The sequence below is a fragment of the Saccoglossus kowalevskii genome, chromosome 17, assembly GCF_978046115.1.
Source record: "Saccoglossus kowalevskii chromosome 17, keSacKowa6.1, whole genome shotgun sequence".
Lineage (NCBI taxonomy): Eukaryota > Metazoa > Hemichordata > Enteropneusta > Harrimaniidae > Saccoglossus > Saccoglossus kowalevskii.
This window is the reverse complement of record NC_140657.1, coordinates 11,427,601-11,480,397: the sequence shown is the minus strand read 5'-3', so window position 1 is coordinate 11,480,397 and position 52,797 is coordinate 11,427,601. Positions and strand designations below refer to the sequence as shown.

At 34.5% G+C, this 52,797-nt stretch overlaps 3 protein-coding genes across 3 annotated transcripts; 2 read left to right on the top strand and 1 right to left on the bottom strand.

Annotated features, from left to right (window-relative positions):
• Positions 1-338: 338 nt before the first annotated feature.
• Positions 339-12,012, top strand: LOC102800789 (alpha-aspartyl dipeptidase-like). Its single transcript, XM_006822509.2, has 8 exons — positions 339-532; positions 2,013-2,101; positions 8,049-8,123; positions 8,529-8,608; positions 8,955-9,128; positions 9,722-9,781; positions 10,289-10,371; positions 11,753-12,012. Exons 1-8 carry the CDS (start codon positions 372-374, stop codon positions 11,808-11,810), a joined length of 780 nt encoding a protein of 259 aa, XP_006822572.2. The 5' UTR covers positions 339-371; the 3' UTR covers positions 11,811-12,012.
• A 3,580-nt stretch (positions 12,013-15,592) lies between these two features.
• On the top strand, positions 15,593-30,251 carry LOC102801803 (serine/threonine-protein phosphatase 6 catalytic subunit). The gene is made up of 7 exons (XM_085492408.1): positions 15,593-15,720; positions 17,307-17,402; positions 21,806-21,871; positions 22,600-22,741; positions 23,031-23,110; positions 28,237-28,446; positions 29,263-30,251. The coding sequence occupies exons 1-7, from the start codon at positions 15,616-15,618 to the stop codon at positions 29,509-29,511; spliced, it is 948 nt and encodes a 315-aa protein (XP_085348534.1). The 5' UTR covers positions 15,593-15,615; the 3' UTR covers positions 29,512-30,251.
• A 2,404-nt stretch (positions 30,252-32,655) lies between these two features.
• LOC100373831 (RNA-binding protein RO60-like) lies at positions 32,656-51,913 on the bottom strand. Its single transcript, XM_085492063.1, has 6 exons — positions 51,841-51,913; positions 49,248-50,012; positions 40,073-40,296; positions 38,885-39,166; positions 38,087-38,323; positions 32,656-36,057 (listed from the first exon to the last, which is right to left on the bottom strand). The coding sequence occupies exons 2-6, from the start codon at positions 49,843-49,845 to the stop codon at positions 35,758-35,760; spliced, it is 1,641 nt and encodes a 546-aa protein (XP_085348189.1). The 5' UTR covers positions 49,846-50,012; positions 51,841-51,913; the 3' UTR covers positions 32,656-35,757.
• Positions 51,914-52,797: the final 884 nt, after the last annotated feature.

The following is a 52,797-nucleotide window of genomic DNA, read 5'->3' as shown; positions in this document are numbered from 1 at the left end:
ACTGTAGTCGTCGCGCCGCGCATTTACGACATTTGTGTTGATAAACAGTAATTTCCCCACAATCCAGTGCGCTCTTATAATGGAAATTTAGGAATGATGCACATCTTGTGCATGTATTAAAACCAGCGATAACTTGCAGCGGAAATTGTAAGTTGGAAGATGTGACGTTGTACTGGCATGATATACATGTACTGGGATCCTTGCAATAATTAGACCATGAAAAAATAATTAGATTTGTCTGTGGCTACATTACAATGTACTGGCAAATTTGATGGGCAATGCAATGTTTTCTACAATAGCGCCAACTATCGGATTCAATCAATGTTGTACTGTTTTGGCCACGGGGCGGCGCTCTGCGGTGTCAATGGCCAATGATCTATCTACTGACCCTCTTTTTAGATAACAAAGTCGACATATTGTATTGCGAGACAACCATGGGAACTCGTCGTCTCCTTTTGATTTCTAACTCGACTTTGCATGGGAGTGGCTACTTGGAACATTGTCAGGATAACATCAAATCGTTTCTTGGAAGGTTTGTATTTGCGACAACACTGCAGCGTTAAAAATGTCAACTTAGTCAAGTCAGTAGTGAGCGTTTAAAATTTAGTATTACATGTACGAGTAGTAGTGGTCCTGTCCTTACACGGGGTTCACAGCGTTTACGGCCTGGATACTGATATGGTAGTCCTACGTCAGACTGCGGCACTACGTACATTTCAATGATAAAAGAACGACTGACTAAAAATATTACCAAGATATCACGACCACAAACAGAACCACGACTACGTCCGCTGTACTTTGCTCACTGCACCTGTTGTTGCAGACATGAGGTGCGCCCGCTCTAGGGGCTTCACCATGAGTTACTGCATGTATGTCCTGTTTTTTCATAATCACAAATGGTGCAGCTGTAGCTTGTGTAATTATTTGTATATTATTATTATTTGTTGACATGATTGTTATAGATTGTATAAGTGTCAGGGAAAAGATCAGTGTCACAAAATTACCCAGGGTAATATTCCTAGAAGATATACAGATAATAAATTCTAAGAAAAATGTGTTGACAATTCTATGGTATTGCTTTCACTTTCGTTGTGTACTGCTGACTGAATGCACAAGTTTTCGTACGACCTCTCTGTCCTCAGTGGTTTCAGCTGATTTGACTGTCAAGACAGAGGTCGGCATTCAGAAGGATACACCCCTTTATGTATGTAATAAAACCAGCAATAGATTACAATAATAATTTCTAACTGGAAGCTGTGATATTGTCCCGGCCCCCCCACTCAGGATCCATAGGGGGCCGCATGCGCGTTCCCATTTTCTCGGGAAAGAGGGTACTTTTTGACGATCTGTCTCGGGAACATTTTCCTGAGAAAATCGTAGAAAAGGGGGTATTTTTTGCTTGTTTTCCCGAGATTCTCTAAATAGGGGGTGTATTTCAAAACACTTCCCGAGATATACAAAAAAGAGGGGTTTAAAAGGAGTTCTAGACTGAAAAGTTCCCTAGATAGGGGGTGAAATTCATCGGAAAAGCCCGTGAAAGGGGGGGGGGGTAAATTTTCTTCTTTTCCCTAGATAGGGGGGGTCAAAAAAAATGAGGGAACAAGCATAGGCCCCCATAGGGAGTGGGGGGCCGGGGATATTGTACTTATATACTCTAATTCTTATATAAATTGGACCTTGAAAAAATAATTAGTTTTGTCTTTGTCTAAATTACTAGTATTAGTATATAATATTTAAATTTTAATTTTTTTGACAGTGGTCGAAAGTACAGGATGGGTTTTAGTCAGTAATAAGATGGAGGCCATTTCAATTTCATTTCAAAACTGTGAAGCATGCGAACAAAACTTATATTTATATTTCTTATCATTATTAAAGCAAATGCAGGTGGATTTAGAGCATGTGATTTCCTTGTTTACACAATCAAACACATTAGTTGAATTTGATGGTAATGCTTTGACGCATCTATGGCGTACATGTCACAGTAATGCTCCATCTTATTGTATTGTTTATAGCGATGTGAACCGAGTATTGTTCATCCCATACGCTTTGACAGATCGAGACGGATACGCAGCCATTGCTAGGAAGAAGTTTGAATCACTTGGCAAGTAGAATTATTAAATTATAACTTATGTTTACACCATGGGTTTACTTTCACCTGATTGTTTTACCATTGACTACCACTCGCCATAGTATACCATATTTATACCGTATTATCGCTACTTATCACATCTCACTGTTGTTACACACGTTGTGATTGGTTGAGACCCAGTCACATGACATTGAATAAAAATAGTCATGACCATACTATTGATGATGTCCTTGCCTTTGGCTCTGGTATCACCAATACTATGGTCCTGACAAATAATACTGTCAGTCACTTGTAATACATCAACCATGTTACTTGTAATCTACCATATGTAATACATCAACCATGTTACTTGTAATCTACCATATGTAATACACCAACCATGTTACTTGTAATCTACTATATGAAATACACCAACCATGTTACTTGTAATCTACTATATGTAATACATCAACCATGTTACTTGTAATCTACTATATGTAATACATCAACCATGTTACTTGTAATCTACCATATGTAATACACCAACCATGTTACTTGTAATCTACTATACGAAATACACCAACCATGTTACTTGTAATCTACTATATGTAATACACCAACCATGTTACTTGTAATCTACTATATGTAATACACCAACCATGTTACTTGTAATCTACTATATGTAATTCATCAACCATGTTACTTGTAATCTACCATATGTAATACATCAACCATGTTACTTGTAATCTACCATATGTAATGCATCAACCATGTTACTTGTAATCTACTATATGTAATACATCAACCATGTTACTTGTAATCTACCATATGTAATGCATCAACCATGTTACTTGTAATCTACCATATGTAATACACCAACCATGTTACTTGTAATCTACTATATGAAATACACCAACCATGTTACTTGTAATCTACTATATGTAATACATCAACCATGTTACTTGTAATCTACTATATGTAATACATCAACCATGTTACTTGTAATCTACCATATGTAATACACCAACCATGTTACTTGTAATCTACCATATGTAATACACCAACCATGTTACTTGTAATCTACTATACGAAATACACCAACCATGTTACTTGTAATCTACTATATGTAATACACCAACCATGTTACTTGTAATCTACTATATGTAATACACCAACCATGTTACTTGTAATCTACTATATGTAATACATCAACCATGTTACTTGTAATCTACCATATGTAATGCATCAACCATGTTACTTGTAATCTACCATATCTAATACACCAACCATGTTACTTGTAATCTACTATATGTAATACATCAACCATGTTACTTGTAATCTACTATATGTAATACATCAACCATGTTGCTTGTAATCTACCATATGTAATGCATCAACCATGTTACTTGTAATCTACTATATGTAATACATCATCCATGTTACTTGTAATCTACCATATCTAATACACCAACCATGTTACTTGTAATCTACTATATGTAATACATCAACCATGTTACTTGTAATCTACTATATGTAATACATCAACCATGTTACTTGTAATCTACCATATGTAATGCATCAACCATGTTACTTGTAATCTACTATATGTAATACACCAACCATGTGTGACACGGATTTCCGACATAAATGGGGAGTGTCAGCAAAAATAATAGATTCTAGATCCAGGTTGTGCTTACGTATAACTTTTATTGACTGAGTTTCACGGCGTCGAGCAGGAAGAGGCCCAAGTAGGGGATTTCCCTGACCACGTGACTCAGGTCAAACACCTCCGGCCGCATAGTGTTGCAGGCGGATCGAAAATAGAACAGGGGTGGACTACTCTGTTCTATATGAGTGTACAGGGAATTATTCTGTCCCGTTGCGGTACGCTCATTCCTTGCATTTTGGTATTGTATAAATAATAATAAATAAAATTAAAGGGGTGTCCCAAACAGCTCGTCACATCCTCCCTCTGTTTGTCGAAACGACGTCCTCGGCGTTTAACTAATCCCAAGGCTAAACACTTTGCACTTTAGCTTCTTCCTTTGATTTTGTGAACATTGACATGAGGTAGTCTGCAAATCTCGCAGGTGGTTGTCTAACTCGCTGTGGATAACGTTGAATTGGTTCTGAGGTTGATTCAGAGTTCTGGCATGATGTATTACTTGGTAGTGTACGTGAGAGATCTTGAGTTGAGTTAGTGGAAACTTCTCTTGGAATGTGTAAAGATTCTGTCACATTTATTTGTGTTCCTGTGGGTGAGCATGATGGTTGCTCTGTTAAAGCAGTTGGGCTACCTGTGACAATTGGTGGCTCAGCCTGTATAGTTGGGTTTGGCTGATGTTGAATGACATTGTTCAATGTTGAGGTAGTTTCTGTTACAGAGAAGTGTGGGGTTATATCTGTTTGAATGGATGTTAGTGGTGTCTGGCTAACAGAGAATTCAACAACATCTCCATTAGGTTCATCTTCGTTATCACTCAGATCATCTATGTCTGGAGTTGATTCTTGGCAGGTTGTTTCCTTTTGTTGTTTATGTGGAATATCTAGATTACTAGGTAGGAATGTACAAATTTTAAGCATATTGCGATGTAGGGTTCGCTCCTTGCAACTAGTTTCTGACCGTACAACATATACAGGCGAGTCTGGTTCCAGTTGTTTGACTATTAAATATGGTTCAGATTCCCATTTGTCACCAAGCTTATGCTTGCCAGTTTGTTTTAGTTTAGCTAGCACACGGTCTCCTGTATTGAATGATATAGCCTTAGCTTTCTTGTCGTATCTGGTTTTCTGACGATCCCTAGCCTTATCTGCATGTTCTGTTGCTGTTTTGTAGGCGATTTTTAGTCTTTCTCGCAGAGATTTGACATAATCTGATGGATCTACACCCACACTAGATTGGCTGTTAGCTTTGTCAGTGTGGAAAATCAGGTCTACGGGAAGGTTTGGGTGACGACCATACATTAAATAATGCGGAGAGTAACCTGTTGAATCGTGACGAGTGCAGTTGTATGCATGAGTCATTGCTTCAAGATACTCCTTCCAATCTGTTTTCTGTGATTGATCCAAGGTGCCTAGCATATTCATGAGAGTTTGATTGTATCTTTCGGTCATGCCATTCCCTTCTGGATGATAAGGTGTGGTATGGGTTTTGGACATCCCAGCCATCTCACAAAGCTCCTTGATGACTGCGCTTTCGAAATTTCTACCTTGATCTGAGTGTAGTCTCTTGGGGAATCCATATTGAGAAAAGAAGTATTTCCACAGTATTTTGGCCACTGTTTTAGCTTTCTGATCTGGTCTTGAGTAGGCCTGTGCATATCTCGAAACATGATCGGTAAGAACCAGTACATTCTCGATGCCGCCTTTAGATGGCTCTAAAGTTAGAAAGTCCATACATACCAGCTCCAAGGGCGCAGAAGTACGAATACTCACAAGTGGTGCTCTGTCTGCCGCTGGTGCAGCCTTGCGCAAACAACATCGTTTACACTCCTCACACCACACTTTCACTTGTGTGTACATCTGTGGCCAATAAAACCTACTACGAATAAGGTCCAGTGTCCTCTCAAAACCAAGGTGTCCCATATGGTCATGGAGAGCTTCAAAGATAGATCTACGCAGTTTAACTGGCAGGACCAATTGGTAGACTGGGTCTAAATTAGACGAATTCACCACACGGTAAAGTACACCTTCTCTCACACAAAGCTTATCCCATTGTCTCACAATCATTTTAGCCCTACTGTTCAAACTGTCTATCTGTCTCCTATTTGGCTTTCTCTGTAGTTTTCTGTAGGAAAGTGCCGGGGCGACCTCAACATCTTCCAGTTGATTTAATTCTAACTCCACAGGGGTCATGACAGGTAATGTGTTCGTCCCATCATTAGAAGTAATATCATACTCTGCGCTCTTTGTAGGTAGCTCAATATGTTTGTGCATACCACAAACTCCACGAAAAGTGTCTGCGACTTCACTCTGTGGCATTCGCGAGAGTCCGTCGGCGTTTGCATTATTTTTTCCAGGTCTGTATTTGATGTCAAAGTCAAATAATGCAAGCTGTGACACCCATCGCTGCCCTGTTGCGTCTAACTTTGCCGTTGTCTGAACATAGACGAGCGGGTTATTGTCCGTTAAAACAGTGAAGGTGTTGCCATATAGATGTTCCCTGAACTTATCTGTGACTGCCCACTTTAGGCATAGAAATTCCAGTTTATGGGCTGGATACCTGGTTTCAGCGGGTGCCAGACCTCTGCTGGCATAAGCTATTACTCTCTCTCTCCCTTCCTGTACTTGTGCTAGTACTGCCCCCAAACCTTCTCCTGAAGCATCGACCTGTAAAATAAAGGGTTTACTAAAGTCGGGGTAACCAAGCACTGGGGCAGTAGTCAACTTCTCCTTGATTTGTCTGAAGCTACTATCACATTCTTCAGACCATACAAAAGCGGTTGGGATACTCTTTGGCTGTTTACTACCCTACTTCTTCTTCCTTGGGTCTCCTGAAGTCAACCGAAACAAAGGTGCTGCCAACTTTGAATATCCCTTGACAAACCTCCGATAATACCCTGCGAACCCAAGGAACTGAAGCACTTCCTTTCTGTCTGCTGGTGTCTTCCAAGACCTGACTTTGTCAGTCTTCTCTGGGTCGGTTGATACACCATGGCGGGAAACAACATGACCTAAATAATGCACTCTCTCTTGCAGCAGATGGCACTTCTGAGGTTTAAGTTTCAACCCATGTTCACGTAACCGATTGAACACCATTTGTAACCTATCTACATGTTCCTGAAATGTTCTTGAAAAAATGATTATGTCGTCAAGGTAGATCAACAAAGTACTGAAGTTTTGGTCACCAAAGCATGTCATCATAAGGCGCTCAAATGTAGCTGGAGCATTTTGGAGGCCAAAGGGCATTCTATTCGCCTCAAACAAACCCATTGGGGTAGTAAATGCTGTCTTTGCTCTATCTTTCTCCGCTATCTCCACCTGCCAATAGCCAGCAGTAAGGTCAAGTGTTGAAAAATATTGTGCTTGACCAAGAGATTCCAATGCATCGTCAATGCGAGGGAGTGGAAATGCATCTCGTATTGAGCAGAGATTTAGCTGCCTATAATCAATACAAATTCGCGGTGTTCCATCCTTTTTTCGAACAATCACTATCGGAGAGGCATATGGACTCTTACTTGGACGGATAATGCCAGCAGACTGCATGTCTTCCAGGTGTTTCTTCACTTCCTGATATTGAGATGGTGGTATCCGTCTAGGAGGTAGACGGAATGGGTGGTCATCAACTAATGGAATCTCATGTTGGATTGTTGAGGTTTTACCATAATCAAGGGCATGCTGTGAGAACACATCATTGTTCTTTCTCAGTAACTCCTTAACTCAGTAATAAATAAAATTAAAGGGGTGTCCCAAACAGCTCGTCACACATGTTACTTGTAATCTACTATATGTAATACACCAACCATGTTACTTGTAATCTACTATATGTAATACATCAACCATGTTACTTGTAATCTACCATATGTAATACACCAACCATGTTACTTGTAATCTACTATATGTAATACACCAACCATGTTACTTGTAATCTACTATATGTAATACACCAACCATGTTACTTGTAATCTACTATGTAATACACCAACCATGTTACTTGCAATCAACCATATGTAATGCATCAACCATGTTACTTGTAATCTACTATATGTAATACATCAACCATGTTACTTGTAATCTACCATATGTAACACATCAATCATGTTACTTGTAATCTACCATATGTAATACATCAACCATGTTACTTGTAATCTACTATATGTAATACACCAACTATGTTACTTGTAATCTATTATTATACAACAGTGTTACTTGCAATCAACTACATGTAATACACCAAGTTACTTGTCAACTACTACACTTAATACATAAATCATATTACTTGTAATTCTTATATTGATGTTACTAATTGTTTTTACTGTAGGATACAAAGTGGACAGTATTCATGAGCAACCTAACGCGGTAGATGCAGTTAATAATGCACAAGCAATATTTGTTGGTGAGTAACCATAGTTACTGTTATCATAGTAACAGTAAACTATATCACTTCTATATTCACTTCTACACAATTTTTCCTGACTCATGAAAATTGTCACAAAACTAAAACGGATTACATAAATTTTCTCATTTTCAACCAAACTTGGAAATATTTTAACCATAGCCTGTAAGCAATACTGATATTTTTGCTAAAATAAATATTCAAGGTATAAATTCCAAGTGAAAATAAATTACTTTACAGTATTTAGCAAAAGATATTCTTTTCATTGTAGATTTTTCACCTTCTTAGTTTCACTCCATATGTAGATTATATTTGGTGTATCTGGTTGAAATTTATCATAAATTCATAGTTTGAAAGATAAACTGATAATAATAACTAAATGTTTTAATATTATTTAATTTTTAGGTGGAGGGAACACATTTCGTTTGTTGAAAACCCTCTATGATCAACAAATTGTATCAGTTATCAAGAAAAGAGTATTGGAGGTAAGTAGTAACAAACAAACAGCTTTATAGTCATTCAGACAATAGCTTCAGAAAATTGGAATTTATGCATTGTTAATATTGTGTTATATAAAATATGTTATGCTTTACTCAAAAATGTCTTCTTCTTCTCTCTATTATTGTTTTTTTCTCTTGACAAGTTTGAGTTGTTTGATTTCTATGTGTACTGCAATGTCAATTCCAAAAGAGCTGATTATAATAATGATTTGTTATCTTACAATTCTAAACATTGACATGGATATAAACGACACAATACATTTCATTCTCCATTATTTTCCATATTTTTTTCTCATTCATATAGTTATATAATAATTCTGTTTAAATACAGGATGGCGTACCGTATATTGGTTCCAGCGCTGGCACCAACGTCGCTACCAAGACTATCAACACAACCAATGATATGCCCATCGTATATCCACCAACGTTCGACGCTATCGGCTTAGTACCGTTCAACATTAACCCACACTATATAGATGCCGATGCCAATAGTAAACATATGGGGGTAAGATTGCATTCTATTTATGTTTGCAAGTCGAATATCGTATTTTTGATTTGTCAAGTGTACACTTTACCGGTAATGGTTTATAACCTTATTACTGTGAAGATGTGATATGTGATCTGCCTGCCAAGCATTAGGAAGAATCCTATGCATACAACATTGAATAAAGAAATGTACAGAAATGTACAGTTGTTGGGTATGTGTGTCCTCTCCTCGGTGTACATAAAAAAATCATTGACTTTCCTGTAGGATGCTTGCAATCTTCCCGCATGGAGCCTGTAAATGAGACTTGTTCTATTTAGCTTTCCAATAAATAAATTACTTACAACTGCCTTAATTTTGATTCTAATTAACTTTTTCACTTTTTCAATATTTATGGAAATGAACCCTAATTTTGGAGCCAGTAGATAAAATTTGGGTAAATTTTCAGTTTTTGCTCCAAAAATTTTGAAGAAATTGCAGACTATATGTATAAACAGTACTATTTTGTGAATTTGTGATGAAAAGAAGGAAAAGAAAAGTTTAATGCTGTTCTAGATAATAATTTGATTTTCTGATTATTATAAAAAAAATGGAGTTTTATGTTGTCTTTTCAGGAAACAAGAGAAAAAAGAATTCAAGAATTTCATGAGGAAGAAATATGTAGTACAGTTTTGGTAAGTCTGTTATAATTAAAGATCAGTTCTAAATTCAACTAACATGAAAAATGATAATACATGGATTTAGCTTAATTTAATTATCTAAATTTATGCAAATTACCCAATTAAGTATGCACACATGATAAGAATCAGTCTGATTAAAATTCGATTCAGGAAGAAGCTTTTTTTTATCTGATTAAATTGCTGAGCCAATCACGTTCAGGGAGTTTCACTCTGATGGGATTCGCAGCCAATCGGAGTGTGCCTTATAAAAAGCAGTATGTAACATGATATCTGATTGGTTGCTGATCCAAAATCAAATATAGTATATTAAAAGTGTACTTCTAATGGAGGAAATACACTATTGTTTTTGAGAAATATGTTTAATGCTGTTCAATTTTTGGAACCCAAATATAACTGGTTTGCATCATCGGGTTTATCCTTTTGAGAAAGTGACAAGTATTGGAATCTAATATATTTGTAAATATTAACACTGTGTACTGCATTTGTTGCTATCGTTACCAGGCTTTGAGAGAAGGCTGTATGCTGCTAGTAGAAGACAATAAGGCTACTTTACAAGGAGTAACAAAGGCTAGATTATTCATAAAGTAAGTCGTAATCTATGTGTTGTTGCCCTCTAATTTCAAGTCAGCAGATATTTCATTTTTGTATTCCCAACAAATCTGTAAGCAGACGTTGTATCATATTTAATATTTCAATAATGGAAAATTATTCATTTTTATGAGACAAATTAAATATAATGGATGGTATTGTACTATTTCCAATGCTTTTATGAATGAATAAAATAAAACCAAAAATACGCATATAATTAACACCCAAATAAAAGGCAGATTCTTTAGGCAGTGTATTTGAGGCCAAATTCAAATTTGTAGCCATTGTCTCTTAAAGGATGGCAGCCGTCATGCAGCGCATGTTTGAAATTCATGTAAGCAATTATTTTACACATGTTATATATACCGTTATGAGTTCCATATCAAACAGGATGCGTCGCTATGATCACGCCCCTTTAGTTTTTAATGTATGTAATGTAAAACTAACAAATGAAAACAAAGAAAGTTGACTGATTCTAATTGAATTATTGTACCAAAACTTAAATATAAATATTTTTAATATTTATAGGGTATACCATGATGACTATACCTTGTAAATATGTTCACAAATATACATGATATATTACTTAAGCAGTGTTTACATTTGAGTTTTAAAACTGTGTCAGAGATAAATAAATTTAAGTCAAGGCGTATACTTACTTACTACAATCTGTCAGGAAGAATTACTGAGAGTCTTACAACTCTTAATGTAAGATCGAATGTAACATTGGGTAGTACTGTAAACACATTAATTATTATTTGCTTGGGTTGTAATTTCGGTATTTTCGCTAATAAGTAAAATTTGCTAAATTAAACATGTGTGAAGAAATTGTGTGAACCAATTGTTTTGCTGGCAAACTCATGCACCTAAAACTTGGTGATTATGCTTAAAATATCCAAATAGTGAAATTAAATGTCAGTGAAAAATAGATGGTTTTACAGTATTCATAATGAATATGCTAATATAAACAAATCTTGAATTAGTGGTACGTACTGTACAGTTCCCTCTTTTCGTCACAAATTCACAAAATCCTGTTTATAGTTTTCAGAAGATCGAGACCAAAGAGCCAATTTTTTTTTGGTAAAAAATGAGAATTGACTCAAATTTTGTCTGTTGGCTCCAAAATGAGGGCTCATTTTCAGAAATATTGAAGAATATAACAAAAAGGTGCAGAAAAATGTGGACGAGAAAATCTGGTGGTAAAAAGTTCAACTTAAATTGTAATCTCATTTCACTAAACATCATCAAAAATATGATAAATCAAATCCCTTTGTTCATATTAACATACAGTATCAAAACAAAAATATTGAAAGAAACTCTTATTAATCATATTGCCTAATTAATATTCATTATTGTAATCTTCTCTTGTATTTTCAGGGGTCAATCACCGACTGAACATGACCCTGGGGCAGATCTCAGTCATCTGCTGAAATAACTGATCATAGTTCTAGGATGAACTACATATACATGACACCAATCTGATTATTGCGCATTTTTACTTCTTTACAATTTGTTATTCTCTTAATTATTCATTTTTCGTAGTCCGAAAACGGGGACTTATGTTTTGCCCTGTGTGCGTCCGTGATCACCTGTATCTCGAACATGCATGGACCGATTAAGTTCAAACTTCACTCATACATCACACATTATATGGGACATATGCACATGCATTTTTTTCGTGATAGCGGCCATTTTAAGGCCGAAAATGCATCAAAATCGCACATTTTCACCATTCCGGACCCGGATCTCAGTTGTGCATGGACGGATTTTGTTCAAATTTGGTACATACATTAAACATAATAGGACCTTGATGCACGTCATTTTTTTGGGGGGGGGGATCAAGTTCGAAATGGCCGACTGGCGGCCATTTTGTTTTAAAGAATTCAGTTCTGGATTCGTATCCGAGACATGTCTGGATTGATCAAGTTCAAACTTCACACACACAAGGTACATCATGTCACAAATATGTATGTGCATTTGTTTCATGATCTCATTAACGATAGCCAAATGGCGGTCGCTTTAAGGCCGAAAATGTATTGAAATCGCACATTTTCACCATTCCGAACCCGGATCTCAGTTATGCATGGACGGATTTTGTTCAAATTTTGTACATACATTAAACATAATAGGACCTTGATGCACGTCTTTTTTTTTCGGATCAAGTTCGAAATGGCCGACTGGCGGCCATTTTGTTTTAAAGAATTCAGTTCTGGATTCGTATCCAAGACATGTCTGGATTGATCAAGTTCAAACTTCACACACACAAGGTACATCATGTCACAAATATGTATATTTGTGCATTTGTTTCATGATCTCATTAACGATAGCCAAATGGCGGCCGCTTTAAGGCCGAAAATGTATTGAAATCGCACATTTTCACCATTCCGAACCCGGATCTCAGTTATGCATGGACGGATTTTGTTCAAATTTTGTACATACATTAAACATAATAGGACCTTGATGCACGTCTTTTTTTTTTTTGGATCAAGTTCGAAATGGCCGACTGGTGGCCATTTTGTTTTAAAGAATTCAGTTCTGGATCCGTATCCAAGACATGTCTGGATTGATCAAGTTCAAACTTCACACACACATGGTACATCATGTCACAAATAGATATGTGCATTTGTTTCATGATTCGCTTAACAATAGCTGAATGATGGCCATTTTAAGACCAAGAATGCATCAAAATCACATATTTTCACCATTCCGAACCCGGATCTCAGTCATGCATGGATGGATTTTGTTCAGATTTAGTACAATGTGTTGTACATATGCAGGTGCATTTCGGTCATGATCTGCTTTGAATGTATGTGTCATTCAAATATGAACGGAGCGGGGACGTGTCATTGACAATGACTTGTTTAAAATATATTTTATCAATTTCAATTTTGTTATTGTTCGATTGTTAAAACATTTCCCAATCAGGTAATCATAAAAAATTTGAATTAAGGAAATAAATGTTAAAAATAATGAAATCACACATAAAAAAAAGAATAATTAAAAGAATAAAAAAAATATATAGAAAGGAAAGAAAAGTACAAAGCTCATTTGCATAGTAGTAAAATACACATGCAACATCAGAATACAAATTACTGTATATTAATTGTCACTAAAAATCCTGACGAAAACTTTGTGAGTTGTTTTCTGCAAAGAAATTAAAACTAAACTGGTTGTAATTTTCATTTTAGATGTACAAATAAAGATGATATTGTATTATGTAATATTTTGTCTGTCTTGTTTCAATTAATGCTAGCTTGGAAGCTATGCAGCATTTACAATTAATATACACTTATGCCTAGGTATGATGCTCGTAATATCTCATTACTTATTCAGCAGTCTTGTTGTTCATTGACAAAATTCTCCACGAGAAAAATTTTCTATAATCACATGGTCTCTGAATAAATCTACCAATCAGAATTGACTCCATTATGAATCATTCATATACTGTGATGAATTGAAAATCACTAACAATGTGCCATATAACAAGTAGAGCATTGAACAGATTCCAGACTAATTGAATATGGGGTTCTATTATTATTTTGTTTGTGTCTGTGACTATACATTTGTCTGTATGTCAATCCGTGTATTCACATGTTTGAGTGCAATTTGGCGTGAAAATGAGTTGATCTGCAGTGTACTTGCATAATATATGATGTCAATAAAAGTATGAAATTTGTTGTAATATGAAACCCCAAAAGTTTTCTATTTTAAATCCTTGAAAATTAAATTTTTGTGAGAGAACATTTTAGAATAACGTTTCTACTGAATTGTGAACGATATTAATGGGATTATGAATTATTTGAAATAAGTATCGATCCTCCTACTTGTCTTTCATTTTGGATTTCTGAATAAAGTTTGTTGTTTATTATCAAATTGAATAATTTTTGGAAAAAAAAATATTCCTGTTAATTAACACAACACATCAATATGTTATTTTTCAAAAGTAATATTATGCATGTTTGGTTTGAAGATCACATAATTCAGGAATTAATATTGCTGTACATTAATTGCGTATGTTTGTTTATATTACTACCACCGTACTCAATATGACGTTGTTTTCAACTTGTACATTAAATTACTAACTTGATTAACCCAATGAGTTTTTTGTGAAATCAATTACAGTTGATGTTCATACTTCATTAATAGGATTATGATATGTATATATATATATATATAATTCTCTTCATTCATTTGGTATACTTAAAGCTTTACAATGCATATTACATTTTTTGTACAAACATGAGATCTATATTGAACGTGAGGCTTTAGTGTTTTCATGTAAATATTGCGTTGAATATGTGTATCAGGTATACCATGCCATGCCATCTGGGTAGTTCTTGTTCCCCTCATCATTCCATTCCATAACACATAACTGAAGACAGAGTATGTAAATGAGTATCGATAAATTCAAACAAATAGCGAGTCAGTAAATTTTATCTGGGGAAAACCATATGGTACCAACAATTCTAGAAAGGCATTGAATCAATTGAGACAATCCTCATGTGATCAGTATGCATCAGATTACCTTTATTACTTAAATATTATTGTTTTAAGGTATGGTCCAATATGTTATTTAAATCTATTATTATAATGGACATGTGAAAATTTAAGAATTCATTTCTGATTTTATTTTATTTTGTATTTCAAAAAGAATAGCCTTATAAATATAATTATTTGTCTTTTATATTCAATTCTGTGATGTCCTTGTGATTAGATTTATGCTGAAATTAATGAGTTAGTAATACTAAAAACCCATTAATAGGCCTCAGTTCATTCAGTGTCCAGCATTTTGTTACATATGATTTTTTTAATTGTTTATTTATTTTTTTCACCACCATTTAATTAAATTGAACGTCATACAATAATAAGCACAAAATTGAGAGAAATTATGAGGAACAAAATTAATAGCTCTATTTGAGCCAATGAAATAATATGTCCCACCATGATGGAGAATTTGTACTGGCTCCAAAAAATATTGGACTTGTACCTTGAGCCATGGGGCTTTGTGTTACACTCGCTCAGCCTTTTAGTGTAACGCATAACCATATGGGACAAGCACGGTCAATAATAACTAGTAACCGCATGGGAACACGCTTACTACTTTTTTAGTAACCGTGATGGGGACAAGGTGCAATTGAGTCGTCACGATCAGTCGTCACACTCTAGTGACGCTTATGCTTGCGCCCTCAGGCGACACAAAACAGAAAATATATGACCTTTCACCTTAACTACCCACGCGCATGAGCAGTTACAATCTAGTTTTCAAAATGGCGGAAATATCGTGTCTCGATAAATGGATCGAAATAACGAAACAGTGCAAATATTTACCCGAAAACGATCTAAAGGTGAGTATTTCAGATTTCAGTTCATAACAGAACATCGTCTCATACACTGATTCTCAGCGCAAGAGTCTAAAAATAGCTGGACATCCTCCCCCCAACCGCTGATGACTGTTCATTTCAGTTGTCGGTTTCCCTGACCTCGACAACTTGAGATTTGATTTATTTACCAGTGGACGCGGAAGTTTAATTGATTATGATTAGTCAATCGCTATTTATAGAACGGCCGTCTCTCAAATAAAATTAGATAAAAGTACGGAAAACTTGTTGACGTGATCCTGAAAATTGCAAGCTCACCACTTAAATGTTATCCATTTCGAGCAAACGAGTTGTTTTAGAAAACGAACTAACAAACAATTCAAATACTAGTAGTTCTGTCACATAATCGTGATTGAAAACAGAATTGGTCCCACTATTTGAAATAAGACTAGACCCGGCTGTAATAATTAGCTGCGTTCCTATATAGTATTAGAGTGTTGCATCGTCTTTAGTCGTGCTCTCTCGGTGACGTTTCACAACATGCATGAATTCATGTTTATAAACTGTCCCACAATCAAAGTCATTTTCTTTGTTTACCTCGTGCAATCACAACTCACACAAAATGTCAATCAGATAAAATTCTGAGACAGTATATAGCATTGTTGGTTGTGTATTTATGGTTTAGGGTTGGGAAAGTGTCAAGTCTTGCCGGGGTTGTGGAAAAAAGCATTGTGAAAAGAGATCAAATAAATCTTGACAAATTAAGGGCACATATCATTTCTCATTTTAAATATGTGATTATCTTGCTACTTAGTTGCATGACTAGGCCTTTAAAATGGCAGAATTTATTTTGACTTTCACTTTTACTATGTATACATGTACATCTAACAGATGTGACCGTTCAAACAACTTTTAAAATCTCTGTTGAACATGCATTAAGGTGGTGTAATGACTTGCCACATTCCCATTTCCACCCATGACTGTTTCAAGTATAGCCCAGAGTACAGTCCTGTAGGTTGGCCTCCTTCCGCTGATCATTCGGCCCCCAGGTTGGCCTCCTTCCGCTGCCCCCACAGTCCTGAGAAGTCGGATAGACCTGGGATTCGACACTAGTTGAAGGGCTGTATCGGGCGATTTAAGGGCATTCAGCTTTGCAGTTAAAAAATAAGTACCTAGATCGATAAGTCTAACTACACTAGGGTGGATCAAATCGTCATTTTCCAATGACAAAAGAAAATATACGCCACTATCTTGTTACGACGTATTTATAAACAAACCGTCGTTTTGTTGCATAAAACAAGCTTTCATCAACGTTCCAGTGCTGTAGGTACAGTACATGTTTCGGCCACAAGAAAGGTATTTATGGTCACTAGATTGGTGGATAGATGTTTTGGCTGATTACTATCATCAAACAGAAAGTTTCTCTGCCATAAATTTGTAGGCGGGTGTCGAATCCCTGGTCTATGCGACTTCTCAGGACTGTGGGGTCCGAATGATCCTACAGGACTGTACTCTGGGCTATTTCAAGTATAGATTCTAGTTATATTTGATAATGTAAATAAATAAATAAATATTTTGTTATATTTATAGCATTTTTCAAACTTTTTTTTCAGAAATTGTGTGATCATGTATGTGAATTATTGCTGGAAGAATCCAATGTGCAACCTGTGTCATCGCCAGTAACGGTTTGTGGAGACATCCACGGACAGGTAGGTTTAGTTTCAAGCATGTCTATTCATTTTTTGTTCCCATTTATGAAAGAAGTCATAAAACTAATGGATTGACTTTACAGTATGCGTCTTTATGGTTGTTTGTTTTCTGAGAATTTATTCCAAAACAACTGTCATCTCTAGGTTTCTGCCTTGGCTGCTAATACCGTACTTCCCCGAGCATAAGCCCCTCCCCGAGTATAAGCCCACCTTCTGTTTTTAGACATTTAACAGGTTGAGGGCATCCCTGAGTATAGGCCCAGGGTGTTTTTGCCGGGCGTCAACGACATTTATTACAAATATGCATGTAAAAAGTGTATTTCAATGAATAATAATCGTGATTGGTACGGTAGTTTGGTTCCTGCTTTTACATGAAAACTCGAATTAATTTCAGAGTGCATGGCCGGTGAACGTACGGAACATGGTTCGAACCTTTTCTATTCTGTTATTTATTCAGGATGAACCCCGATGTTGCAATACTGAAGCAATCCATATTTCTTTTGAGTAGTGGTTTTAGAAACGTCAAAAATGTGATCGTCAAGTCGTGAAACCTGATCATTGAACATCGTTTTACTTTTCCGAATAATCGTGTTTATTGAGACTATCGTGAATGGGATGTGAACAAGCAAACTTTTCTTCGACGTGACTTGTTGGTGACCGTGAACAGTTTAATTACTTCCTCCACCCTCAGTTTACCTTTCGAAAATTGCGAATCAACAGCTTTAGGGAAAAATCATCGTTTTTTGTTGAAATCAGATCGCATTTTAACATCGCGGTAATTCACTTCCGCATTGCGTTGAAAAAATGACTTCGTCAATAATCAGGAAACTTCGTCTGTACGACACAGCATTTTGATTGGTTAACGAAAGACGTGACCTGTTAGGTCAAAGGAAGTTGTTCAGATCAAATCATCATGAAAAACACCATGGCGGAAACTGCATTGTATCGAGAGATTGCGTACGATCAAAAACATTCCACAACGAAGATATTAACGATAAAGTTTTGCCTTCGACTGTTTTCCCACAGACCCTACCCATGTTGCACCGTAAATTCAGACGGTATGGAAACCGTATTGTAATAAATTGTGTGTATTTTTATGAACACGTTTGTTTCTTCATTTTAAAAAAATGTCGTGGAAATTAAAAAGACATAATATTTCTCCGAGACCGGCGTTGTGAACGAAAAATGTAATTTGGATAATTTTTCGTGGCTGGGAAGGTGGTTACAATTTTAAACCCCCAAAAAATTATCTTTTCTGATGTGGTCCTTGAGTATAAGCCCACCCCCTAATTTTCCCTATTTTACATGTTCAGGCCCTTGGGCTTATACTCGGGGAAGTACAGTACTACATGTATGGTGGTGTTTTTTTGTTTTTTTCAATCACAAATATGTTTAGTCACTTTAACGAACAGAGAAGATAGCATTATGAATTATCTCCTGTGTGTACAGGGATGCGTTCGGTTGATAGATGTCCCCCACCACAGCCCTGCATACCTCCATAGACAGAGTCCGGTCGCACATCAGAGTTGGTGCGCAAGTTAAAATTAAGTAGTTTACCAGCTGAAATTGGTTGAAATGACGATATAGTTATCTGTAACAATTATTACAAAATTATCTGAAACTAAAATGTCGTAAAAAAAAAAGCGAGTAGTAAAGACAAAAAGTTTGTAAAAATGTAGGTACCAAGGAATCATCCACCAAACGCCATCATTTTTTACTCACATGTGCGAAGCACAAAATGGGAGTCTTTGCAGTTAGTGTGTGTCTGTATGTGTGTGTGTGTGTACTTGGATTGCTATATGTTGCGAGGACAAAAATACAGATATATAGCTACTTCCGAGGACAAACACACCTTCCGAGGACCTTTTTTCATAGTCTTTGGAAAACATAATTTATATTAATAGTTAATGCGATTATTAATACATTTTGTGTAGCTTAGGTTTAGTATCGGGGGAAGGTATGGTTCACGTTATATTAATATTAATATAATTATACCATACCTTACCCCGATACTGAACCTAAGCTTCGCAAACATTTCTATGTTCAGTCACGGGATATTCAACTCTTGTTTAATTAAACTTAATTAAAATGCAATTCTCCATTGTATTGCATTGTAATTGAGTTTAATTAAACTCCAATTAAAACGCAACCCTATATAGGAACGCGTTTTAATCGAGTTCATATCGCAACTATATTAAAAGTTAATTCAACTATATTAAAAGTTAATCCAATGAAGTCCTCGGAACATATGGCAATACAAGTATGTGTGTGTGTGTATGTGTGTCCGACCTTTCCACTGCTATCTCAAGAACCATACATCGGTTTTTGATGAAACTTGGTGCATAGATGCTCTGGGCCAATGCGCAGATTTGATTAGGTTTTGGTAAAAATCCATGCTCGTTAATTACCTAATTTGCATGATAATTAGCTAATTTTTAGCTGTTCTATGACTGTTCCACTGATATCTAAAGAACCACTCATTGGATTTTGATGAAACTTGGTACATAGATGCTCTGAACATATGCGCAGATTTGATTAGTTTTTGGTAAAAATCCGTGCATATTAATTACCTAATTTGCATGATAATTAGCTATTTTTTAGTGGTTCCATGACTGTTCCACTGATATCTGAACAACCACTCATTTGATTTTGATGAAACTTGGTACATAGATGCTCTGAACTAATGCTAGGTTTTGATTAGGTTTTGGTAAAAATCCATGCTCGTTAATTATTTATTTTGCATGATAATTAGCTAATTTTTAGCTGTTCTATGACTGTTCCACTGATATCTAAAGAACCACTCATTGGATTTTGATGAAACTTGGTACATAGATGCTCTGAACATATGCACAGATTTGATTAGTTTTTGGTAAAAATCCGTGCATATTAATTACCTAATTTGCATGATAATTAGCTATTTGTTAGTGGTTCCATGACTGTTCCACTGATTGATATCTAAACAACCACTCATTGGATTTTGATGAAACTTGGTACATAGATGCTCTGAACTAATGCTAGGTTTTGATTAGTTTTTGGTAATAATCCGTGGATACTAATTACCTAATTTGCATAATGATTAGTCAATTTTCGGTTTTTCCACTGATATCTCAAGTACTGATCATCACATTTCAATGAAACTTGGTACATAGATGTCGTATGACACTGCACAGACCTGATAGTTTTTATGGTAATATCAGTCCATATATTTACCTAATTTGCATAATTAATTAATTTTCAGCTTTTGATATAAGTAGTGAGCATTACATTTCAATGAAACTTGGTACTTACATACTCAAGGACTATGCAGAGATTGATTGTTTCGGATTAATATTTGTACATATTAATCACCTAATTTGCATAATTAGTTAATTTTCAGCTTTTCCACGGGTATCTCAAGTACTAATCATCGCATTTCAATGAATGTTTATACATGGATGCTGTAGGACAATAGACAGACCTGGATAATTGTGGGTTAAAATCTGTACATATTAATTACCCAATTTGCATAATTAACCAATTTTAAGCTTTCACACTGATATCTAAAGTACTAATTTCCATTTTAATGAAACTTAGTACAAAGATGCTCTAGGACAATGTACAAACCTAATTAGTTTGGGGTAAAACTCTGTTCATATTATTTCCCTAATTAGCATAATAATTCAAAATTTTTTGGTTCTAATCACATTTCAATTAAACTTGGTACATAGAGTTTTTGTTACATTGCGCAGACCTCATTAGTTTTACAATCAAATCTGTTCATGTTAATTTTCAGCCAAGTAATTTCAAATTATATTTAATGTGTCTCCAATACTTTCAGCACATGGGAGTTCTTTCTAAGCTTTCTTTGATTTTATTTAAAATTAGTCGATTTCATCCACAATTGGACTCCAAACTGGGAGTGCTGGATATGTGTTAATCGATCATCGTTTTTTGGTACCATTAAAAAAGTTAGACTTTGTCTATGGAGGTATCCAGGGCTGTGGTGGGGGACATATATCAACCGAACGTGTTCTTGTACACACAGCACTGTATGCAGGGCTACTGCAGGACCTTGTTCACTGCCATTGTATTTATACATGCATGTATGTGTTCCTGTTAATAAAACATTGGGCAGTGTTATTACATCAGCTTGTATTCCTGTGTTGATCAGTGAGTGATACTTGTTATCAGGCATTCACATCCTGGTTGGCAATAATGTAAACATTTGACGTCACATTGAACTGGTCAATAGAGTTTCCTTTCAGATAATTGAACCTTAGAAATCCTGATTTATAGTGAGTATAAAAACAGAGAAAGCAACAGATCTATACACCCGCTACCAGAATCAATATCTGTAGTATTGTAGAACATATGCTTGCTGTAATTGTATCCTTACTTTTCTCTTTTGTCTTTTTTTTTTTCAGTTTTACGATCTTGAAGAGTTGTTTCGTACGGGTGGACATGTTCCAGATACTAATTATATATTTATGGTATGTTGATGTTCATTTGTTTTAAAGTAGAAAAAAAAATGATTACCTGAATATGTCAGTCATCTATGTTGTATTGTTATGATAATGAAGCTATATTGTTATGATAATGAAGCTAGATTGTTATGATAATGAAGCTATATTGTTTATCAAACTAAATCCTGGGTCTAGTCTAGTAATTCTGTGTGGGGTCCCCTGTGATGTATACAACTGGTGTAAGAAACAATATTCTTCTTCAAATATTCTTCTATATAATTGTATTGACTTTAATAGACAGTAAAATTATTTGTTTCTTCAGTTTGATTGGGTTGTCAAAGAAAAGAAAATATAAAACAGGCACAATATTTTGTTTTACAAATTGACTTGGAGTATGGAGTATAAGAGTTTTAATAGAATTTCCCAGGTCTCTGCGGATTAATAAAGTTAATGTTTCATTTCTGTATCTCAACAGGAAGACTTTGTTGATACAATTGTACAGTATAATAGTTTAGAAAAATTGATTTTCCCAGGTTTTTGCAGATTAATAAAGTTACTGTTTTATTTCTGTATCTCAACAGAGCTTTGTTGATGAGGGTTTTTATAGTTTAGCAACATTGATTTTCCCAATCCCTTTTGAGATTAATAAAGTTAATGTTTTATTTCTGTATCTCAACAGAACTTTAGAAACATTGATTCTCCCAGGCCCTTGCAGATTAATAAAGTTAATGTTTTTGTTTTTTGTATCTCAACAGGGTGACTTTGTTGATAGGGGGTATTATAGTTTAGAAACATTTACAAGGTTATTAACCCTGAAAGCAAAATGGCCCGACAAGATCACGTTACTCAGAGGCAACCATGAAAGCAGACAAATCACACAAGTGTACGGATTTTATGGTAAGTACATGTAGTCTATGATGCTGTTTAGTTGACACTTTTAGTGCCAAATCTTTCAGTGCCAAATCTTTCTCCCGTTCAAATTGGGATAAATTTGTTATCATCTGCCTCTCAATTGTCACTGAATTTAATCTTAATTTTGGATCAACTAGACAAAATCTGCCGTTGCTTCTAGTATTTGATAAAAATGAAATTCCAGCTAAAATAAAGTATTTTACAGTAGTGCATACAATTTAAGTTGTCCACGGATCAAATAAAAGCACTATTAATTTAGTATATTGTTCTACAGACGAGTGCCAGACCAAGTACGGTAACGCCAATGCCTGGAGATATTGTTGTAAAGTTTTTGATCTTCTAACAGTTGCAGCTGTAAGTATTCATTAATGTATCTGCTTGTCTTTGCTGTGACTGGCTAGTCTGCAGCAGGGTTACAGCCATAAGTGTATACATGTATCAAAAAAACTTTATTAAAATGAAAAATCTGCAGTCTCTAGTCTGTAGCCATAGTAGATTTACAATCAATTTGTTGTTGATTATTTATAGTTGTTTTATAATTACTGGTAAATTTCAATCACAATTGAACAGGTTTGTGGAAATGTCAAATGACATTTTATACCTGTCTAATAAAATGACAGGCAGGCAGACAAATGGATGGCTACAGTAAATGCCTGGTCTGCAGTGATTGCAACATATTGCTGGTCATAGGACATACACATTATTACTCAGCCACTGCGCTACTGGGTAATAGATTTGTGTTGACTCTTTTACCAATTATCCGATGTGTTTGAAACTGAATACAATCCATAGATGAAAATTTCTGTTTTACATAATCAGATTTATTTAAACTGCATCTGATTAATGAAATGGCAAAATAGGTTTATCTCATTCGATTAATCTGATGAAGTTGAACATGTCCGATATACAAAAAATTGGATCAGAAATTAGATTCTGTGGATTACGCTTTCAGATCAATCTAATCAGATTAATCAGATTTAAAATCAAACATCAGATTTCGCAGTTTTCGTGATTTAATTTATGTGATAAAATGAATCTGATCAGATAAATCTGATCGTGAAAACTGGTCTGAACCAGTTAGTATCGGTGGAATTATCATACATGTATTTGAATTCAAATTACCATAATAACTCGATTAATTCGCGGTCCCGATTAATTCGCGCACCCGTTTTATTTTCGAATGCTAATTTTCAAATGTATCCTTTTAATTCTGGCGTTCAAAAACATGTTTAAAATTGTATCCTATTAATTTGCGGGCCAGAAAAAAGTGGATAACTCAGAATATATTGCATGAAGACATTAAAAAATATACATTTTGTTTGAGTTTTTATGTTATCAGTACTTGGTGTAGCCGCAATCACAGACGATCTCCGTCATCACAGCCTTTCAGTTAGCAAGCAGTTTAGGTTCGGTCAAGATTTGACCTGAAAAAAATCATTCTTCCAAGACACTACAGATGTTGGGCAAGATTATTACTTAGTCGATAAATATCCATCGGTCAGCACATCGATTGTGAATTTCCGTGATGGAAAGCTTAGTACAGAGCTTTTCGTTGCTGGTCCACAGGGTTGCATCGACCATGTGTCCGCCATTTTGGAAAGTGATTTTATTCTATGACGTCATTTAAGTGAACCGCCCTATGGTGCGTAAATTGACGTTTTTTTGATTGGTCGGGCGGTTGACCTTGTGTCACATTTTCATTATAGATGACAGTGCTTGACAAAAAAACAACAACAATCATGTAAACAATGAACACATGGCTACAAAAATGCAATCAACAGGGCAGAAGACCACCTTATCCGAAGCAACACTGAAATAGCAGAAATCATTGCCGGTCTGCTTTTAGACGACGATGAAGATGGTGATTGGTTTGACGGCTTCACTGTCGAACAATTTATAATTTGTGTCTGACAGTACTGCCTAGAAACATTAAAAAAAGGGAGTGCAGCCAGACGGCTACTTTGCAGCCATGTGTTCATTGCTTGTTTGTGTACAGAGTGACCTTTGCCATTCCACTGTTCCATTTCAAGTGTAACATGGTGCGTGGTCCTTGACGCAATGCATGTTCTCTGCCCGACTATACGCCATGAATGTCGCTAGCCACGAGTCTCAGAGGCACTAAAACAACGTCCTGTAATCGTGTTCATTGGAAAACAAAACAAATCACTAATAAATTTATGAAAACAGCTTTTTTAGCTCCGCTGTCGACTTTGTCGAGCGGAGCTTATCATATGACTGATTGTCCGTCGTCGTCGTCGTCCGTCGTCGTCGTCCGTGTCAATGTTTTACTTTTTCGACTTCTTCTTGAAAACTACAAGCCTAAATGCTTTGATACTTGGTGTATATGTACCTTGGGTAGACCTCTCTTAGGTTTGTTCATTTCATGTTGATATCTTTAATTCTCTAATTTTGGTGAATATTTTTGTCATTTTTGGTAAAAACTGATATTTTCGACTTCTTGTTAAAAACCGCAAGTGCAATTGCTTTGATATTACATTTATAGGTACTACATGTGGACCTCTCTCAGATTTGTTAATTTTGTAATGATATCTTTAATTCTTTAATTTTGGTGAATATTTTTGTCATTTTTGGTAAAAACTGATATTTTCGACTTCTTGTTAAAAACTGTAAGTCCGATTGCTTTGATACTATACATATTGTTCATTTTCCAATGATGTCTTCAGTTCTTTAATTGAAATGTGCATTGCTAACAGCGAAGCTATCTCAGCCGATAGGCTGCTTGTTAATTTTTGGTAAAAAGTGATATTTTCGACTTCTTGTTAAAAGCCACAAGTCCGGTTGCTTTGATATTACATATATAGGTACTACATGTGGACCTCTCTCAGATTTGTTCATTTCGTGATGATATCTTCAATTCTCTAATTTTGGTGAATATTTTTGTCATTTTTGGTAAAAACTGATATTTTCGACTTCTTGTTAAAAACCGCAAGTGCAATTGCTTTGATATTACATATATAGGTACTACATGTGGACCTCTCTCAGTTTTGTTCATTTTGTAATGATATCTTTAATTCTCTAATTTTGGTGAATATTTTTGTCATTTTTGGTAAAAACTGATATTTTCGACTTCTTGTTAAAAACCGCAAGTGCAATTGCTTTGATATTACATATATAGGTACTACATGTGGACCTCTCTCAGATTTGTTCATTTTGTAATGATATCTTTAATTCTCTAATTTTGGTGAATATTTTTGTCATTTTTTGGTGAAAAGTGATATTTTCGACTTCTTGTTAAAAACCGCAAGTCCAATTGCTTTGATACTACATATATAGGTACTACATGTGGACCTCTCTCAGATTTGTTCATTTTGTGATGATATCTTCAATTCTCTAATTTTGGTGAATATTTTTGTCATTTTTGGTAAAAAGTGATATTTTCAACTTCTTGTTGAAAACTGTAAGTCCGATTGCTTTGATATTACATATATAGGTACTACATGTGGACCTCTCTCAGATTTGTTCGTTTTGTGATGATATCTTCAATTCTCTAATTAATTTATTTTGGTGAATATTTTTGTAATTTTTGGTAAAAAGTGATATTTTCGACTTCTTGTTAAAAACTGTAAGTCCGATTGCTTTGATACTATTCATATTGTTCATTTTCTAATGATGTCTTCAGTTCTTTAATTGAAATGTGCATTGCTAACAGCGGAGCTATCTCAGCCGATAGGCTGCTTGTTTGAATTGATCTAATAGTACTCTTTTAATTCGCGCACCAAAAACCAATAATTTCCATTTTTACGATATTAATTCATGCACTTGAAAAAATAATTATTTTTACTACCATGAATTACCCCGGTAATAGTTTTTATGGTAATGCATTATTATTATGTCCACTGTCGACTTTGTCGAGCGGAGCTTTTCATATGAGTGATTGTCCGTCGACGTCTGTGTCAATGTTTTACTTTTCCGACTTCTTCTTGAAAACTACAAGCCTGAATGCTTTGATACTTGGTGTATATGTATCTTGGGTAGACCTCTCTTAAATTTGTTCATTTCATGATGATATCTTCAACTATAATTTTGGTGAATATTTTGAACTTCTTGTTAAAAACCGCAAGTCTGATTGCTTTGATATTGCATATATAGGTACTACATGTGGACCTCTCTCGGATTTGTTAATTTTGTGATGATATCTTCAATTCTCTAATTTTAGTGAATATTTTTTTAGCTCCGCTGTCGACTTTGTCGAGCCGAGCTTATCATATGAGTGATTGTCCGTTGTCGTCCGTGTCAATGTTTTACTTTTTCGACTTCTTCTTGAAAACAACAAGCCTGAATGCTTTGATACTTGGTGTATATGTACCTTGGGTCGACCTCTCTCAGATTTGTTCATTTTGTAATGATATCTTCAATTCTCTAATTTTGGTGAATATTTTTGTAATTTTTGGTAAAAAGTGATATTTTCGACTTCTTGTTAAAAACCACAAGTCTGATTGCTTTGATATTACATATATAGATACTACATATGGACCTCTCTCAGATTTGTTCATTTTGTGATGATATCTTCAATTCTCTAATTTTGGTGAATATTTTTTGTAATTTTTGGTTAAAAGTGATATTTTCAACTTCTTGTTAAAAACCAAAAGTTCAATTGCTTTGATATTACATATATAGATGCTACATGTAGACCTTTCTCAGATTTGTTCATTTCGTGATGATATCTTCAATTCTCTAATTTTGGTGAATATTTTTGTCATTTTTGGTAGAAAGTGATATTTTCGACTTCTTGTTAAAAACTGTAAGTCCGATTGCTTTGATACTATACATATTGTTCATTTTCCAATGATGTCTTCAGTTCTTTAATTGAAATGTGCATTGCTAACAGCGAAGCTATCTCAGCCGATAGGCTGCTTGTTAATTTTTGGTAAAAAGTGATATTTTCGACTTCTTGTTAAAAGCCACAAGTCCGGTTGCTTTGATATTACATATATAGGTACTACATGTGGACCTCTCTTAGATTTGTTCATTTGATGATGATATCTTCAATTCTCTATATTTAATGATTATTTTTGTCTTTTGGTAAAAAGTGATATTTTTAACTTCTTGTTAAAAACCCAAGTCTGATTGCTTCGATACTATACATATAGGTACCTCAGATAGACCTCTCTCAGATTTGTTCATTTCGTGATAATAATTTCAATTGTCTAATTTTAATGAATATTTTCGTCATTTTTGGTAAAAAGTGATATTTTTGAATTCTTGTTGAAAACAGCAACATATTGTTCATTTTCTAATATCTTCAGTTCTTTAATTGAAATGCACATTGCTAACAGCGGAGCTATCTCAACCGAAAGGCTGCTTGTTGAAAATGCAAACAAAGCATTTTTAGATAAAACTTATTGATGAATTATCAAATGTAAAAATTGACAAATTCAATTTGAAGTGTTTTTTTTTTTGGTAACAACTGTACTTACCCTGTTCCTGATCTATCTTTTTTAACTTCCATGATCCTGTAGATCATTGAGGGTCAAGTTCTGTGTGTACATGGTGGACTCTCACCAGACGTGAAAACGTTAGACCAAATCCGAACCATAGAACGAAATCAGGAGATACCACATAAAGGTGCATTTTGTGACTTAGTTTGGTCAGATCCCGAAGACGTAGACACATGGGCAATCAGTCCGAGAGGTGCTGGCTGGTTATTCGGGTCAAAGGTTGTACAAGAGGTGAGTTAAGACTAATCTCTTCGTGATCGATGATTCGATGAACATTAAATACACAAGATGTAGATTTCAGATAAGCATGTTCATTTTTCAAAATTGCACATGATGTCTAGCAATTGAAATCAATCGATGTGAGTGAGTTTTCAAGAACCAGTTGTTCATACATGAAGATAAAATAGTGGCGTTCGCTGATGTTATAAATGTGCTGCAGTCATCATTCAGGGCATGTTTGAAATTTGCATAAACAATGTATTTTATATGCATTGTACACAGTATCATACATAACTTGGTGCGACGACTGTACGGCTTTAACCTTTCGACCAATAGACTTTCTCGCCCAAATTTTTCTGCACATCTTCAATATTTCGACTATAAATTTGTCAGGAAAAGAGGGAACTGGTGGTTGAAAGGTTATAAATGTGTAATATAACAACTTATATTGTCACAGCACATCAGTGTTAGTGCCGAGTAAAATGCTCCCAGCATCTTGCCCAGCAATTTGATAATAGAAAGTTATTCTCCAAATCACCTTGTTATCCACATCCTGGGTGTAGTAATAATTTAGTGAGATATAACGGCCAAAATGCCAGTGAAAAGTGTCCGTGCATATGTCATCATTTATGTTTAGTGACGGGATTGTATTTCATTGTTGCTGTGTTTGATGTAAACAACGGAAAGTTTTCGAATGTGATGTAATCATGGCCACATTTTCTAAATATAAAAAGACTTTCAAACTCGTCCATACACCATTTTACAGACAGATGAATTCTTTTGTTTTTGTTTTTTCTTAACTTTCTTATTTTTTTTCTCTCTCTGTAGTTTGTCAATATCAACAATCTTAAGTTAATTTGCCGAGCTCATCAGCTGGTGCACGAAGGTTATAAATACATGTTTGACGAGAAACTTGTCACTGTCTGGTCTGCACCTAATTATTGTTATCGATGTGGTAATATAGCGTCTATTCTTGCATTCCGAGATGTTGATACAAAAGAAGCAAAGTTATTCCGTGCTGTTCCTGATTCAGAACGTGTCATTCCATCCCGTACCACAACCCCGTACTTCTTATAGAACTATATTAATATCTACTGTCGGGCTGTGACACTAATTGGAACAGCCAACCATTAATGCATTCTGATTGGCTGGTAGCTAATCACATGCTGTAGATGAACGTCTGTGATTGGCTGCTCCCATACTGAATAAGGGTGGAAATCACTGTCGATTTTGTACAAGATTTTTTTTTTTTTTTTTTTAATAGAGCTGTTGTATATTTTATTTGTTAGAAAAGGTGTTACTTCAAAAAACTTTTCTTTAGAAAACAACAAATTGTAGAATGATTTTTTTAAGTGTATTTCTGACAAATAAAGCATTACTGTATTTATTCTGTTAGAAGCAAATAGAGGCACATAAAGGAAACAATTGTTTGGTTTAGTAAAATTTATAAGTGCTTTTTATTTGTTCATACAGAGCCAATACAGTAATGAACTCACTGTGATTATAATTTACAAATGTCAGTGTTTCTGAATTCTCAAAACCATTCTAACCTAAGAGTGTGCACAGGATGACAGTGCCCAGTGATTCAAACATGAACAGTTACCGATATATCTAGAAATGTAAAATTTCAACTTACTAGGAATGTTTAAGGATTTAAGTTTGGCGTTCTTCCTGACACAAGATTCTACTCCAGTTTAGTTGATTTTGTTTGAAGGTTTTTCTGTATAACTGAATGTGACTGCAAGTTTGTCATTTTATCCCCCGCCCCCTATTGTATTGTCATATTTTCCACATTAAACATGTCTATTGACAGGTAACTATGTTGTTTGCTGTTTTGTAAAGCTAGTGAATACAATCAACATTAGGTTGGGTATTTTTGGTACATGATGGTAAAAACTGGCTCGAACATTTTTGCAACAATTTCCTTGAATTTGAAGCTACCTACAAGATTGTGCCTGATTGGCTACCCAACCATAACACCTAACAATTGGAACATTGAGCAGGATGTTTACAGGTTTTTTTTAGACATAACAAATTCTGCCTTGTACATATATATGCTTCAACTCCAGTGTTGAGTTCGCCACCAAAACAATTATGGATGATCTGGGAAAATGACTCGCAAAGCTTTCTATGAAACGATCACCTCGTCAGTACAGGTAAAAGATGAAAGTATTGAAATCTACCTTCTAGTAAATTTATGACAACTGCAATGATCGCAACAGTGAAAGTTACCAATTATATTCAGTTTAGGCGATTATGACCACCAATGTAGCCTACAGAGGGCGCTCTTATATTTTGAGCAGCTTAACTACTAGTACATTAAGCAAATCCTGATTGAAATTATTTTATTGTAAGTTAGTATAATTATTTATGGTGAGAACGAGGTAAGAGGCATGAACCTAAGAAGTATGTTCCTACTTTGCTTGAATGCAGTGGTAGCACGAGTAAATACTGTAGTTATCCTACAAATTTGGCTATCAAAGTACAGGATACAACTCGATAGTGTGGTGTAAAAACACCATTCCACATTTAAACAATACCATTGCTAGTCCAACAATCTTTTCTGTTCTGAATAATTATCGAGTATTGAAAATTTATTTTCAAACTAAATATTCACTAGCAGATGAGAACAAGAAGCTGCTTGTCACTGTTTTGAGACTTAGTTGCAGTTATGCTGTTGATCTGAATGATGCACGCGGAGCTCCTTGGAAAGGCGAGTCCCACATGTGATTCAGTTAACTTAATGACACTGCAAGATGCTGAAAACTATCACTACATGTACCAAATCAACGTAACTGCTAGTAGCAAGAAATTTCTGATGTGAATATCTTGCGTTTATTACCAGTACTTGATATTTTTGCAGACAATACAAAATGAAATGTGAACAGCGCCCTCTAGTGTAAAGGAGACCAATTTCATAAATAGACCACCTTTCCGGAAATAGCTACACTGGGGGTGTGAAAATACTCCTGTTTTGTCATAGCGGAAAATGTCAGTTTGCTGATACATGTAGTTGATGGAAGGGAATTTTATTTTTGTGACATCAATTGGTCTACCCAGAAGCATGATATCATGCATGCAAGTTTACAAAATATAACTGCCAAAACAGTATGCGCGCACATACGAAAATTCTGGGAAAGTGGTCTATCATCAAAATTACAGTTGAGGAGTGGGGTATGAACAGGAAAGGCAATTATATATAGATATATCAAACTTTAACATCTTCCTGGATATTTTTCTACTCCTTGACACCCCCAGTTTAAAAAAAAAATGCCTGGAAAGAAAATTCATTAATCGCTGTCACCAGTTTTATGCAATTGTCTGAATCTGATGTGGGGGACAGTCACTGCAAAATTTTGGTAGTATAACTATCATTAGTATGTGGCACCTCACTGTGAAAAGAATGTCTTCACGTAGTTTGAAATATATATGAAAACATTCCAACAATATATATACTGTTAAAGTAAACATCTGTCCAAACTGAAACCCAGGGTTCTATTCTGTGAGACATTGGGGAAAAAAATGATAGAATCAACCGGTGACTGATTTAAATTTGTTTTGCTAAAATACATAGATCTGATTGAAAGTGCCTGTAAAACGTGCGTCTGATCCATGATGATGTAGTGAATAGACAAAATGGTAGGTTGTTGAATGCCAAAGAGGGCACACTTTTAAGATACTAGTACACTCACTAACAGGATCTAACATTAGGTGATATAGGCAGTGGACAAATAAACTGTTTGCCTGTCAAAGAAGAGTTCAAATACTGTGAGGTTATCACTAGATATCACTAGTTTATACAGCTGAGTGACATGGATTGAATTGGCTAGAACAGTTGATAGATGCCACACATATCCACCATTTCTACAAATAAGTAATATAGAGTAATTCAGCATTTCATCACATGATCAACCCCAAGGGTTAAAAAAAACAAAAACTTATTTGAAATTATGCTTAGAAATGGTATGCAAAGTTATTGTAATTATACATGTCTAAACATGATGACTGAATTTGTGGCAATAACTGGTTGACAGATTGTCAGACTAGCCATTTATTACTGATGGATTCAAAGTATTACTGGTGCAGACAGAAACTTAAAAACGATACCAGTGCACTATAAATTTGTTTATACACGTACATGTACACTTAGAACAAACAAATAGTGTCAGCTGTGATACTTCATTCACACTGTACATCCTAACAATGAATCATGCACAATGGTCATGTAATAAACCTGTTTATTTCAGAGTTACATCAAACTTTTTTAAGGTAACAATTTCTTGAAATCATTGTAAAACTTGCCCAATTTTTGAGTGGTCCAAAACTAATTTGATGATTATTAAAATGATTTGACAAAATATTAAATAATTGAGATACATTATACAATGTCAAAATTGAACAAAATTACATTTAGTATGAGAAAATAGGCGTTGCTCATTTTTAGCCAAAGATAGTTTTGTGTAGAAATCCAATATGGTCATTCCCAAGCTGCTTTGCACCTTCAAGGAGATTCCATTACTTGGAGGGGGTTGATGCTGAATTCACATCCCCCGAATAAACCCAAAGACTAAATGAATCGTAATGGTTTAATGTGTGGAATCAAATATTCTTATTAGTATTCTATGATATGCCTTCTTTATATCAATTTTCTTGATAAAATACCACAGAAAGTTAAGAAATTAATAATGGCACGTTGTGAGAACTGTTGGATTTCTGTTTTCATTTTGTGATATAACCGTTGAAAAAAATATATCAATAACTGTCAATCCACCTGCAATTTGTACTTTTGTAGCAATGTTGATATATTACTGCCCAAATTTTTGTGTAATTATTAGTGAACATTTTGATAAATTCTCTGAGCAGTGGAAGCAGTGTGCTTTTTTTTATCAAAAGCATATACGCTCACATAAATGATATTATTTTATCATTTTCACCACTAGACTTTCTCGTCCAAATTTTTCTGCACTTTTTTCTTATATTATTCAATATTTCTGGCAACGAACCCTAACAGACACAATTTGAGTCAATTTTCACTCAAAAAAATTGGCTATTTGTCCTAGGAAAGTGCAGACTATAAACAGAACTATTTTGTGAATTTCTGATGAAAAGAGGGAACTTGTGTGAAAAGGATCCAGCATCCAAAACATGCTTGCGTGTTTCTATTGTTGATGCACTTCTAATGGGGCAAATACACTTTTTTTTTTTTTGGCACGATTTTTACTTGCTGCAAGAAAATCTAAAATCATCACTAAAATTGGTAAGATCAAACTCTGAGCTGTAGTACCTTTTCAACATAATTATCAGCTTGTATTATGTTGCCGATATTACTGCTCAAAGAAAACAGATGAGATAAAATGAAATTATAAACCAAGACATAACAAATATCCATCTTGATGATTTTTATAATAATGTTTTTTCATTTTTATATAACCCTTTGAATGCCAAAGTTATTCCTGCCAACATTTGGTTGCACCATTTAGCATATTTGTATGTATTTTTCTAAAATTACTTATTAATTTTGGACCAAATGAATATAATAGATCTTGATCAACATTTTTTAAATAGGTTAATTATTTATTTTTTAAATAGATCATTTTTGAAATATAGTTTGATAATTTTTGAAAGTTTGATAATTTTTTTAATAGTTTGATAAGCAATATGTAGTTTTGATTTGTGTATTGTGGCAAAAGTCAACTTTGACAGTCAAAGGGTAAAGTAGTGTAGAAATTAAATGATGAATAGACCTCCGAATAGTGAACAAAAAACAGAATTGTCAAAATGGTTGACTATGTACTTTTACAATAAAGTACTTGATTACCAACTAAATTATCGTAAATTTTAAAGACTAAATTAACGTTGACGAAAGTCATCCTGACGCAGTCTGTAAATGTGAAATATTCACTGCTACAACATTTCACTATTTTGAGTGGCATTGTTATCCGAACTTTACATGTGCATGTTCTACCGTTTTATTACCGGTGTTGTTCTTTTCTCCAGTTGGTCTACACTACAGTATTATTCTCTATGTGCAGTTCCAAACATAAACATTGTTCACGGCCGAGAATCACGGTCATAAGAGTACATTATTGTCACAAAAATAATATGACCAAAGACCATATCACAATTCCAAATTGCATTGCATTGTGGTACAGTCACTTTGGGTTGCACGAGCGGGCATGCTTCAAGATTGGCAGAGTTGTGTTCGATCACGGTTCAATTCGATCAAAATTATGTTCAACAATGTACGAAATTTGGAATTGCGAAAGTTCTAAAGCATGACACATAATTTTGATAACTGTTTGAATTTACTAGCTTGCCAGTAAATATGATACTGACTTTTAGCGTATCTTTTAAAAACTGTTCATTATCAATATGGAAACATTCATTGTTGCGCGAGCCTCCCCTATAAGCACATGCACAGTTCTGATGACAATGCCACTTTCAAGTCATTGTACAACATTGTTTTCCCTACTACAAATTGTTCAATTTTTTACAAGAATTATTTTTGTCAATGACCTGGTAAAGAGTAACACAACAGATGAAAAACGAACAAAAAAAACAAGCATTTTGGCAAGGTAAACAATCATTTAGGAAGTATGTGATACTAATTTCAGAAAATATGGTTAGAAGGTCACCTCCATGACGTGTAAATTATCCAAACTAAAACTTGACCCTAGTGCAAATGTACTCTAAAACATGTTGAAATAAGCTACACGCTATTTTAGCGAATTTGACTCAGTCATTGAATTTACTAAATCTTGATTTAAGTGCCAACAATCTCATTGTAAGAATTTACTTTATTTTTAATTAGCAACATCTTGAATTAGCGAAATTACAGATTAGCCTGCTAATCTAGCTAGCTAAAAAGAGGTATTACTGCTTAAAGGGCGGCAGTCACCGTGCCGCGCTCTGTTTGATATGGGACTCATAGGGCGTATACAACGCGTGTAAAATACATTGTTTATTTACATGAAATTTGAATACGCACTGCGCGACGACCACCGCGCTTTAACCCTTTGAGTGCCAATGTCAACTTTAATTCACCTCTCACATAATAAACCGCATTCCAATTTCAATCAATAGCCAATAGGCAATGTGTATGTTACATGAAAATAATTTTGGCATTCAAAGGGTACTTCATCCATACAAGTGAGTATGTCATGGTGTGACATTTCGCTGTAGTTTAGGTTTAAAAAAAGGACATACTATACAAAAACATGTATAGTTAAATATGGTCAAATGTCAATTTCAGCAAAAGCTCAAGACTTCCCAATAATTGCTGATCGAATGGAAATATTATCCCAAAGTTGTACGAGATATATCCTAGATATATCCAAGAGCAAAATTCTGCATAACATTTGGAGCTTCGGAGTCGAATCCAGCTATATCCAGCATTCCCGCATCCATGGGATCAGCTATAGTGAAGCCGTTAGACGCCATTGCACATACAATTAGCTTGGAATCGAGTGACATATCCTTGCGGTACTGCAGTAAAGCCTGTGCTGGATGTACAGGACCTATCCAGGTTTCACTGTCTGTATAGATAATAAAGACATCAACTGGTGTCTTGGTCTCTCTTGCCCATAGCATGGGTTGAGCACAGTCAGTAGCACCCATTTGAATCTTAAGTAGAACAGAAGAAAAAAAAAGAAACTTTAGATTCTTGATCAGAAATTATCCACAGAAAAACACATGCACAACTGTTGTGGTATCCAAGTAATTTCTCAAAGGTGTTGTTTGGGCAACAAACTTCTTCAGGATTTCCAACAAATCACTGAGAATTAAGCCAAAGCGAAATACTGTAAAATACTTTATTTTCATTTGAAATTTATTTATTACTGAAGAGATGAATCAAGGAAAATAAAATACTTTTTTCAGATAATTTACATTCAACATCAGTGAAAAAATGCTTAATGCACAGTACCCAAAATATATTCGCTGCAAAAATTAATTCCAGCTAAAATAAAGTATTTTACAGTAATGCAGATGAAATGTTGTGATCCATTTCACACACAATGGTCTATTGTCCATCAGTTCTATCAGAGGTACATTACTTGGGGTTTGCAACTACGGTGACATGATACCAAGATCCCAATCAATCTCGCTCTCGCATACGCGTTCCCTGCTCAGAACAATGCGAATGTGCATGCCCAAGGTAACTAGGTTACTGTGTGGTCCAGGTGGATCAAAATAGCTGCCCACGATATGATGGATTGCGAGAACTATATTTTCTGTACATTTTCGATGTATTACATTTTTTCACTATGATAGTGGCAAGACATGTTTTATTTTTTTATTACAAACCTTGAACATTGATATATGTCATGTCAGAAGGTCGTTGCCTCAGTCTCGCTATCTACGAGAAGAGACTTGAATGGGATCTTGACATAATGTCACCATACAGTACTATGCGCGTTGCAAACCCCAAGTAATGTATCTCTGATAATATATATAGTAAGATATTGTATTTGCTACAAAATATCAAATTTCCATATAGCTTGAATACACTTCAGTCTATTTTTTTTACAGCACAGTAAGAATACACTGACATTACAACCTGCATGAAAATTCAGAAAGTTAGAAAACCAGAAAAAATAGAAGGACAACTATTGTGGTGCACCACAAGATGGCAGCCATCTTGGTCAGGGATTCTACAGGTGGTCAGATTTCATAACATTTTACTTTTAAAAATTGTTAGTGAATTTGAGACCCATTTTTAACAACAAACTCTTGAAATATTATAAAAAGAAGACAATACATCATGCTCTTCAAAAGGCAATTGGAATATTCTTTTCAAGACACAGACAATGTCAAAGTTAACTTGACCCATATGACCTACAATAAATGAGCAATATAACCAAAAAGTTGAATAACCTTGAATTTCAAATCATTTTTAACCTCGCCAAAAAATTTGTCATATTTCAGAATTTGTCAAGGCCTTAAAATATGCAAATTAGACTGATAAACAAACAGTTACTGATGTGAAGTTCGACATTCAGTTTTAATGACCCTCCGAGGAATTATTTTTTATATGGTCAATCATTGTTTTTGATAAATAAATAAATAAAGCTGATGATTGTCAGACACTGAGAAAAAGTTATCTTGAACAAAAAGTATAGCAAGAATTTAAGACATAAAAAAACAGAACAAACAAAAGTCATAGTGCTGTAGTAGTGTCAAAATATTGCCAGGGATTTGATATAGCCGAAAGTATTTTTTTAAACACATTTGATGATTGTCAATTTTGGATGAAAAGGAAGGTATCTCGATGCCATGTTTCCCTCTGAAAAATCAGCATTTACATATTGAACAATGAGAAAAAGAAATTCAAATTTCAAGTAATTCAAACCATTCAATTTTTGCATCAGACATTTGCATCTTTTCCACATTATGAGAGATCTCGCTGTGAAGGGAAAATCAGTTTATATGAGAGAACTCTGTGGACCTACCTGGGATAACTGCTGACAAACATCATTTAAATTAGAATCAGCGCTGATATTCACAGGTATCAATTTATCAAATTTCAAGCAATTCAAATCAAATCAAATCATTCAATTTTTGCATCAGACATTTGCTTTACATCTTTCCCACATACGAGAGAACTCGCTGTGAACGGAAAATCAGTCTATATGAGAGAAACTTGCAGACCTACCTGGGATAACTGCTGGCAAACATCATTTAAATTGGAATCAGCGCTGATATTCACTGGTATCAATTTATCAGAGAATGCCAAAATATGACAATCTTTTTCGGTTTTAGCAGTCACTATTAACATGGCGGCTGACGCTATAGCTGGCGTGATAGATTTGGCACCATTCACGTTGCCGTAAGACATAGATCCACTGACATCCATGGCCAACAAATAACGCTTCCCAGTTGCTTCTACATTCTGAAATTACACAATACTCTCAAATGTAATTACCGGTACATATGAATTACTAATATCATTAACACTTTCACTAAATAAATGTTTCCCAGCAAAAATTTTGGTACAACAGTTTTTAGGTGATTTTCTTAAATTTTTTTTATAATAATTACAGACCAATTGAACAGAATTTCTAAATGTTTACAGATCTTGAGCATAAATTTGAATAATATGTGGGTATAATTTTGGGAAAGGTTGCAAAAGTTTTTTTCCCATTTATTTTGGCTATTCATGAAGGTTTTCAGCAGATGATGAGTTTCAAAGCTATGCTCAAACTTTACCATAAAAGCACCATGTCAATATTTTCAGTTTGACAAATTAACATGTTTCTTAACAACTAATGAGTTGCTTATTTATCATTTGCATAATTTCAAAATTACTTATAAAATCTGAATTTTATACAATTTTCAATTGGCTGATGACAAAATCAAAAAACATTCTGATTATATCAAATGAATATTCAATCTTCCTCTTGAATATTCAAATTCCCCTCCCCAAAATGCCTTAATTTTCCAATTTACATACCTTAAATGATTTATAGAATGCTTGCTCTAGAACGTTGCCGATATCAGGCTTTGGTAGCCAAGTCAACTTGCCTTTATCCCCACGTCCCAGCAGATATGTTCTCAGCGCTAATAATACATTGAACGGGTGAATACGAGACTTGTGCAATAACTCATCATTCGACAACTTTTCAATAACTAGATTCAAATCGCTGGGTTCGTTAAGTACTCCTATAGACGTCATTCTACCGAGGTTTCGCAATAACGCTGTCATAGGCATCTCTTGCAGTAGAGCTTTCCATATCTGCAACGTCGTAGTAACAAATTCAAGAGTTGATAAGTGTAGGGCATACATACTCTCTCGTGACAATACAGAGTTAAATGGTCAGTATACACTTTTACCTGTCCAGTAATATTTGCTAAAAAAATGTGTTATAAATTACTATATAAGCTCTATTCAATACATTTTTATTAAATGAATGATTCAGAATCTTGAATCTCAAGTAGTATTTGATATTCCTAGATGTGAATTTTTCTGAATTAAACCAAAATACTAAACTTGTGTATTGCATATGCGGCACCCCTAGTTGCCTGACCTGACTGACCAACACACTGACAAATAGAGCACCACATCAGGAGATTTTGAATGCATTCCTTTTTATCCAAACTTGAATGGGTTGCCTGATTTGCAAAGAGAGACAGTATAATAAGAGATGGTTACAGATCAACGATTTTTAATTTAGAATATAAGAAAACAATATGGTTGACATTGAAAATAAAAATGCTGACGTCTGATTCGTTGGCACCTATTCCTGAACATGAATCAAGTCGATCTCAAGTAAAATTTATCAATAATTTATAACATATGCACCAAAAGATTGAAAGAGTGATTGATTGATTGATTGATTGATTGATTGAGTGAGTGAGTGAGTGAGTGAGTGAGTGAGTGAGTGAGTGAGTGAGTGAGTGAGTGAGTGAGTGAGTGAGTGAGTGAGTGAGTGAGGGGGTGAGTGAGTGAGTGAGTGAGTGAGTGAGTGAGTGAGTGAGTGAGTGAGTGAGTGAGTGAGTGAGTGAGTGAGTGAGTGAGTGAGTAGGTGAAATGAAATGAATGAATGATAGCGAGATGGACCCCTCTGCAATAAAAAGCTGTTTATGGATTTTTGGTCGCTATCATAATTGCCAATTACATTTGTGATAACAAAATACTCACATCAATCGACTGTAGCTTGTTTGTTGGTATGTGCTCCCTAACAAAGTGATGCTTTTCAATCAAAGCCACAATAATATTATCATCGTCACTGTTCTTCACATCTTCAATTCCATTCAGGTAATCCAAAAGTTTCTGTAAGTCTTTCTCCTCCATTTTTTCAGTCTCAAACCTTTCTTTCACTGAGGCCATGCCTTTCACTATGTACTTAAAAATAGCAGCAGTACCTGGAGAAAAAAGATGTATTACATAGTACCATATTTGCTCTATTAGTAGCACTTGAGTTTTCGTAAATTACAAAGGTGTTTATATGGTCAAAATGGATATTATTTTAATGATTCAATATACTATATTTGCTCTAATAATAGCATATTCACTTTTGTAATTTACAGAGATGGTCTATGAATGGTTTCTTTGGTTTACTGGTATATGTGCTTCTATTAGAGCAAATATGACATTAAAAATGGCAGCAGTACCTAGGGGAGAAAAAACAAATGCATTACATAGTTCTGAAAAAAAATTGCTGTGGCCCTAGAACATAAACGTGCATAACACACGCAGATAATACTATAGTAGCTCAGTCCTTTGTAAAAATCAATTTGATCTGCTTTCAGAATGTTGATGCCTATTTAACATAAAAATGAATGCCATTCAACCATCTTCAATTGAATGACAAACAAATACATGTGCATAGATGCTAGACATGATGTTTCTGTGAAGTGATAAGCCAAGATATTACAGAGAAGTCTCTGGAACAGCATTCATTGAAACAAAATGGCCACCAATCTTAATTTTGAATCTTAATCTTAAAGTTTTAGCACTAAAAGGCAGCTATTCGACCATTTTGAAACAAATTACAAAATGAATACACGCACAGATGTATCCCTGATGTACGATAAATATGTACAAATTTTAAATAATCAGTTCAGGCATGTGCGAACAGGTGCAGACAGACTACTGTAAAATGCTTTATTTTCACTTAGAATTTATGTTCGCTAATTTCGCTGAAGGAATGATTCAGTGAAAATAAAATCCAGCAAATATACATTTTTTCCTATATTTTACATTCAACTCATCAGAAATCAGTGAAAATAAATTCCACACAAAACACCCTGAAAAATCTTTTCAGCAATGGAAAATTAATTCCAGCTAAAATAAAGTATTTTACAAACCTGATGCACAGAGGTAAAATTATGAGTATTGATTTCAGACTTAATTTTGAGCCATTTTTTGCATACTGTAACATGACTAATTTTCACTGGGTTTAAATTTCGCTGATTTACCATTTTAGGCATATTCAGTGGGTTTTAAATTCACGGTTTTATCATTTAGATAATGTGTTCTATGCTAAAAATTACATACTAGTATTCACTAGGTTTTAATTTAGCGCATTTTCCAGTCAGCAAAATAAGCAAAATTAAAACACAGTGAATATATAATCCTTTTACAGCACATTGTATTTTGCAAAAACCATGGTAGGTTACAATTTATGTACTGGCAGTTATCAGATCTTCCACTAACATTTCTTTTCACCTTTGAAATGAAACTTTTTTGCATCTCTGGGATCTGGCTATAAATAACAGATTGTGACTTCACGCTTGATAACTATGTATTCATCCAACAGTGTTGATTCACGTCACCTCAATGGAGAAAGTGCCTTTGGACTTCATATGCATCGTTGAGCAACAGTTGAAAGATCTTATTGCCAACTTATTATTACACTGACAAGTACATGTGTCTGTCAGTTGCCAGGCAAAGAATTACCAGTATAAACAAACGAAACTCTTTCTACATGTACTTCCACTACGGAAAGTCAAATATGACCCTCTCAGCAGCCAAAACAACGTGTATGTGCTTGTCGGGTTCAAAAAGCGAACACCTGTATGGCAATGTTTTGGTGGACATCTCTGAAAGTAGTACCATTGTGATGCATCGACCAATCAACGATGAGGATAAGATCACATGACAGAAAAAAAAACACCACTCTTCACAATAAAATCATTTTTTTTTAAAAAAAACAGTGTTTATTCAATGATCAAACCCAAATATGACCTTTCTCCTATTTCATGTACCATAATACTTGAAAGCAAATGGTCCATCCACAATATTTTAGGTCGTAAATGATTGGTTTTAACAGAAAATGGTGTCAATCGCTGTCATTTGCATAAGTTCATGTAGGTGCTACCTACAGAACAAATATGATAGCCCTAGAACACAAAGAAATGCCAATAGTGTCTTTTTTGGAGTGTAAGTTTTAAATGTTACAACGATTTTATTCCACACTGTCATACTGTTTTGCACAATGTCCGAAATGTCAACTTTTACTACAGTACTAATGTAATTTAAATGATGTTCGTAATTTGTACAAAGATATAATTTTTTTGTAAGCATATAAAGCATTTTCCAAATTAAATGTCATAATTCGTACGCACAAATTCTTAAACACAAATTATCAAAAATATTATGAAAATGTAATTAGGAATTGGCTTCATCTGTAAAGTGTAAAAAACCTATTTTTTACTGTAAATAGAACTTTCATTTTATTTAAAAAAAATGTAAAATGCGGTTTTTCTTTCCTGTAATCTGTACTAGCTGCCCCCCCCCTTGCCCCCCCCCCCTATAAACATACATTTCTCTATTGTAAGTTGTAAGTTTTCAAACCCTGGCCATGGCTGTTGCTATTAAGCCGGTACATACAGTAAATGGAACCACCTATGCAAGCAGAAAGACTGAATTACATACAATTAATTCTTTACAAATTTTGTTTTCAGATAGAGAACAATACACCATTGACAATCAAAATGCATTCACATTGTTGTGTGGGTTGACATGGAAACACTTTTTTTGTAAAGTTAACCATCAGACCTATTGTTTGTTTACAAAATGAAGATAATGTAGTTATTGTACAAGCTAATGCTTGCATGCTGTTAAATTGTACATAAGTATGCTTGTATAAAAAACTATTGTAAACATAAAACCAGAGCTCAATTTGACTACAAATCATTTTTTGTTATGCTTTATCATGAACTTTCAACAAATTTACTGCATTTTCCATTTGGGATGAAATTTAAGGAAAATATGCTTTTCTAAAGCCTGTATGTGCAAATAATTTTCAATTGTACTTTGTATTGATTTTTCTATAATTTTTCTAAAATGCAGACAAACACTTCAACAAAACAGAATCAATAGTTTTTCTAAACAAGCAGCCTATCGGCTGAGATAGCTCTGCTGTTAGCAATGCACATTTCAATTAAAGAACTGAAGACATCATCAGAAAATGAACAATATGTATAGTATCAAAGCAATCGGACTTACAGTTTTTAACAAGAAGTCGAAAATATCACTTTCTACCAAAAATGACCAAAATATTCACCAAAATTAGAGAATTGAAGATATCATCACGAAATGAAAAAATCTGAGAAAGGTCTACATGTAGTATCTATATATGTAATATCAAAGCAATTGAACTTTTGGTTTTTAACAAGAAGTCGAAAATATCACTTTTTACCAAATATGACAAAAATATTCACCAAAATTATAGAATCCAAGATATCATCACGAAATGAACAAATCTGAGAAAGGTCTACATGTAGTATCTAAATATGTAATATCAAAGCAATTGAACTATTGGTTTTTAACAAGAAGTCGAAAATATCACTTTTTACCAAAAATTACAAAAATATTCACGAAAATTAGAGAATTGAAGACATCATCACAAAATGAACAAATCTGAGAGAGGTCCACATGTAGTACCTATATATGTAATATCAAAGCAATCGGACTTGTGGTTTTTAACACAAAGTCGAAAATATCACTTTTTACCAAAAATTACAAAAATATTCACCAAAATTAGAGAATTGAAGATATCATCACAAAATGAACAAATCTGAGAGAGGTCCACATGTAGTACCTATATATGTAATATCAAAGCAATCGGACTTGTGGTTTTTAACAAGAAGTCGAAAATATCACTTTTTACCAAAAATGATAAAAATATTCACCAAAATTAGAGAATTAAAGATATCATTACAAAATGAACAATTCTGAGAGAGGTCCACATGTAGTACCTATATATGTAATATCAAAGCAATTGCACTTGAGGTTTTTAACAAGAAGTCGAAAATATCACTTTTTACCAAAAATGACAAAAATATTCACCAAAATTAGAGAATTAAAGATATCATTACAAAATGAACAAATCTGAGAGAGGTCCACATGTAGTACCTATATATGTAATATCAAAGCAATTGCACTTGCGGTTTTTAACAAGAAGTCGAAAATATCACTTTTTACCAAAAATGACAAAAATATTCACCAAAATTAGAGAATTGAAGATATCAACATGAAATGAACAAACCTAAGAGAGGTCTACCCAAGGTACATATACACCAAGTATCAAAGCATTCAGGCTTGTAGTTTTCAAGAAGAAGTCGAAAAAGTAAAACATTGACACGGACGACGACGGACAATAACTCATATGATAAGCTCCGCTCGACAAAGTCGACAGCAGAGCTAAAAAAAGATTAATACTGTGGAATACTTTATTTTAGCTGGAATTAATTTTCGCTGAAAAGGCTTTTTGGGTGTTTTGTGTGGAATTTATTTTCACTGATTTTTGATGAGTTTAATGTAAAATATAGGAAAAAAAGTATATTCGCTGGATTTTATTTTCACCAATACATCCCTTCAGCGAAAATAGCGAAAATAAATTCCAAGCGAAAATAAAGTATTCTACAGTAGTATATTTGTCCTATTAGTAGTGCATGTGCATACATAAAATACAGAGGTGATCAAAATACTGTGGAATACTTTATTTTCCCTGGAATGAATTTTCGCTGAAAAGGCTTTTTGGGCGTTTTGCTTGGAATTTATTTTCACTGAGTTTTAACAAGTTTATGTGAAATATAAGAAAAAAAATATATTCGCTGGATTTTATTTTCACGGAATCATCCCTTCAGCGAAAATAGCGAAAATAAATTCCAAGCGAAAAAAAAGTATTCTACAGTAAGTAATATTTCAATGATTTAGTATACAACAAATGTGATTTTTGGCTTCTATTGAAGATGCGGCTCCAAAGGAAAAAATACAGTAATAGTGTAAAATTATCCTAATTGAAAAAAAACATTTGCCCATTTAAAAACAAACTTATAATAAAAACATACAAAATAAATGTACTTAATAAACATATTCTGTGGGACATAGCCAGCTGGTTGGTACAATGTCCAATAATCTAGGCCGTGTTTGAAATTATCATTCAAATGCAGAGAAAAATAATTTATTCTGTCCAAAATTAATTTTATACTATCCAAACAAAAAATAAATTACTTGGACATATGTGCCTTCACTACACAATTTAGGTTTCAATGTCAGACTTAATTTGGATAAAGTACCAAATACAAGTTTATTTTAAGAATAAAATAAATTTGTTAGATTAGAAATCGGTGAAAAGACAACCTGCGAGCTAATAAGGACACTGGAATATTTACTAAATAGTTGGAGATGACCCGTAATAATGATGTCATCGGTGACACACACACTGACATCGATATTGATCTAAAACACATTCATGACAGCATAGAATATTTCCAATCATAGATCAATGTGGCCAGAGACATAACAAAAATTGTTTACTATCCAGACTCAACATATTACACAGATTTCAAGTGTAATGTAGTGCCATCCAACTTAACACTTTGAATTCCCAAGTTAACATTTATATAACTATATTACCGGTATTCTTTAAAAATGCTAATCAGGAGCGGTAATCAAAACAAAATTATGCTCATTTAGTCAAAAATTAGCCCCAAAAAATATGAAGAAATGTTACACCATTTGTTTTCAAGTATTATGGTACATAAAATAGGAGGAGAAGATCTTAGAGTTTGACCATTAAACACTGTTTTTTTGTTTTAGTTTTTTTTAATTATTCTTTTGAAGGGCATTTTTTTTTTGTCATGTGATCTTATGGTTTGTCGTTGATTGGTCGATGCAACACAATGGTACTACTTTCATAGATGTCCACCAAAATATGTAGGTGTTTGATTTTCGGACCCAATGAGCACGTACACGTTGTTTGTAGATTCTGGCTGTTTTCAAATTGAGAAGCTGATATTTGACTGTCTGTAGCGGTTTGGTTTTGATGTCACTGCACTAATACAAAAAGATCTTATTCACAGTACAAGGATCTAAAGAAGAAAACTAACTGCCCTAAATGAGTCAACTACCACTATTGTGAACGATTTGACGTAATTATGCAAATTAGCCGATAACACTCGCCAATGAACACAAATCAAGGGTGCGCCTCACAGCCTTATTTTCGTGAAATTCTTTCAGTCAGGTTTCATGATTTCTAAGTGAAACTGAGCAATCTGAGAAACAATTATTTAAATTTCACATATTTTCTATTTCAATACACCTTATTGAATGTGGTTTAAAAAAAAATAATATCACAACATTTCTCAGTGTCAATCTGTTACTGTCAATTACTTTATTTTTGCTGAAGGAATGATTCAGTTAAAATAAAATCCAGTAAATATACCTTTTTTTTAAATTTTACATTCAACTCCAATCAGTGAAAATAAATTCTATACAAAATACCAGAAAATTCTTTTCAGCGAAAATTGATCCCAGTTAAAATACTTTATATTACAGTACTTGAAACACTAAAATTCAGCACTGGAGATAATGCATAACATAAAATTACACTACTCTGTCCTAACTATGACAAACTATTCTGAGTATGTAGACTGCCTTTATTCATTTCCATATCCATATCACAGAAATAATCCAACAGACAGTCGACGAGACATACCCCTGACGGTTGAAGAATGCCGGATATGTGACTTCACTATATTAAGACTTAAATATATCAGTTAATTATGCAAAATAAATTTTACAAATTTTTTTTAACAAGGAAATGATTCAGGGTTGTAAGCAAGGGCATCATGATGGAATGTTTTTATGGTTGGTTGTATAGGTAAAACAGATATGCAGCTTTGGAAATAATTATAAGCTACTTAAGGAGCTTCAGAATAATTACAAGCTACTTATGGGGTTAGACTAGTTACCTCCCAACAATCTTATCTTTGTTGAGTACTTCAGAGTTGTGTTATTAATCAATAAAGATGTAATTACCAGGTATTAATTAAAGCCAAGCTACGGTACACAGAAATCTCAATGGAAGCCAGACATATTTGATTAAATTGTTTGTTTTTTTCAGATTGCGTTTTTTTGCAACAAATTATTTTTATAGACACATTGTTGTAGCAACTTCCATGAATGAAACTTGCGAAATAGGAAGATAGGAATTTGTAATGAGACAAGTCTACAATTATTAGTAATCAGTAATCAAAGAAAGAATTCCCATGTGCTGGAGACATATTCCAATTTAATTCAAAATTTATGATTAGCCTAACAGGGGTCGAAATACTCTGGTGCACACTGCACTATGCACATAGATTATTAGCTAGTGCAAGTAAACTCAAAATATAATGTGCACGCTGTGCATGTAGAAATTGACACGAAATTTTTTCATTATATTCACTAAGCCTAAATTAAGTTCAACCAACATTGTAAGACAACTTAAAAATCAATCATCAATCGATAAATCGTAAATTTTATTTAAACTTTAAAAGTGGTGCATTTCACAACAAGTTAGTGCAGGTAAATTTCAAATTCAACATGCACACTGTGCATGCAGGGAAAAAATTCTATTTCAATCCCTGTTAGCTTTTCAAACGAGAAGCTTTGCAATTAATATTTGTCTGCTATTAGAGGTGCACGACATGAAAACATCAAGTTTATAATATTACATCTGTGGTTTCTCAGTGTAACTAATTCTTTAATTCTAGCACGTCTACCAATAATTTAATTTAAATCTGATTTTTTGATAATCGTTTTTCAGCATTAAACTAATCATGGCTATGAATTGTCCAAATAAATCTTTATGTAAATTAGGCAATTATTATGCATAGATTTCAACCCAAAACAAATTAGGGGTGTCTGTTTATTGTTCCAGGGCACATATGTACTACGTTTATTATAATGTGATGATTAATCCTAAAATATGGTAGAAAGCTGAAAATTAAAAATTATTATGCAAATTAGGTAATCATTATGGGTGTATATAAACCCCCAAACTAATTTGACCATCACATTGTCTTAGAGTATTTATGTACAAAGATTCATTGAAATAAGATGATAAGAACTTAAGATTGTGATGGAAAAGCTGAAAACTTAATAATTATTATGCAAATTAGGTAATTATTATGCACAGATTTTAAACCAAATCTAATTGAATTTGCCTATTAGCCCAGAGTATCTATGTGCTAAGTGTCATTGAAATCAATTAAGTGGTTCTCTAGATATCAGTGGAACTAACACACACATACATACACACATACAGACAGACACAAAGACTTGCATTGTATACTTAGCACACAGGAGTCAAAAACACACACTGAAGGAGGTAGACACCTGCAGACAGTTATTTTTAGGGTAGTATTATCTGCTGAAATCTTAAAAATGCAGTAAACAGACCATTTTCCATTCACTTCAAGACCCCTAGATACAGTGTATGTGTGATATCAAGCGTAAAAACAGAACAAACAAAGGTCGTAGCGATAAAGAAAAGTATTATAGCAACGTCAAAATATTACACAGGATGCAACAAAGTATTTTGGGCTATTTCCATGCTTATTAATGTGCTATACACATTTTTGTGAGTCAATTTTTGTTAAGAGTATTTCGACACAATATTCCCTTTTGTAAGATCCGCATTTTCACATTGAACTATAAAAGCTGAAATTTAAATTCAAAATCCAACATTTTTGGAGCAGATGTTTGGCCTGCAACTTTCATACACTACGCAAGATCTCGCAGTAAATACAAAATCACCTATTGGGCCATGAACTGAAATCAGTAGTCATGGTGTATGTGAGTTTCACATGTCTGAACTTTCTAATTTACCAGGTATACTATAAAACCATTTATTTTCACGATTTTGATATTTTGAGCAAGTTATAAGTTCACTAACTTGACAGAGAGACAATAAGCGCTATTGATAATCTACATGTTCACATTGATTTAACTTAGGGAATTTTACGTATCGACAAAACTAGAAAAATTAAAAATCAGGGAATAATTACTGTGCTTAAAAATATATCCGACAATAACTTACCATCATTCTCTGGTTTGATATGCGCCAGTCGTAACAAGTCCCTATGAGACCAACCATTTCTTTGCTTGTACTTTGTAACTAATAAGGCGAGTTTTAATGCGTCTTTCTCAGTATACCATTTCCGTATTGCTCTCCGCTGAGCACGCCCCCATCCAGTACCACGGGTAAGCTGACTCAGCTTCTCAGCTAGCTCCACAAACATAAACAGGTGTGTGGGGATGCGGCAAACATCAGAAAGTGCACTGTATGCCGCCTGCTTTGTTTTAATATCGTTGCTTCTTGCACACATCGCTAAAGCGAAAATCACAGGATTTTGTTTCGCTGTTCTGCCCTCAACACTAAAAGTTACGATTTCTTTCACGACCTCCTCACCTTTACCACTATCTATAAGCCGATCAATACATTGTGCATTCTCCTTGCCAAGTTCTTTTTCCCCAACGTAGTATGACCCTCCTTCCGCTCCCAAACATAGAAACCTACGTAGTCTGTTGAAATCATCAACTTTCCACACGTATCCTCCAGCACTGTCCTGTACTTGGTCGTTCATCAGTCTCTCACTTTGACGTACAGTTCTTTCTTCATCCTCCTTTTCCGCCATGACGACGTAATGTTCTGTCAGTAGACGCTTAATACACTTTAAGGTTATTAGAAAAGCTTGATAACCATCGTCTTCAAAATGACCGCTATAAATCACAGGTTAGTTGTATATCTGCAGTTTTTCATACAAATTCTGAATTTGTTGGCACCTACAAAAACAGTGTTGTTCTAGAAAAGAAATAAAAATGTAATGAACATAATCATATGAACAACTATGATATCCGTGTGTACTCATTGTTTCAGCTGATGTAATATCATGCATTATTCAATCTACACCTCGCAAAATCTTCTGATCCAGTGTCAAAAAATGTCAACAGCTCACAAACCCAAAGATGCTAACTTTTCTTTGAGATTTTGACAGTGTTGGTGACTTTGTAGTAAATCATTTAATAATTTTTTTAGTGAAAAAATTACTTTCACTCATTGTTTACTTTAGAACAGTTCTATGATTACATTTGCTATTGTGAAGATATTCTAGAAATGTATGCATACAAATTGTTTGCAAACTTAACATCCATATTCTACAGTGAAAAGCAGTAAACTGTAAACAATCATCAGCTTTCATTTAAATTCAAAAATGTAATAATCCTCGGGGGCGGACATCTGGGCATTTTCACCGCTTAGCAACCCTCGCAGTGAAAACAAAGGCCAAAAACTCGCAGAAAACGGTACTTTGGGATGGTTGTTGAGACTCCCCTGAACACTGTAACAAGATTAGCCCTACATGTGTAACATATATAAATTTAGTTATTCAGGATTACTTTGAAGTTGAGTTTGTGTTGTTTTCTCGAATTTTCACCGACTCGACCAGCGTTCCACAGCAGCGCGTCTTAGCAAAGTGGAACGTCTTCGCCCCCGAGGATAATTGGTTTGAGAGCTCCACATTGTTTATGCCAATAATGTGTATGCAGGCCTTCAAGTTACATAGCAACTGTGACCGCCTACTTATTCAAAACCAAGGGTTTGCTGATTGGATGATCTTGAACTAACTAATTAATACTAATTAGAACTTGGGATGTTGTCATCATATCATTTCTGGTTTGGTCAATTTGAATCCTTCCAGCCATTTTGATTTACAAATAAAAATTTGTATTCATAAAACATTCATAACATCCCCAGTTTTATGTCTTTCACTGTACTTTGCATTCGCAATTTATGATCTATTTTGATTCAGTAATTCGACCAATCAAATCACATGATATGTTTGACAGTAATCCTCGCTTCAAATATATTAGTGTATTCCACAGCAACAATAAGTGTGAGTCTTGACATACATGCACTGTGCTCTCCAACGCTGCCCCAGACCTCTCTCATTCATTCGCTCATGGTCAGTTTAAAGATTTTCTGGCAGATGCAGCTAGTTACAAATAAACAAAGGTCATTCGCCTTTAATACATACTGGTATGCTGCCGATACAGTATGCCTGAGCTGTGAATAACGTGTCGTATTGCGAGGAGCATTATTGACATTTTTTTTTTCTCGAGCGTGTAACCACGGTTACTTGTTTTAATTTTTTAAGAGATAATTCAACAATCGATGATTTCTACAAAACTCCAACGTGGCATGGTTTTATGATACATCCAATAAGACTGGTTGTTACATCTTCTCACGCAGCCAGGTCTGAATACCAAGGTGTACATGATTGGCGAGTGTCCCACAGGAATTAAGTAATGTTGTCATATGTTGCTCTGTCCCAGGCGTCCGAGGAGATGCCCCAGAATGACACCAAGGTATATGAAACGACACGATGGCGAAAACAGTAAGACCGTTGCGTTACCTTCTCGAAACAAAGAATTGATACATCGATCCCAGATCAAGCTTTAGTCCGGACAGCGAAGGGCGGAAACGCCACGATTTTAGATTCCAAACAACGGTGGAATTCCCCCGCATTTAATTTGTTGAACATAAATTATGAAGAATAACATTGTTGAATTCGGTTTTTATATGTTTCATATACTCGCACGTATGCAGACAGAATAAATAGCCATACACTTACTTAGAAATTCTTGTCCGAAAAGGTTGTTCAGCAACGTACACAGAAGTCATTTACTCATTTATGTCGACGAAATGACGTCATGTAAACTTTGACATCCAGGGCACTTATCATCGGAGGGCGCAATTCCTTCTGTTCGCGAAAAAATAGAGTAGGGAAAACATATTACTAGTAGAAAACGAACCAGCCTTCTGCGACTGACCGTATACCAGATCAATACCGGAGGTCATCGTAGATCTAGTAGCTGTTTTACATAATATTTTCTCGACTGACTTGTTTTATTGCTAGCTTTATAACTTTTTAGAATCATGTTTCGGATGTTTACCGGAGCCAGCAGTTGATTTAGTGATACAGTATTACTACACTGCATACAAAGCTTGGAAGATAGTTTTCACACTTACTAGCAATATTTCGCATACTTAAAAATGTTGAGGAATATTACTACAAAATGTTCGTTGTAACTGGCTTTAAAAAAAAACGTGAGATAGGTAGGGTGAATGATCTTAAAGAATGATCTGGTACGCATGTCTGTGAAAGAAAACGCGTTAAAAGTGTGTTTTTTAAAGAAAAGCACGTTAACGCGCGTTACGCGTTTAGGGTTACCATTTCAGTCAAAATAGACAAAAAGGGTGTCTTTTCCGGTACTGCCAACGTGATAAGGGTGGTTATTTTTTAAATGAGATTATCGTTTTTTGTTTTTGTTATTGCTTTAAGGAATTCAATGATCGCAAAAACGAGGAAAACGTCCGGCCCTCGATCACAGGCGATCACGGCATATGGCCAACCCGTGCTTACACTGAAGGGTTAGAAAGCTCAAATATCGCGAGATCAGGCGCGAGTTCAAGGTGTGTGATCTTTTAGCTTTCCAACAGTGAAAATGGTACGAAATTTTGACCTTTTAAAACGTGTTTAGGGTCATTTTGAAAACCCCTTTCTCAGACATGGGTTCCAGGTATTTCC

What these genes read in the sequence shown, in the direction of transcription:
- LOC102800789 (XM_006822509.2), top strand. Translation starts at nt 372, where the DNA reads ATGATCTATCTACTGACCCTCTTTTTAGATAACAAAGTCGACATATTG. An exon ending in ATCAAATCGTTTCTTGGAAG is followed by an intron (nt 533 to 2,012) that starts GTTTGTATTTGC and finishes TATTGTTTATAG; the next exon opens with CGATGTGAACCGAGTATTGT. An exon ending in TGCACAAGCAATATTTGTTG is followed by an intron (nt 8,124 to 8,528) that starts GTGAGTAACCAT and finishes TTTAATTTTTAG; the next exon opens with GTGGAGGGAACACATTTCGT.
- LOC102801803 (XM_085492408.1), top strand. Translation starts at nt 15,616, where the DNA reads ATGAGCAGTTACAATCTAGTTTTCAAAATGGCGGAAATATCGTGTCTC. An exon ending in ACAAGTGTACGGATTTTATG is followed by an intron (nt 22,742 to 23,030) that starts GTAAGTACATGT and finishes ATTGTTCTACAG; the next exon opens with ACGAGTGCCAGACCAAGTAC. An exon ending in GGTCAAAGGTTGTACAAGAG is followed by an intron (nt 28,447 to 29,262) that starts GTGAGTTAAGAC and finishes CTCTCTCTGTAG; the next exon opens with TTTGTCAATATCAACAATCT.
- LOC100373831 (XM_085492063.1), bottom strand. Translation starts at nt 49,845, where the DNA reads ATGGCGGAAAAGGAGGATGAAGAAAGAACTGTACGTCAAAGTGAGAGA. An exon ending in TATCAAACCAGAGAATGATG is followed by an intron (nt 40,297 to 49,247) that starts GTAAGTTATTGT and finishes TTTTTTCTCCAG; the next exon opens with GTACTGCTGCTATTTTTAAG. An exon ending in TTTGCCAGCAGTTATCCCAG is followed by an intron (nt 36,058 to 38,086) that starts GTAGGTCTGCAA and finishes GTTCTACTTAAG; the next exon opens with ATTCAAATGGGTGCTACTGA.